Source organism: Equus asinus, chromosome 23 (genome assembly GCF_041296235.1).
Source record: "Equus asinus isolate D_3611 breed Donkey chromosome 23, EquAss-T2T_v2, whole genome shotgun sequence".
NCBI lineage: Eukaryota > Metazoa > Chordata > Mammalia > Perissodactyla > Equidae > Equus > Equus asinus.
In genome coordinates this window covers 54,034,798-54,106,886 of record NC_091812.1, presented here as the reverse complement: position 1 = coordinate 54,106,886, position 72,089 = coordinate 54,034,798, and the positions used below count along the sequence as shown (strand labels likewise).

Below are 72,089 nucleotides of genomic sequence, written 5' to 3'. Positions count from 1 at the left end.
TTATGTCTACATTTAAGGTGGTGGAATCTCAGCAGACATTTTATATACCAAAAACAGTTCCCATTGCAACCTTTAAAAGCACAGTGATGTGTCACTGGATGCATGGAGTGCTACAACACTATCTCATATCTACTCTTTATCAGCCAAATGCAGAATTGATTGTAATGCCCTTTTCCACGTGTCTGCCTTCGAACGTCCTCCTCATTATTTAAGATTAATCTTTAAGGCTTCCTCTGAGAAGGCTTCCTAGCCAAGGCAGAGATTCAACCATATTGACCATGGGACCTACTCACCCAACCTTAACTAGTACTCTTGCCCTCTTCTTTGGTGTTGCTTAACAGAGAGCAAATTTAGCCCTTCTCTTTGCTTAACATATAGATAAATCCTCAACATGCATATTGTATGCATGTGGATATGTGTGGACATGTGTTTGTATCAAGTTTCACACAACAACAGTACGTTCCCATTCACTTAATTTTCCATAAAAGTACTGAGTTTACAAAAAGATGTTGTGGGATTAAAGACAATGTCCTCTATCAAGTAGAAATTTCCTCCAAAACCCTCTCCATCACATATTTAGTTCAACTAGGCAAATAATAATTTTCTGTATCACAAAAGTGTTTTGAGAAGTGCACTCATCTAGTCTTCTAAAGATCAAAGAGTGTGTCAGAATTTTCATCCAAGTGTTTTATTGCTTATGCAAAGTGCCTGGGTTTATGGTCAATCAGAACAGTTGAGCTTTTCTCCTTAGTGTCTATGCCGAATTCCAAAACTGTGGTCCTCTTTACACCAATGATGCTCTAACCAGTTTTAATTATGAAAACAAAGATACTTTTGTCTATGACAATAATTTACTTAACTTAGCCAGTGGCCCCATAATGATCAATTAAAATAATCAAATTCCCGGAGACCATTTAGCAACAAACTCAATACCCTCTATACAAATGATATTTTCATTTATTCAGGTTCTTTCTAAAATTTTCCAAAGAACAAATTTCAAAAATATTTGCATATATTTCCTTTGACACTTAAGTTCAAGGTGAACAGATATGGCTTGAGGCCAATTAAGGCCGACTGGAAACATCAACTTTGGACGTGTATGACAGAGCTTCGTAGCATAATCCCCTACACACATCAAGTGCTCAAAAAAATCTTGGAGGAAGGTAGAAGAAAGGAAATTGTTTTTTATAAACAGATCAAAGTGCTATCTAACAAGCGATTTTAGGAATGAGTCCTTTTGTAAGACTGATTTAATTTTTGTTTTGTTTGTGCCGTTTCCTTCATAACATGTGCTAGTACCAGGATGGTAAATAGAATTGGTTTCACAGAAAATTCACTTGAGTTATCTATATAATACATGTTCCCTTTTCCAAACAGAAGAGATATAATATAGGTATTTTGCCTTCTGGGACTATCTTATTTTCGGTCCAGTTAAAAGAGAAATCATGTAAAGTTCTAATCATTGCTAAGGTTGAATCCCAATAGTTTGCAGATTAATCTTTTCTCTGTGTTGAGTTGAGTTCAAGAGCACATCTACACTCTCAAAGCTGGAGAGAGCCCGCTTAGGAAGCAAAACCTCAAGACAACAGTCTTTCTTAGTTCTTTACAAGGACTAGAAAATATAAATATATAAGTATGTGTATATTTGGTTTTATCAAAATTTCTTAAAATTTAGAAGAGGCCTGATTCTTGTTTTACTTCAAGTGTCTTTTCAACCCCTTCCCCTCCCATCTGCACCCCAAAAAATGGTAAAATCATAGCTGTTCTCTAGGAAGGCAAATATTTGTCACAAAATAAAGGTAATCAAATTTTAGAAAAGTAATAAACTCTTGGATACAAAGAAATGTTTAAAATTAAGGAGTAATGTAAAAAATGTAGTTTAATGCCTGATACGTAATTGGCTCAATCTTTTGTTTCTCTTCTCATCAGTCTTCTGAAGATATTCTACAGTAATATATGAAGCTAGAATTTTGTACTTGTGTGTAACAGATACTTTTTAAAGAAATCAACAAATGATAAAATCTCCCAAGGATGCTTTAGAAAATGTAAATCATACTTTTGCACATCTCAAGGCATTTGTTACTTTTTTAACCTCTTACCACCAAAAAAAAACAACATTATCATTAAATCACTGTACTGGGAACAAAGAGGAAGGATGAATAGGAGAAGATATCACTAATGGCACAACTGAGTACAAATGTGTAGACTGTGATTGTCATAATGAACATTTGACTAAGACAACCAGATAAATACCCATAATCTATAAAATGTGCTCTTCTGTCTCTAACTGTTGGATGCAGGCTTTCGAATTTCCTATCATCTTTGAAATTGGATATTTATCATGCAATCCTCTCTGCATAGCATTTGATAGGTATTCATCTAACATCCTCAGCCAGAGAGCATTGCCTAACAACACAGCATTCGGAGACACTAGTGTGTGTTTAGCCAATGCTTAACTCACCATGATAGAAACCAAAACTATGGAAACAACTGGCTCTATTATATATTCCCACAAGTTTGTAGATTTGACTTTATATCACATGGCAACAAAAATAACTCTGCTCTTCCCAAAGCAAATAAGGCTGTAGTTCTTAATCAGCATCTTTGAAAGCCTAAGCCTGGCTTATATATTTATAGATGCAGACATTCTAGAGTTACCATAGATTTAACTGGATAAGTCTTGTCAAGGGACTCTGTAGCTTTCGCTATATGGAGAACCAATCAGATCTGCTAAGGCTGTTATCAAATGCAGTCCTATCAGCACTAAACACTTGGCTTGGTATTTTGATAGCAACACTTTAAAGGAAGTGGACAAAATGGGATTCTCTTTTATATGGTAAATGGATAATAAATAAGAAGCTTCTCTAACTGGTTTTGCAACTAAGAAAACTAGATAAAGTTTGTAGCATAGGAAACATAAAAGATGGCATCCAAGATAAATTCTCATGCTGGGAAAGGAACACTCTAAATAGCTGTTTCTGAATTTGTGCTGTAATTCCAGCTGACGGGCTGTTCATTCATATGACTATTTCACAAGTGATATTTACAGGCCTTGCAGTGTTAATACCAAAAGACTCCCCAGCATTACACTCTACTTAAACTCTAGTTTGTTCCAATAAGGAAATTGTAAGGAAAGCCTAATTCACAACTTACGGAATAAAATAGCAAAAATCGCCTACCTTAGAGAGTGGGCACTATGTAGATATATGACAGACATGGGACTAAAGAAGGAAGAAAACTGTGGCTATCTCTTGACCACAGCAAACGCGTCTTCATTCACCAGCCCGCTCTCTCCGTTCTTCCTTAGCCTTTCACTGTGCCTCTCTAGCCGGTGGCTTTTCTTGCCTCTTGCTAAAATTAAGAAAACTGGAAAAAGTGTGGTCTGCTGATTTTTAAATCTTTTTCTCATGGACAGGTTAAAAAAGAAAAATTTTAAAAAGCTGGCCACTCATTTGAGAGTTGGCAGGACTTTTTCTGCTTTTGCAACTGCTGTCTCTCTCAGCAGTTTGGCGAGTGGGTGTTCCTATAAGCAGCGTAGCAGATAAGGAAACAAGTCCAGAGGAGCTAAGAGTCTTGTCCAAGGCACATGGTGAGCACAAGGCAAAGGTATGTTTCTGCTCACCTTTTCTGAAATCATATCTCACTTTCCTCCCACACCACCATCCTCTCCTCTCAGAAGAATGGTACTACACAAGTAAGAATAGTCCGTGTGGTTTTTCTAGGGACCAAAATCTCTAAAGAAACCAAAATCTGCAAAGTTGTCCCTGATGATCTTATCTAAAGTACCTCCTTCCCATCCCCACTGTTCTTAATCTCAGCTCTTTGTTTATTTCCTTCTTGCCACTTACCACAGTTTGATTATTTTCCCGATTTCATGTTTATCTGTCTTACCCGCTATAACGTAATGTCTCTAAGGGCAGGACAGAGAGTGTCTTGTCCACTGCACTCACTGTGTCCAGCTTCTAGCCCAATGCCTAGCACATAGTAGAGTTGCAATAAATATTTGTTAAAGGAGTGAATAGTTAAATTTTTTCATAATTTACACAGAAGAATCAAGTGGAGTTCTTTATGATATCACTTGGAATCAAATCCTTCAAGAGCAAGAATTATTCAGTAGGAATAAAAACTGTGGCATTTAGAACCATAAAAGGCTTTAGAAAACCACTTCACTATTTTGTATATTTGATGATGTACTGAATCCCAGAGAAGTTACTCATCTTACCCAAAGTCACACACTTAGCCACACAGCTAGGACTAGACCTGAGCGAGAGTTTGTTAACTTTATTTATTTACATATACACCGCACTACTCAAGAAAGGGGCTAGGGAAATTGACTAATAATGTTGAGAAAAAGCAGAAGTTAGTATCCTAAAACAAAGTCCAATAGCAATTTTTCTTATAGCTGAAAACATTTGACTCAGCTTCGAAACAATACTAATTTACACAAGAAAATATGGCACATTGAATATCACTGATGAAAACACACCTCCTGCTTCATAACTTGCCGCACTGTGTTTCAGGATAAAAGACATGTTTTAGCCTTTTCCCCACAAAAAAAATCCATCATTTCTGAAATAAAATCTTTGAGAAGGCAGAAGAGTATATCAATTTTCCAATATCTGGATCAACTCAGAGAAAATCTTTAGCCTCTGTGTGGCATAAATAAAATGAAAGCAAAGTGTTTTCTCACTTACCTACTAAATATACCATTTTGGATACTTACAAATAACATTTTACATCTTGGAATGCAAGCTGCTTATAAATATGTACCAAAGATTATTAGTACTATTTTAAATTTACTATTTTAAGTACTACCGTATAACAAAAGGAAGGAGAAAAATGTCCAGACTGAAATCATCTGTAATTCACACTACAGCAAGTAGTTATTACAGCCCATATGGAGTGAAGATCACCCACTGCTGAAAGTTCCACGAGGGGGTGACAAGGGGACATACAGGAGTTAAGGTTGTATGCCGGGTGGTAGCTCATTTCATAAGGGCGCGGGACTCACGAGATGGAAAGGATGTCCGGAAGCCGCAGTGCCGACAGGGGCGAAAACTAGGGAAGCAAACAAATGCTGCTGATTCAAAACTTGTTCTCCTACAAGAACAACCAGCACCAAATGAGTTGCTGTGGTGGAGAGCAAGCTGTGCTCCGAGACTAATTGCTGCACTTGTTAGAGTGTACAAGAAGGTGTTTATTTGTTTTACATGTGTTTGGTGCCAAGACATCCCGGGGATCTGGAGCTGAAGTGGAAACAGAATGACAGTGTTTAGAAAACTAAACACAAAAACAAAAGGGAAAGAGAATTTTTTTTTTCTGAAAGTGACTTGAACATTAAACATATGAAAAGCTTGAGGCTCTTATCCTGGGTGATTAATTCTTCACTCTCCTTCAGATCAACCCGTGGGAGCCCACGTTGGAACGGAGTGTATTACGTCTGGGATGCTTTGATGTTGTTACTTTTATTTAGTTGGTGAATTATTCAAAGCAGGGAGGATCGCTCTAAGAGCTACCAATAGAAGTAAAAAGGAATGAACTCAGGAAAAGGAAGGAAGTGAAGCACAAAATGTGGGTGTTCCAACAGTTTCACCTGATTGGCGATGTTTAAAATATGGACTATGGGGAATTTGCCACACTGTATCTTTCTAGCTTCAGAAATAATAGCTAGATTTTGACGGACATTTTTAAAGGTTTAATGATGGAAACACTTCTACCGAACAGCTTGACTTTTCTTCTCTCCTGCTTCATAGGCCTCCAGAGTCTTCCTCTGGACAGAAATTTGCTACTCTGAATCTAAGCCCATAATATTTCTGGAATATAATTAAAAACTAAGTTAATTCCTCCAACTGATGAACATGGTAAGTATTAAAAATAATATTGTTATTCATTATTTTTCTTTTGATGTGCAGAGATATTTGAGCACTAACAAACTCCTCAAAGGACAAATTTGATATGTTTAGATTTTCCAAGTGATTAGCATATTATGTGCATTATTTGTTATTTAAGACTGAAGAACAATATGAATAATATTCATTATATATCATATATCATTTTTGAAGCACTTGCTTTACATAAACTGTGTCATAAAAAATCAAGCTATTAGATTTTTTTTAAATTCCCTTTATTACCTCAAAAATTATACAAAAATTTTTTTGTTTGGTTTGATATTCTCCTCTCTCTCTCTTTCTCTCTGTGTATCTCTCTCTTTCTTTCTCTTTCCAGCTTCCTCCTTCTCAGGTATTTGAAAATTTCTCAGAAAGGAGGAAGTGGTAACCTTCATTTTCCACACGAGGACAATCATGCAAATCTACACCCACCATAGATAAAAACTTCAATTTAACGTCATTTACTTTCTATTTTTCACTGCTTCCTGACACATATAGTGTGAATGGTTCATTAATGTGTAGTGAAAAACATATGTCAAATTGGAATTCATGCAAATCACCAATCCTACACAAAAAGCAAATTTCACATCCATGAAATCTTACAACTTCTCTAAGATTAAATTTATATTTAACTTTAAAACTATACTCATTTGATCTTTGCAAAGTTATCAGGAAGAGGATATGGTTTGTACCCTCTCTAGAAAAAATTAATTTCACACTTTTTATCTGGTCTTTTGTACATATAAGGGAATATGTTCTCAAAAACAACCTTATGACAAAGAAAAGTCAGCTTGCTTACTGGGGGAATCAGCCTTTGTCTCCAGTTTAATGCAAAATGCATTGTCAGCATATATTATTAGCCCAACTATTATAACTACATAGGAGCTCATCTGCTTCATCAAATCTCCTAAAACGGAGGAGAATCAGAAACACCAATAAATGCACCAGTATGTGTAAGGATGTGTGTGTGTATGTGTGTATAATGTTTCCCCTGATATTTGTAATTCTAATATAACACCACAGAGTTGTCCTTGCTTTCCATACTCTCTACTTTCATCTTGATGCTCTCTGCACCCCCTCCACCAAGCACTCAGCTCCAAGAGCAAGGGAGTTGCTCAGAGAAATGTTTGCCACTGTCCCCACTGCTAGCTCCAGAGCCCTAACTTGGAGATTTTGCCTGGGAGAAGAACAGACTGTAAAACAGATGGCTCCAAATCCCTTCCCAAAAGAACCAGCTTCATTTGCAACTGAACATGAAGAAGTTTAAACTGGAGGGTGCCCTCAAGAACAGCAGAGGTTGTGATGAAAGGAGAGTCAATGATGAGGAGATTCATGGATCTAATAAAGATACAGCCTAGACTGTAGACTGGCTAGCTCAGAGGACATAACTGGAAAATAAGACAGCTGAGAAGAATCTTCCTGGAGTCACCAGAAGTATCAAACACTGACCTCAGAAGCTTTTCTGTTCATTGAAGGAATTACAATTTGATTTGACTAGTTTGTAAAGGAATGTGTGTCCCAAGGTATTGTTGAAAACAAAGAAATCAACTGGAAATTAGTGGAGTTAAGTAGCTAGGTGTGGTCAGGGAAAGAATGGAAGAGAGTTCTACCAGTACCATTGTTGCCCCAGGGTGACTGAGCATATCCAAAGCTATGTCTCCCTGAAAAGCAACATCAGAAGTTTAAAATTGGGAGGTAGGGGGGCATAGACTTTGATAAAATAATCTGGCTACTTGCTAAATAAATAAATAAGCAAATAATAATAACAAGACCTGGAAGTTGGGGAGAGGATAGAATACTCAGAATTGCTACAATTTATTATCTAAAATGTTTAGTTTTCAAAAAGAAATAGTGAGGTATGCAAAGATAAAAGAAAATTTGACCCATAAACTGGGGAGAGGGAGGGAATCAGGCAGCAGAAACACTTTCTGAGAGTAACTAGATGTCAGATTTAACAGAAAAAGATTTCAAAGTAGCTCTTATAAATATGTTCACAGAACTAAAAGAAAGCATAATTACAGAAATAAAAGGAGGTATGATGACAATGTTGCATCAAATAAAGAATATCAATACAAAGAGTGACATTATAAAAAATAAAAGAACCAAATGGAAATTATGGAACTAAAACATACAATAACTGAAATAAAAAAAAATTCACTGGGGTGAGGGGCTCAACAATAGATTTCAACTGGCAGAAAAAAGAATTAACAAACTTTAAAATAAGTTGATAGACATTACGTAAGCCTGAACAGAGAGGATAAAAGAATGAAGGTAACAATATCAAGAGAAGAGAGAAAGAAATGAGAAGAAAAAATATTCAAAGAATAATGGCTGAAAATTTCTCAAGTTTATTGAAAAACTATACCCTACCTATCCATAAAGCTCAACATAATCCAAGTAGAAACACAAAGAGATCCACAAACAGACACCCTACTAAAAATGCTGACAATCAAAGACATGGAAAAAATCTTGAAAGCAGCAAGAGAAAAACAATGCATCAGTTAAATGGAAGCCCAATAAGATTATCAGCTGAAATCTCAGCAGAAATCAGAAGGCAGTACGATAATATATTCAAAGTGTTCAAAGGAAAAAACAGTCAACTAAGAATTCTATATCTAACAAAACTATCATTTCCAAATGAAGGTGAAATAAAGACTTTCCAATATTGGAAAAAACAAAGAAACAACAAGAAAAACAATATTTTTTGATGGCAGACCTTCCTTACAATAAATACTAAAGAAAGTTCTTCAGGAGGAAAGCAAGTGACCTTAGATAGTAATTTGAATCCACATAAACAAACAAAGAGCACCAGTAGGGGTAATTACATAATTATAAATGACATTACTACTACATATTTTTTAACTTTCTTCTTTTAAATGATTTAAAAACAATTGTGTAAAATAATATATAGAAAATGTATTGTTGGATTTACAACATATGGAAATGTAATATATAAGTAAAATATTGGCTAATAACAGCACAGAGGAGGTAGGAGAGAGCAAAGAGGTAACTGATTAAAGGAATAACTACAGATGGTAAAGTAATAAGTAACACAATGTATTGTTAGGTTTGTAACATTAGTAGATGTAATATGTATAATATTAATACCACAAAAAGGGGAGAAAGGGAATAAAGTTATATAGGAGCAGTATTTTCTATATATTACTGGAATTAAGTTAGCCTAATCTGAAGCTGACTCTAAGTTAAAAAATATATATGGTAGACCCTAGAGCTATCACTAAAAAAATATATCTCAAAAAGCATAGCGATAAAATCAATAATGAAGCTAAAATGCTACATCAGAAACTATCCATTCAATGCAAAAGAAAACAGCAAAGGAAGAACAGAAGACAAATATCAGACACTTAGAAAATGAAATTTTTAATAGCAGATATAAATCCAACCATATCAATAATAACATTGAGTGTGAATGGATTAAACAAGCCAATCAAAAGTTAGAGATGGTCAGACTAGATTAAAAAACATGATCTGACTATATGATATCTACAGGAGAAACACTTTAGATTCAAAGAAACAAACAGATTGAAAGTAAAATGATGGAAAAGATACATCACGCAAACAGCAACCACAGGAAAACTGGAGTAGCTATACTACTATCAGACAAAATAGGTTTTAAAAAAAAGTTACCAGAGGGGCTGGCCCCATGGCCAAGTGGTTAAGTTCGCGCGCTCTGCTGCAGGCTACCCAGTGTTTCGTTGGTTCGAATCCTGGGCGCAGACATGGCACCACTCATCAAACCATGCTGAGACAGCGTCCCACATGCCACAACTAGAAGGACCCACAACGAAGAACATACAACTATGTACTGGGGGGGCTTTGGGGAGAAAAAGGAAAAAAATCTTAAAAATCTTTAAAAAAAAAGTTACTAGAGTGAAAGACAGACATTTTATAATGATAACAGGGGCAATCTATGAGGAACATATAACAATTATCAATGTATATGCATCTAATAACAGAGCGCTAAAATATGTAAGGCAAACACTGACAGAAATGAAGGGATAAACAGAAAATTCAACAATAATAGTTGAAGGCTTCAATATCCTGCTTTCAATAATAGATGAAAACAACTAGACAGAAAATCAACAAGGAAATAGAAGATTTGAACAACATTATAAACCAACTAGATTTAACAAACATCTATAGAATGCTCTGCCCAACAACAAAAGAATATATACTTTTCTCAAGTGCAAATGAGACCCTCTCCAGAAGAGACCATATGCTATGCCATAAAACAAATTTCAATAAATTTAAAAGGATAGAAATAATACTAAGTATGTTCTCTGAACTCAATGAAATAAAATTAGAAATCAATAACAAGGAATAATTAAGCAAACTCACATATATGTGGAAATCAAACAGTACATTCTGAAACAACCAATAGGTCAAAGAATAAATTAAAAAGTAAATCAGAAAATACTCTGTGATAAATGAAAATAAAGACATAACAAATCAAACCTTGTGGAAGGCCAATGCTTAGAGGGAAATTTATAGCTGTTAATGCTTATATTAAACAGGAAGAAATATCATATATTTCAAGCAATTCTAACTAAAGACACTTTAAAAAGAAGACAAAACTAAACCTAAAGCAAGCAGAATAAAAGTTATTAAGGTGGAAATTAATGAAAGACAGAATACAAAATCAGTTTCTTTGAAAAGATTAACTAACCTTCACATAGTGTGACCAAAAGAAAAAACTTAAATTACTAGAATAGAAAATGAAAGAGTGGATATTACTAGCACTCTTATACAGATAAAAAGGTTTGTGAAGGAATGCTGTGAACAGTTGCACAAATAGATGACTTAGAAGAAATGGAAAAACTCTTAGACACATACAAACTACTAAAATTGACTCAAGAAGAAACAGACAATCTGAAAAGACCTATACAAAATGAACAGGTTGAATCTGTAATTAAAAAACTGGTCACAAATAAGCCCAGGCTGATAAGGCTTCACTGCTGACTTCTATCAAACATTTGAAGAAGAATTAATACCAGTTCTTCACAAACTCTTCCAAAAAATAGAAGAGGAGAGAGCACTTCCAGACTCATTTTAAGAGGTCAGTATCACCCTTATACTAAAATCAGGCAAAGAAAACTAAAAAAAAAAGAAAAATACAGACCAATATCTCTCGTGAATATGGATGTAAAATCCTCAATAAAATAGTAGCAAACTGAATCCAACAACATATGAAAAGAACTATACACCATAGTCAAGTGGTTTTATGGTTTTATCCCATCCTACTAGGTTGGTGTAACATCTGAAAATTAATTAATGTATTACATCATATTAATAGAATTTTAAAAATCACACAATAATCTCAGTAGACACAGAAAAAGCATTTGACAAACTCCAACACCTTTGATAATAAAAACACTCCTCAAACTAGAGGTAGGAGGGAACTTCCTCAGCCTGATAAAGGGCATCTAGAAAAACTCTACAGTTAACATCATACTTAATGGTGAAAGCCTGAATGCTTACTCCCAAGATCGAGCACAAGACGAGGTGACCACTCTCACCATTTCTATTCAACCTCATACTGGAAGGTTTCACCAGGTCAGTTAGGCAAGAAAAAGAAAGAAAAGGCATCCAGATTGGAAAGGAAGAAGTAAAACAATGTCTCTTCATGGATAGCACGATCTCATACAGAGAAAATCCTGAAGAATTCACTAAAAATGATCAGAACTAATAAATGAATTCAGCAAACTTGCAGGATACGCCATCAATATGCAAAAAAATCAGTTGTATTTCTATACATTTGCAGCAAACTATCAGAAAATAAAAATAAGAAAATTCCATTTGCAATAATATTAAAAGGAATAAAATAGGAATAAATTTTAGAAAAGAAATGCAAAACTTATTCTCTGAAAACTATAAAGCATTTTTGAAAGAAATTAATGAAGATCTAAATAAATGTGAAAGCATTCCATGTTCATGGAGCAGAAGACTTAACAAGAAGGCAATATACTCCAAACTGATCTATAGATTCAGTGCAATCGCTAGGAAAATCTTCACTGATTTCTTTTTAATTAGCAAGCTGATTCTAAAGTTCATATGGAATTGCAATGGGCCAAGAATGACCAAAACAATCCTGAAAAAGAAGAATAAAGATGGAAGAGTCACACTTCCCCATTTCAAAACAATTTCAATGCAACAGTAATCAGAAAGTATGGTACTGGCACAAGGATGGACATAGAGCAATGGAATAGAATTGAAGGTCTAGAAATAAACTCAAACACCTGGAGTAAACTGAGTTTTGACAAAGAAGTCATTCAACGGAGAAAGAATAGTTTTTTCAACAGATGGTGCTGGGACAACTAGATAGCCACAAGTGAAAGAATAAATTTGGACACCTACCCCATAGCATGTACAAAAATTAACTCTTTTTCTGGCATGAAAAGGATATTAAGGTTAAGTTGACTCATAATTGCTAGCCATTTATTATAGTTGAGAAGAGTTCCTAAGTGTTTATATCTGCAATAATATGGGTACGATGTTTTTAAATGTAATAGTTTATAAGGAATAAAAGATATCATCAATTTACTAGGTTAGAGTCTCAATGAGTGGAAAGTATGAGATTCTCTTAAACTAATCAGGTTCATAATAACAGGAGATTAGCATTTGTACGTTATTAAGGTAACACTGGAATACTATTGCATGTTAAATACATAGGAAAAAAACAGAGCTAGCTTTATAAATTCATACCTACAAAAGTGAACACTAAGTCCCTTATTCCTACAGCATTTCTTCCTCATGTCTTCATAATTTTTGTCTTGGACTACAATGTAGTTTGAACGTAATGATGGAAACTTTTAATCATGGTGGCAAGATCCTCTCCAGCATAATGGGTTCTGGAGTTAGGCTTCCTAGATGCAAATCATATTTCCATTATTCTGCTAGCTGAAGAGTCAGGAAAGTTTTCCCATCAGAAAATGGGTAGGTTATAATAATAATTCCTACTTTATGAAGCTATTAATAGGATAAAATTACTGGCACATATTAAATGCTCAGTAAATAAGAGCAGTTGACATTTTTCTCTATTTCTTTAAGATTCAGTAGAGAAAAATATTTCTCTGTATCCTCACATAAGTCTGATCTAAAACCAGAATTTTATTATGACTAATTTCAATTAATGAACATAAGGAGCAAACTTCTGTTTTCTCTGAAATTTCAGTTCTTTTTACAGCTTATCTGTTATGTTGAAGGTGATAGGAGACCTAGAGTACATTTATCTTCAGTCAAAAAGATCCTTTTCACAGGGAGTCACTCAACAAATATAATTTGAGCACTCACTATGGATGAGATGCCATGAAAAGTGCTATTACAGGATACTGCAATTTTATGGCTGTAGATGTAGAGTTTTAATGGTTTTTGTGTCTAAAATGATATCAACAAGTAAACTCTAAGAAAATACTTACAATAATAAAGAGAAAGAAAAATGTGAATTGGAAAGATAAATTATATGTTGTAAGACAGTGAGCCCAAAAAGACAGATTGTTCCATAAACCAGAAGCAAAAGCATTCTGGTCAGTGATGCTCCAAGCTGTTATTCCAAAAAGATATCTCCTAGTGCCATAAAATAAATGTCATTGGCCTTGAAATGAAATTCTGCCATTTGCCATACTATAATTACACTTCTCAGGCAATATCTTTCCTACCATTATCTTCCCTGTTGTTATCATCATTGTTATCATTGTTATAATTATCATTATTCCCATTAGCCAAGTATTTTAGATATTCAAAATTTCTCTCTATCCAAAATATATCTTGTTCAGAGATGCAAAAATACAATCCCAGTCACTCACCAACAGAGCAAAATTGTCAAAAGTATTTGGACCATATTTCTCTAGCATAACCTAGTCCTCGAATGAAGACCTCATAAAAATCCTACATAGTGAGCTTGAAAATCACAAATCAAAATGTCAAACAGCTTCACGTGGTAACCATAAGTGATACATAAATATTCCTAGTCTCATGCTTCCAGGTCAAAGATAGAATCGTGTTACCCTTCCCCCTGCTTTCAAGTTAAACATGGTAATCATTTACTTGTGCCAATGAAATGTGAGTGAAAATGATGCCTACTACTTACAGGCTAGAGGGTTGACGAGGCAGCACGACTCACCATATTTTTTTCCTGCTTCTACCAAGGCCAATAACACTCCATTCTGCCTCAAAGTCAGACTGTAGCTAATTCATTTAGGTAGTCATTGTTAAATCAAGAAATCTGATTAAATTAGATACAGTGAAATCAAATATATCTCCCATTTTAACAGACATAAAAGACTATGACTAGCTGAAAAATAGAAAACAATTTTCAGACTGAACTTCAAACATGAACTGAATTCAGTATTGTATGCATAGATACTGCTGAAAACAAAGCAATTCAGAGAGCTTGACAATAAAAATAGTAAAAGGCATGGCCCACAACACAAAAAGAAAAAAAAGACAGGGATTCTGTTATTACTCTCAGATGAATCAGATGAGGTAGAATTCAGGCCAATGTATTCAAAGTCAAAAAAGGGCACTTCTATATGTCTAAAGGGTACAAATCACAATGAATATTTTAAAGACATTAATATCCACACATCTCATAATATGACAACCTTTTAAAGCACAAAATAATACAGGAGATACAAGCAATAATTGAAATATGTTAGTAGTGGGACATTATTAGGCCACACACAGAAAAACACAACAAGTATTAAAAAATAGATGGGGCCAGCCCAGTGGTCCAGTGGTTGAGTTTGCGCCCTCTGCTTCGGCAGCTGAGGGTTTGCTGGTTCTGATCCCGAGCACAGACCTACACACCACTCATCAAGCTATTCTGTGATGGTGTCCTACATATAAAATAGAGGAAGACTGGCACAGATGTTAGCTCAGGGACAATCTTTCTCAAGCAAAAAGAGGGAGATTGGCAACAGAAGTTGGCTCAGGGCCAAACTTCCTCACCCCCCCCCAAAAAAAAAGTAGAAAATACTGTCTAATCAAAACATAGAAAAATAGAAAACAATTTAAAATTAGAAACAAAATGTCCTTTTCACTTGGAAATTTAAAAAATAAAACTTGCAAATCTGGTGTTGAAGAGGTAAATATATATAATATTTGATGCTTTATTAATAATTGCATATTAATGACCACATATTAATTGTTAACTCATTTGTATTCTTATTAATATTTTATTTTGTATTTATTTACACTTATGTATATTTTATATTATTTATATTTATGTTTATTTTATTTTAATATCTTATTAATATTTTATATTTATTAATAATTATAATTAATCTGTAACAAACCACTAGAATAAAACTTCGGACAATTATTTTATTGCTTTGAAGTAGGCAAGGCCTATCTAACTTGCACTCAGAGTTCAGAAGCTGTAGAATAAAAGATTAATGTATTTTATTATATGGGAATAAAATGATCACCCTGAGTAAAATCAAAAGCCAGAAGAAAAACTTATATCCCAGAAATAAAATACTAATCTCCCTAATATAGAAAGAATTCCTAAGAAAGGTTATAAAAAAAAGAATAGCAACCCAACAGGAAAATGAGCACAGTACATGTGTAGACAGTTTACAGAAAAAGAAATAAGAAAATGCAAATGGCCTCTAAGCATCTGAAGAGATGTGTAACTTTATCCTAAGACAAGTACAGATTAGAACAACATCAATATGATTTTAGATAGATAAAAAAGCCCAAACATTTTTCATCTATTAAAAAACAAACATTTAGGACACACTGTAATAACAATGCTCATAAGTTGCTGGAGAGACCACAAATTAGCCTAACCTATTGAGACCAATTTGGCAAGATCTTTCAAAATTATAAATTACCTGGATTCAATTTTACAGAATTTATCCTATAGATATCATTGTACACAAGCAAAATGCCCTATATTCGGAGTTATCCACTGCAATATTGTTTGCAGTCACGTAAAATTAACAACCCCACGGATGGCATTCAATGAGAGACCATTTAAAATGTTACATCCATACCCTGGAATATTATACAGTTATTTTTAAAAGGAGGGAGTGGAGAAGACAAGGTATCTGATTGAGTTTGATATGGAAAAATCTCCAGTATACACTGTTAAATGAAAAAAGCAAAGTGCTATCTTTCGAATCATATAAAAGAAGGGTGGGGGCTGGCCCGGTGGTGCAGCCTTTAAGTGCGCACGTTCCGCTTTGGCAGCCCGGGGTTCGCCGGTTCAGATCCAGGGTGCAGACATGGCAACGCTTGGCATGCTATGCTGTGGTAGGCATCCCACATATAAAGTAGAGGAAGATGGGCATGGATGTTAGCTCAGGGCCAATCTTCCTCAAAAAAAAAAAAAAAAAAGAAGAGTGGAGGTAAGAATAAAATATAATACCTGTTTGCTTATGTTTGCATAAAGAAACTGTGGAAGTATACCAAAGAACCAAATTAAAGGGACTAAGAAAAGGAAGCAAGACAGTTCTGTGTTATTGTATGTCTTTTCATGTTGTTTGATTTTTTTAAAGTACGTTTTAATATGAGCAAAAACCTCAATTGGTTAGTTATATATTTCACTGAACTAAAATGGTTGTCATTGCCAGAGTCTCTACAATCAACACTTTTCTTCTGCATACTTATCTTTTTTTTTTTTTTTAAAGATAGTCACCTGAGCTAACAACTATTAGCTGGGATTTTTTTCCCCTTCTTCTTCTCCCCAAAGCCCCCCAGTACATAGTTGTCTATTCTAGCTGTGAGCACCTCTGGTTGTGCCATGTGGGACGCCGCCTCAGCATGGTCTGATGAGCGGTGCCACGTCCCTGCCCAGGAGCCGAACCAGCGAACCAGGCCACCGAAGCGGAGCACGAGAACTTAACCACTGGGCCACGAGCCGGCCCCTGAATACTTTTTTGTTTCACTCTGTGCTGGCAGTTTTCACAGAACTATACAACTCTCTCACTGGAAAGTAAGCGTTATAATTTTCCCTTTTGGTCTCCAGATTTTGGAATGCAACATCTCCATCTCAGAGCCCCAGCAGTGATCAATGTTACAACTCTGCAAGTCCTGTGAAATGCATCGAGGTCTCCGCCGGAGGTCAATCTTAAATGGCTCTATATTCATAGAGGGGACAGGCAAAGCATTTCAAAAAAGTCCAGGATGTGGTTTTACGTTTTTGACATCAGCCCACCAGGTTTGCCTGTCAGGCATAATGTGTGCAAAAACGTTTTATCCACTTCTGACATTCCTCAAAGTGATTTCATCAGTAGTGCCTCTGGTGGGCCAAATGAAAGCTTGTTCAACTACAACTTGAGGCAATGACAGTAGCAAGCCTCAGGCAATTCCTACTCTTGGAATGTTAAAGGTCAGTGTTAAAATTTATAACATTTTGTTATCTAACATTAACACCTCTGCTGATGTATTCTCAAAAAAATTCCATTTTGCTGTGCCTGCATCAAAGTTTCTTTCATGATCTGAGTTCTCAAACGTGCCCCTTCATAGCAAGCATGCACAGAGCAGTCAAGTCATTGGAAATATTGATGCAGACATGTCCACTGTTTGCGGATTAGCTGGTCTTTTGGTTCTGAGCACAGGTGACATGCCAGACTTTGAAGAAAAGATTACTTTTGCTGTGACTCTAATTATAACTGATTTGATGGTCTTCGCCCTACTTGTTCAAACGCAGCCTTTTATAAATGAATGTGTCCTAAAGGGATCGCGATCATACATAACGTTAGCATCCACTCTATTTTTCTAAAAATTAAAAACAGAGAAGTATCCAAGCAGACATGATCTCCCAAACTCTTGTTTGCCCCGCAGAGGTGGCTTTGCTTGCGCCAGGCGCACCTATATTGCATACAACATGGGAAAGCTCCAGGGAAGGAATCTGAGTCCAAAACCCTCTACATGGAAGGAAAGGCAACAAAACAGTATTTCAGGGAACCCGTAGGCTGCCAAAGACCAGTAGTGGCTTCCTGACGAGAGAAGTGGCCCTGTTAGAAATGATTGGTGTGGAGAACGGGCCTGAGCCTCTGGTATCTGCCTGTTCTTCTCTTGAACTAACCAGACCTGCTAAGCCTGCTTCTTTCTGAGCTACCAAAAGATGAGAAGACATATGCTTCCGCGGCTCTCCATGACCACTTTCTCTCCTCGAAATGCCTGGATCACATTAACTATACTGGCTGTAACAAAGCCCCGTGCAGGAAAAGTCTCGAGTGATATGGACATCTGGCCCAGCCTTTCTGCACTGCTCATATCCCTCCCTCCCACTGCCCTCCCCTTCAGACCCCGCATCCCTTCTATTCTTGCCCCATGAAGCCCTACTTTCCAAAAGGGCAGGAAAGATGCTTTACACTGCTCAGCGCGATGCCCCAGACACAACAGGCATTCAACCAATGCTCCCTATTCATTATGAACAAGTGCTCACCTACACGATAGCTCAAGTGATAACGCTGTCCATGTTCTTCTTAATCACCTTTCTGGTAATAAGATTGCTCAAGTCTGAAAATTTTGAAAAGAGAGCATTCCATCTAGAAAACATTAAAAAAGGGAGGGGTGACAAACATCAACTGGGTTACCTGGAGGAATTTTTATATATTTGCATACAAATGGAATAATAATGCAAACTCTCTCTTTTGCTTTTACTTATGTTGGAAAATAGTAACTTTATGTAAATTAATGGTTTAGTCTGCTCAAGAAATTGATTCTCTTTAAATACTGATAATATTATAGTCTTTATCTAATTCAATTTTACAAGAAATGGGGAAAAAAACTCACCTATTAAATAAGCCAGGGTGCTTTCGTTTTAGTTAAAGCAGCTCTTGGTAACAACAAAACTGTGTTTTGTTTCCAGACAGTAATTTGGTGTTTTATTACAGCTTGCCAATCTGATCAAACAGTTGGGCGTGCTGGCTCTGCTTTAGCTCATTTATTGCATTATTCAGCAAGAAAACAGAACTTCCTCGGCAAGCAGACAGTTGTATCCGTTTATTTTCTTCATCAAGACATTTAATTTAGATCTGTTTTAAAATAAAATCTAAAAGTAATTTTAAAAATATAATCTAAATATAGTATGTATAATATTTGCCCACTAAATTATAAAATTACATTTATATTATACACATCCACACACATTATACACATCGTATATATGCACATCCATGGGACATACATACACATTCATATTTGCAAACATATCTACACATTAGAAAGACACAACATGCGAGAATGTCAACTAGTTTGCAGTTAGACTGATCCAGGCTTAAGTGTGAGTTTTATACCACACACTAGTTCGGACAACTTGCGAGAATCACTTAACCTTTCTCAGGCTGTTTACGCATTTCTAAAATTGGGATAAGTATTCTCCTCAAGATATTTGAGAAGAGTAACGCAGTGTAATGAAATGTCTAATATAAAGTGCTCGGCATAAGTCAGGATGGCATCCACTTGGGGCACCAATCAATAAAGAGAGCCAACACGTCCCTGGAATACATTGGAAACGGTGCAAGTTAAATCGAGTTCCCGAAAAGGTCCGTTGCGTAACCGGACGTTCGTGGTATTCCAATTCCCACAGATGTAGACAGCGCCCTCACGTGGAACATTGAAAAATTACTTTTTCCAGAGTGGATCCACTCTGAGCAAGACGTGAATGGCAAGTAGGGAACATCCCCGGCTGGGGAACAGATAGCTGATGTGGCCTAAGGCCGTCAGATCTGAACATCTGCAGCACAAGGCTGTGTAGTGTAGTGTTATTTTCCAAGAACAAATGAGTTGCTCTATCATCTAAATTATAAATCTTTTAAAAAAATCATAGGTTTCATTTGCAGAGGCTTAATGCCACTCATTGTTGAAGTGATGTAGGTGTGTTATTTCCTATTTTTTAATCTACTTCCCTCCCTACTCAACAACCCTCTGAGCAGGTTTTATTATCGTCACCCCCATTGTCAGATGAGGAGACTGGGACCTTAAAATACCAGCTATGTTGCCCAAGATCAAACAGGAAGGAGCAAAATTGAGAGTCGAACCTTAAGACTTTACACTTAGCTTTCATGTCACCCAATAACTTTTGCAGTTCAGAAAGTCATAAAAGGAAACTGGAGAAATAACAAAACCCCAAAGGAATAGGAAATGTTTTGCTAAGAGAAAAGACGATAAAAGAAAGTTTAGATATAGTCAACTCAATTTGGAGCTCGCAAGCCCCTGTCCATGTGAGGTTCTCTTTCCTTAGAACACGAGTGACAAAAAGAATGGAGCAAAAGACAATTCCAACAAGTGAAAGGCTGTGGAACTGGCTTATGGAATAAATTCCTTATTTGGAACATAAGTATTCCATTTTTATTAACAGGAAACAACTTTCTAACTGCCGAGATTAAATAAATACTAAGTATACCTTTTTAAAACATCAGACTTAAGGGACTCCCTGTTCATAGCCTGACTCTGCCCTCAAGTTCCTGTTTAGGGTCTAGCACACAAGAGCTGTCTAGTAAATACGAATTTCCTGCCACCTGCTTTTTTCCTTTAAGGCTATGTCCATATTTATCCATATAGCCAAGAATACTGTTTTGTACATGTTGCTTGTTGAATTAAAAAATCAATTAACTTATGCATGAATTGAGAACATTTTTCTGCCTGCTCAGTTCCTAAACTCCTGGGAATATGTTTAATACTGAAGGCTCTCTTTTGCTATGGGAGGGAAGGACTGGGGAGAAATATTTCTTGCCTGTTGGGATCCATTACCAGAGAAAGAGTGGGGCTGGAATAAGCACAAGAGTAATTCCTTAACTTCAGCATGAACTTGGTCTACAGAATTAAAATTCGTGTAGTCTAATAATGACCCTAATTACTCTCATATATCTGAGAGAGTAGTTTTATATTGGATAAATGAAAAGTTTTCCTCTTCATTATTTTTAAAAAGTTTTAAAATCCAGATAATAAAAAAGGACAATGCAATGTACCTATACTTCTTGGATTACGTAAAAGTCACATTTTGTCATATTTAAGATGTTTTTAAGAAACAAAACATTAGAGGCTGTGTTCAAGCACAAACGTTACACTCTCCCCTCCCATTCTCTCCATTTCTGCTTAGAAGTAACTAACTTATTCCATATGTTTGTACTTTTATCACACGTCTATCCATAAACAATGCATGGCGTGTTCTGAATTTTTATTTTAATTTCCATGAATACAATTATGGTATACATCATCATTTCATGAGTTTTTTTAACTCAGTATTTTGTCTTGAGATTTATCCATGTTGATACATAAAGATCCAAGCAGTTCTCTTTAACTGCTATGTAATGATTCATGTTTCTATTCATTATTTGGCCAATTTTATTGGTTCATGGTATTTATATGGCCTGGATAGTTGTATTTTGTATGTTATATATGCAGTTTGGTTATTTTGTGTATTGTCATCCAAATAGTTTAATTTTACTATAGTTCCATTCGTCTGTCCTTTGAGATGTATGTTTTGGGGATGTTGGTAAAAAAATATTTCCATACCCTTAGATAGAAAGATAGTTTCTTACTATCCTCTAATGATATCAAAGTTTTGTTTTTCATATATTGGCCTTTATTCTATCTGGAATTTATTTTTGCGATGAGGTTGTACCAGGTATGTTCCTTTGTACCTCCAGATCAACTCTCTGATTTCTCCATTCTACTCTGTGTCCCAATGGGCGGGCTTGTATGAACGCATCAACCAGCTCCTTTTTCCTCTGCCTTCTGATTGGGTTTACTCAGTGGGGAGTCCTAGCAGGAGATCAGAGGGAGGAGAGTAAGGTCATGACTCTATGCAAGGAGTGGGACATCTGAAGAAAAAGAACTTGAAATGTATATCAACACATCATATGGTTTGAAAGTTAGAAATTTATTATTCTTCTTTGGTGATAACCTTTAGGTTTTCAATATGCATATAAGAAGATATTTTTTCTAATAAGCTCAAAATAATTCAACGTCTATGTTTTTCCCCCCAAAAAGATGTCAATCTTAACAGATTTTAACTATCCACAAAAACCCATCCCCCACTAACATTTTCCATGTTGTTGTTGCCTAGACCTACAGTCCCACAACTATTCTAATTTTTTTAAAAATAGACAGACAGTAGTTTATAACATTTACTGACATATTTTAACTGTTCCTTTATTGTTTTCTCTTTCCTCCCACTAGTGCACAATGGAAAATATTTTAGTTATTATTGCTTCTACACAATTTCCTCAATTCTCTACTCCTAGAACTCCCACAGACACATGTTGGAGCTTCGCAGTCTATTTCCCACCATCATTTTAAATACTCATTTATCTTTTTTTATCTCTTTATCTCTCTGTGCTAGGGTCCAGTTGAACTTCTCAGTGTAATTCTCCAATTAGCTAATTCTTTTCTCAATATTTTTTATTCCTAGGATTTTTAATTGGTTTTTACCATAGCCAACTGTTTTTCAGAAATGTATATCAGTCTGAATTTGTATAATAAGTTAATTTCCTTTTAACTAATATTTGTACTTTTATATCTTTGAGGCTCTTAAATATATTTATTTTAAAGTCATCTCCAAATCATTCTGTTATTTGAATTTCATGGACTTATGTTCATGTCCCAATTGTTGCTTGAGATGGCTACCTGTCTTGGAAGTACATTTCCTTCTACACATTAGAATTTTACTTTGCAGGCCTATCTTTAGAGGCAGTTCATTTTTCTTCCCTTCTTGTTGTCTGTGTTAATTCTTCCCTATCTAGCAGTTTTGTGCTTGCCTGAATTGCACCATCAAGATCTCCAGTCCATGACCATACATTATATTGGAACTTCAGGACTCCTCTTTCACGTTAGTATTAGAGTGATATCAAAGGCCATAATAAAACATGATCCAGACCCTAGTCATATGATCGTTTCCTCTTTCCTATCATCCCAATCAAGGTACAACTCTAGGCAATTTTGGCAGCCTTTTGCAGCCTGCTGTCCTCAGCAGGGAACAGAAGCCGCATTCCCCAAGCTTCCTCCAACTGTTTTCTCCAACTACCCACGAACAGAAGGCAGTGTTGGTTGACATTATTCCACAGCATTCAAATTCTCATTGCCTTTGACCACTTGGGTTTCTAAAGCCCAAGACCCATGTACCTTTAGCCTTCTGTTTACTACCGTCAGTTCCTGTTCTATTTCTTGCCTATGGAGATATTTACCCTGTTTTTGAGCAAGACTGCATCTTTTTCATTTTTAAATAAATGTATTTTTATCTATCACTGCTATATGTATTCAATAGAAAGGTAAATTTGTTTAAATTATGAATTCATAGCTGCTTCTTGACCAGATATTGACACGCTTTTTTTAAATCGAAGTTATCTTGATGCAATAAGAGCCCCAGTGTGTTTCATCCATGAAAATAACCACAGGTTTCTACATTTGACCATAAAATAAAGACTTAAAGGACTAAAAATTATAAGATCATTTATCCTGATATTTTTAGAAAGTGTTATGAGTATGTTTGAAAATATTAGTTTTCAAATCAAAGAATCAATAAATTATAAATTATGGAATATGACATAAGAACCAGAGCACCTGCTTTCGTTTTGAAAATTTGAAAGAAAATGACAAAAACTCAAAATTTCAACGGTCACTAAATCATCCTATTCCTGCTTATTTAATTTACTAATAGTAACATTTTCCACATGGAGGGCAAGTTGCATGTGTGCATGTGTTTGGCCAAAACAATGAGACAAAAACCACAATTATAATCAGCAACTTTATTTCCTCACTCTCAGCAATTCATAGAACTACCAGACAAAAAGTCAGCAAGGATATAGAAGTGCTGGACAACACAACCAACCAACAGTGTCTAATTGACATATACCGAACACAACACTAAACAACACAGAACTCACATTTTTTTCAAGCATCCATGGGTGAGTACGAATACTATTAAAAAACAACAACAAGCTGCTGAAGCAGTAGCCAGAATTATTTGACCCAGCAGAGATCTTTGGCATTGACTAATTAATCGTTGTGTTTTTAGGACTAAACGAGGTGGGTAGCCTGCTAAAGTCATACTTGATTTGTACAAGTGGAAAATATTTAAGTCTGATGAAACTAAATCTTTCTTGAATCGCCATAAGAGAGAGTCATGGCTCCTCAACAAATTTCTAGAATTGAACCTGTTTATAGACCCATGGCCTCTTACAGAAACTGAGGATGAGTCTCCTTAAGTAGGCACCCTGCTACACTTTTTATAATTTAAACTATAAATCTTCCTCGCTTTCTCCAAAAGGACCTAAACCAATTTATCAGGTGACTATACATTGCAAAACTAGAAATAATCATATTTTTCAGGGTTTACTGGACAATGGCTATTCCCTAGGAATCTAAACCACCACTGTGATCCACCAGACTGGATGAAGATTAGAGAGGACGAATGAGGTCTAATAACCAATGACATTTTGGTTAAGGTCAGTCTCACAGTGAGCTCAATGTGTGCCCAAAATTACCCCACGTTTATTTCCTCAACTCTGGAAAGCATAATTGGAATATGCAATTGACATACTCAGCAATTGACAGAATCCCCACATTGGATCCATGACTTATGGACTGAGGATTATTACAATAGGAAATGTCAAATGGAGTTCTCTAGAACTTCCACTCCTTACCAAAGTGGTGAAACAAAAGCAATAGCACACTCGTGGAGAGACTGCCAAGGTTCCTGTAGCCATCAAGGACAAAAAGGGTCCTACCACATCCCCATTCAACTCACTCATTTGGCCTATGGATAAGGCTGATGGATCCTAAGAAATGATGGTATACTATCATAAACTTAATTAGGTGGTAACTACAACTGCAGCTGTATTTCCAGATGTGCTCACTTTATTGGAGCAAATCAACACCACCCCTTTTTTCAAGTTTGAGACTGTTGATCTCAAAAATACTTTTTATCTCTACTTGTTAGTAAAGGTCACCAGAAATGGTAATATACTTTAGTATCCCTCCATAGGGCTCGATCAACTCTCCAGTTGTCTCTTATAGCCGAGTCCACTGGGAGCTTGTTTGCTTCTCTACTCTGCGGGACATCAAGCAAGTCCACTACACAGAATATATCATGCTGTTGGACCTGGTAAACAGAAAGTAGCAAATACACTAGAATATCTTGTTAAGATATATGCATGCCAGAGATTGGGAGAATAAACACCATAAAAATTCGGGGGTATGTCATATCTGTGAAATTTCTAGGGATCAGTGGTCTGGTGCATGTTGAAATATCATCCAAATGGTGAACATGTTTCTGCATCCGGCACCTGCTACGTCTAAAAGGTGGACCTCTGAGTTTTGGCTGCAACAGATAGCTGATTTGGGCATCTTACTTCAACCTATTTACCAAATAACCCAACAAGCTGTCAATTTTGGGGCCAGATTGAAAGAACGTTCTGCAACAGAACCAGACTGCCATTCAACCTGTCTTGTGACATGGGTCACATGACTCAGCATGTCTAGTAGTGCTTGAAGACAGGGTGTTATCTGCCCCACCAAGCCCTCTGCAGCAGTATTCAGCTGAGTGGAAGTGATAGGTAGGTTTTTCTCCACAAGTTTTGAAGTCACAAATAGGTTGCATGAAAAGTGGCTCAAATTTCCATGGCTCCTACTCCTGCCACATTGCCTCCTCTCTCTCTCTCTCTCTCTCTCTCATATAATGTTGTTTATCACAGAAGAATGAGGAAGAAAACTTTTGATCTCTGTTCACGGACAATTCCACACACTCTACTGGCACTGTCCGAAGTGGACAGCTGCGGCACTCCAGGAGCGGCCCTGAAGGATAGTGGTGAAGAAAATCTTTCCAATGGGAAGAACTTCAAGCCATGCAGCTGATGGTTCATTTTTCCCAGAAGGAGAGATGGATAGATGTACATATCTAAAATGAGTCATGAGCAGTGGCTAACAGCTTGGGTGGATGATCAGCAACTTGGAAGAAACATGGTTGGAAGAAACATGATCCAGAGAAGAGGTATGTGGAAAGACCTCTCAAAATGGGCACAAATATGAGAATATTTTCTTCCCATATAAATGCTCACCAAACACCAACCCTAGAAGAGGAAGATTTTAATAATCATATGCACAAGGTGATCCATTCTTTTATTGCTATAATTGCTCAATTGGCTCACAAAGACAAGGATCATGGAAGCAGAGATGGATCTTGTGTGTGGCTCAGCAACATGGATTTCCTCTCACCAATGCCAATTTGGCTACAGCCATTGCCGAGTACTCAACCTGCCAAGAGAAAAGATCATCACTGAACCCCTGAAATGGCACCGTTCCCTGGAGGAACCAGCCAGCCACCTGGTAGTAGGTTGATTACATTGGATCACTTCCATCATTGAAGGAGCAGCTCTTTGTTTTCACTGAAAAAGACGTTTATGCTGGATATAGTTTTGCCTTTCCTACCCTTAATGTTTCTGCTAAAACCACCGTCTGTAGGCCTACAGAATGCCTTACTCACCTTCATGGTATTCCATACAACATTGCTTCCGACAAAGAAACTCATTTTATAGCAAATGAAGTACAACATTGGGCTCATACTTATGGACTTTTCTGGTATCATGTTCCCCTCATCCTGAAACAGCTGGCCTAATAAAATTATGGAATGGCCTTTGGAAGACTCAGTTATGGCACCAGCTGGTGACAGCACTTTATGGGACTGGAATAATGTCTTCCTGGATGTAAGATATACTTTGAATCAACTATAAATATGTAGTGATGTTTCTCCTGTATCCAGAATTCAAGAATCTAGGAATCACAGTGTAGATGTGGAAATAGTTCCTCTCATATTAATGCTAATGATTCATTACCAATATTTTAATTTCCTTTCTCTACAACTTTTGCAGGTTTTTTTGGTTTAGAAATCTACTTCCCAAAGCAAAAATTATTACTCCAGGGGCCAGCCTGGTGGTGTAGCAGTGAAGTTCACACATTCCACTTCAGCAGCCTGGGGTTTGCCAATTTGGATCCCGAGTGCAGACCTATGCACTGCTTAGCAAGCCATGCTGTGGCAGGCACGCCACATATAAAACTTAAGGAAGATGGCATGAATGTTAGCTCAGGGCCAATCTTCCTCAGCAAAAAAGCAACAACAAAAAAAGATTACATCAGAGAATACAACATTGTACTGGCTACTTTGGGCACCTCATGTCACTGAAACAACAGGAAAGAGGTCGAGGGAGTATTTCCAGTGTGCAGGAGATTCTCAAGAGTGTCACTTAGTCTTCCCATATTTTTCAGTAAAAGTTAACAGAAAGCTACAGAAACCCAATAAAGTCAAAACTGTAATGGCACAGATGCTTCAGGAATGAAGATTTGGCTCACCCCACCAAGTAAGGAACCACAATCAACTTAGACTCTCGCTTGGGCCAAAGAAAATAAGAAATTAGTAGTGGAAAAAGGAAGTTATAAATACCATCTATGATCCCATGACCAGTTGATCAGTTACAAGTATGAAGGCGCTAGTAGACGGGAGCATTTATTTCTTCCTTACTTCTAAGTATGTGTGTGGGGGGGGGGGAGTATGTGTGCGTGCACCAACTTTCCCTCTCTCTCATTTCCCTGCTCTAACAGAAGATTTATGAATAGTGGTTAACTATGTCTCCGGATTAAAATTCTAGGATATTCAAAGGGAGAGTTGGCTCTGCTAGAAGAGGAATGAGCAACCCTCGAAGACACATAAGTCACTTTGTGAATCCTCTTTTGGGGAGTCAGTTAGCATGCTTTTATTGTACAAAGCATATTCATATCAATTTTAGGTGAAATGATGAATTTGTTTGTGCCTTTATTTAGAGGTCAATATAGTTAATATGGGTGAGTATGAATGCCAAGGTGACAAGTGACTAGGGATGCACTGAGCTGCTGAGCTTGCAGACCAACAGTGGTGGCCGGTCCACCACCATGCGCCCGCTTACAGACTCACAGAGTTAGAAGCCATGCAGAGGCACTAGCTTCCTGTAGACCCCTTGACAATATCTCTTTTGGAACCATTTGAGCGACTGGCCATACTGGGCTTCTCGGATTTCCTGTAAATTCCCACTTGTTCCCACCTGTCGACCTATGCCAATGCTTTAGGCAGATTAATTAGTGACTCTTTGATCAGCCAATTTCCTTCTTCCTGACTTTCACTTCCCAGCTCCTCCTGTGTTTGTCTTAAGTCGAATTTCTATAACAACTCCCTTATTTCCATGTATACTTAAAGGGACTCTGTTTTCCTAACTGAATCCTGACTGATAAATGTAGCATGAGCACAAAACTATGGTTTTGCTGCTCATTTACTCCACATAGCCCTTAAAAGAATCCAAATAACATGTACAAAATATGTTATGAAAGTGTGGCTCACCTATGAAATTAACCGCCAAACAAGAAGTCTGGAACTAAAATTGCATGTTTCTCTGTGAATGCCTGCCCTTGGGGTTCCAAGTCCACCAAAAGTGGATTAAATGCAATTACAGTCCCCTTGTTGAGAGACTGTCACCATATCCTAATACAAAGTAACAAGAGTGAGAGTAGTTTATTTAGCACCCAGGATATAAGCATTACTGTATTACGCAGTTTATTTAAGCTATCTTTTATCTCCATGAACTTTGCAAGTTAGATATTATTATGCTTGTTTTACTGAAAGGAAACAAATGCCCAAGAGTTTAAGTACCCTGCCCAAGTCATACGGCTCAATCCATCCTAAGTCTGCCAGCTCCAAAGCAAGTCCTCCTTCTAGGAAGACATATTGGTGTGTACTTTATGGAAAATATATTAAAGTGTATCTTCAGTGCTCTTCCACACCCTTTCTGAGCCCTCATCTTCTTCCTCATGCCTTGTGTACCAACTGACCTCATGCTAACCTCTGCTACTCTGAACCCCTTGTAAAGCGTGCCCTGTGTTCTCTCTCTTCCTTTCTTAGCTACTTCTAAGAGACTATCATATAGGAAAAGTTCTGATGAGCAAAACCGCAGTGTTTCATTGATAAATAATGGTTGGATGTTTTCACTTTCATGTTCCTAGAATCGAAAGTAACTTATTAATTTATTCAACAAATATTTGTCATGTTTCTGGTTGGCTTTATAAATGATTCAGTCTCAACACTGAAGCAGGAATGAAAATCCCATCAGTCAGGTCTCTGGTTGGTAATTTCTAGATGGTATTTTCAACGAGTAGAGGATACATCATTATACAAGGGAGCCACTCCACTCCTGGACAGTTGCCAACAGCCAAAAAATCCTTCCTTATGTTCCTCTGAATTCTCTCCCCATGTAACTTTTACCATTTTTTTTTTTTTGAGGAAGATTAGCCCTGAGCTAACTACTGCCAGTCCTCCTCTTTCTTGCTGAGGAAGCCTGGCCCTGAGCTAACATCCGTCCCGATCTTCCTCTATTCTATATGTGGGACGCCTACCATAGCATGGCATGCCAAGCAGTGCCATGTCCGCACCCGGGATCCGAACCGGCAAACCGTGGGTTGCTGAGAAGCGGAACGTGCAAACTTAACCGCTGCGCCACAGGGCCGGCCCTGCCTTTTTCTTTCTTTCTTTTTTTTTTTTTTTGAGGAAGATTAGCCCTGAGCTAACATCTGCTGCCAATCCTCCTCTTTTTGCTGAGGAAGACTGGCCCTGAGCTAACATCTGCGCCCATCTTCCTCTACTTTAAATGTGGGACGCCTGCTACAGCATCGTTTGCCAAGCAGTGCCACGTCCGGCCCGGGATCCAAACCGGTGAATCCCGGGCCGCTGAAGCGGAACATGCGTACTTAACAGCTGCGCCACCAGGCTGGCCCCCTCTTTTACCTTTTTCTATGCCTTCTACACTATACAGAAGAAACCCAATTCATTTTTGACATATGCTAGCTCTTTAAATGTTTTCATTTCTTCTATATCCAAAACTCTTTCTCATAGAACATTACCACCACCATGACAATCACCTCTTAGCATCTTATTCCTCTCTGCTTATATCCTAGGTTTCAGAATCACTCAGTGTATGGCACTCAGAATTGATCACACTACTTTAGCTAATATCTGACCAACTGATATTACAGAATACCTGGTACTATCACCTCCCTCATTCCACGTGCTTTCTTCCTATTGATGTAATCTAAATGTCAATTGACTTTTAGAATAGCCACGTTACATGATAATCCCATGGTGAATTTACCAATCAAATAACACTACTTTTTTCTCATAAAAAAAATGTTGTAAATCCTGATCTCTCATCCTTGTTGTCTACGTGTGCAGTTGATTTTTTTTTTTAACCCTAAGATCTTGAATGTGATATTGGTTCACCAGAATGAGAGTTAGAGAATGAGAATCAATCATTTGAAACTGGATTGTGCCGTCCAAAAGATTACCTGCCATTCTCAGATGTGTGTTGCCCATGAATAAGCTAACAATGAATTTTATACTTTTATTCCTTCATCTACTTGGTTGACAGACGTTACATAAAAGGTCAAGGTCAGGAATCTAAAACACGGCCCGTTTGACATGGATTTTCTAATCAACATTCTTCAGCATGCTTGCTCAACTTTCTGTATATTTCCTCTAATTGTATTAAGTAATCTAGTCCATTTTTCTGGATTGAACTTGTCTCTAGGATGGATTTTAATAAATATTTGATATTTCAAAGCAGTTTTTTGACACAGATATTGTGATAAGGTCACACTTGTGCATCTATTTTAAAACTATGAACATCTTCATAAAATTACATAATGTGGCCATTTTGACTTGAAAATACTGTGACACAGTCTAAAACAATTTTTAAACATCAGGTTTTTTAAATTAGCAAACGTGAGAAACAGACAGCATACTAGTTCTCATCTTTGTTGTCTTGCCTTCCCCTGAATCCCCCATCAGTGGCATGAAGTTTAGAAAGGGGAAATGTTTATGAATTTATCTCATTTGCATAGTATTCGGTAAGCAAAAACGAAAAACAGAAAAAAGGTGTTTTAATGTTTGGCACAGCTGCTCTGAAGTGTTACATCAAAACAGCTTCAATTTGAGAGGGGACGATGCCAAACAACTAAGGGCCAAGCACTGCAGTGCAGGCATCATAACAGGAGTGTTTGGAGACGTGCGGGAGTGGAGGAATGGATCAGAGCAAGAACTTTTCCCACTACCCTTGACCTAAAGGAGGAGCATCTATGCTTAAGAATCAGGCCGCCCTGAGGAAAGCTTTGCCTTCATGAAGCTGGCGGTGCACCTCATCTCATCTCGTGCTTGGCAGAAGGATTCTATTTACAGTGATATATAATAAGGTGCATTATCCCAAGTTTCTCTTGTATTCTGAAGGCTTTTTAATTTCAAAGGTAAGTAACTAAGGAAAATGCATTTAAAAAAGTGAAGAGTTGAATGGATAGGTCACTTCATAAATAGCTTTCTTAGTTCCAAATTCACAATTAGGAATCTCTAGAAGGGCAGGTCTTAAAATCCCCAGAATCTTTTTGTTTCAGCAGAAGTTAAGGAGAAAACCAGTGTATCATTGGACTCACATGCTTTTCAATTGTCCCCTCAACTCTAAGCCATTTTCACAGAAGAGTTAGACGAGAGCTTAGACCAGGATGCCTACGCACTGAATCAGACGAATTCCAAAAGACTCTCCCTGGAATTGGGAACGGGCAGTAAGTCTGATCCAGATGCCACAAGGCTGCTAGGGTGACTTCCACACAAGACTCCATGCAAGTGAACAAAAGCCTCCCCTTCGCCCACTTCTTTCACCATAGATGTGAAAGTTGTTTACCTCTCAGACAAACAAATGGACTTCCCTAAACAGGCTACAAGGAAAGATTTCTCCCTCTTCCTTCCAGTCCCTAATTAGTGGCGTAGGAGTTCAGGCCTCAAGCAGCATCCATGGGCATAAACCTCAAGATTACACAGGACTCGCTAATGTACCAACATTGCCCAGTGTACCAACGTTGGTTGGTTGGTTGTTTTTGTGCACATAGTAACACAGACTATGAGCAACTGGAGGTGAGATCGTGTATGTTACTCACCTCCTTATCCCCTGAGTCTAGCACAGAGCCTGGCACAAAGTAGGTACTTAGTAAATGGTTGTTGAATAAATGAATTTCTAAGCTAATGCTTTCCTTTTACCTTTTATTTAATGCAGTCAGTGGAATGCTATTACTCGAGGACCTATTATGTACCAGATATTATACAAAGTGGTGAATGGACAAACAGACATGAATCCTTCTTCAGAGCTTATAGTCTAATTGAAACTGGTGAAGTGACTCCCACTCCTGATGATGGACACTGTTACTGTAACCTTGGGGATGGACAACAGCACTACTAAGGCTCAGTTTCCTCACATTCAATTTAATGGTTGGACAAAATTATTCTGTCTTATTCTATAAGACTATTTAAGTTCTAAACTTATTGTAAAGGGTATGAAATGTATAAAGCATTATGTAAGGTAAGTTTTAAGATTTTAAAATTATTTCCTAAAATTTGAATACTGCCCCAAATGGATGTTCTCCCCAGTTCAGAAGCAATTCAGTCTTGCACATGGATACGTGCACACATCATTAGATAAACCACATAAAGAATCTGGCAACTCTAGCATTGCTGGATTTTTAAACCAGATCTCTATTGTATAATGTAACTTCCTTGAGAGTAAAACATTTTACAATTGGTATCTTCTATAGGACCCAGCACTTTTCAAGACAAATAGCGCTCAATAAATGAATTAATCCAATGGAAACAAATTAAGAATCACCAAGGATTCTAACCTGAATGGCGAATGGCACTTGGGAGATTCAAGAACTCTGTGAAATTGTACACAAAGCTGTGTGTCTGTATGCCATGTGGTAGAGTTCTTTTGTTTTATCAGAGTCTCAAAGAGCTGTATTATCCAAAATAGTTTCTTCACTCAGTATGTATTAATCGAATGTCCACTACTTGCCAGGCATCGTAGCAGGGTTTGGGCTTAGAATCTAAAATGTTTCTATAAATAATGAATATTGATTGCATCAAATCTGTACAAGATCTGCTTTCTCAGATTCATGCCATTAAAAATAATGCATCTCTATTAAACATATTTACATCCTACATCAGTGTTAGATACTATGCAGCCATTTAATATGACATTTGCTGGTAAAATACGCTTTAGAAACACATTCTTATTTGGCTTCATAGAAAAACCTTCATGATGACAGAACTGATAGGGCTTGAGTGCATAATACACATATATATATGCATATATACACACACATATATATAATTTAAGAAATCTTTAGTGGATCACGCTGCTCAAATTGTTTAAACCATCTCTAATTCATCAACTCTCTTACACCACAGCTGGCTTTCCATTTATTCCTAACAATAACAACAAAGTTACTGTCCTTAAAAAAATGATGACATACAAAGAAAACTTCATAAAATTGTTTTGTAAGCAGTTTTCTCAGGGACTTTCCACTGACTGAAATAAATAGCTTTCAAATGCTCCAGATGGAGAACAAAAAGTATTTTTAAAAAACTCAAGAAAACCTCTACAATTTAATGACAATTTTTCCCCTTTGGAAATCTCCTCTCCCTCCTCAATGCATTGAGTATCATCTATTTGAGTGGATCAATATTTATCCGAGCAGCTATTTAAATTTCCTAAATAAAATTCTTTCTACCTTTGAGAATGGCTGCCATATTCCTGTCACAAACATATGCAAAGGGGTATTTCCGCAGATACAGGCATAAGCATACTTAAAGATTAAAATCGTCGTCCACAGTAGATGTTCACTCTATAACATGAAAATTTCTACATAGCATGATCCAAAATGACCATTTCAAAAAATGGTTAGCTTATACTATTAGGAAATCATTCGTTTTTAATTCCTATACGCTACCAGAACTTAGTTGTGATTAGTGATAGTGGCCAGGAGAGGGCGCAGTCTCATTTCCTAAGATACTCCATAGGCCTTTGTGAAATTCACAATGTTCACTTTTTAAAAGAGAAATATTTTATTATAACAGCACTTATCACAAATGGCAGATATGAATGAAAAACAAGACATTCAGAACAAAATAAGGAATTTAAATTTCTCAAGTTTTACTTATTACTAATCACTTATATGCAAATAAAATATTTTAAAATACTTCGAATAACTTTCCTGTGTACAAGGAACAGAAGGAAAGAAAATGTTTAAAGTAATAGTGATTTAGAATTATCTCAATTTTTAAATTCCTCCTTTTGGTTCATTTTATACAATGCTGGACTGCTTTACACTTACAAATGTATTTTACAACTATAAACCCTACTTTTCAATAAAATAAAAACAAGTATAGTTTTAAAATAGGGATTTGACAACTGATATTTTAGGGAGAAAATTCATTAGTTTAAGGTAAAAATATTTCCTGAAATGGCTTTATTCAAGGCACATATAATGTTTAAATGCTTCTTTCACTTAATAAATGCTCAAGAAGAGTCTTTAGATCTCAAGTCTATTATATTGCTGTAAAAAAAAAAAAAAAGGATAGCATTTTTAAGGCCTGGGGATCCACTCACAGACACAGTGAACACATTAATAGAGGTGGGTGTGAGGGCTGTCCTGCATGCTTCTAGAATTACTCCAGAAAGGGAGATGAGGCCGAGGTATTACAGGTTGTCGTGATTCAGCCTTGAATACAGTCTGCCACCAGTTACGGAGTCTTTGCTGGGAAGGTAGGAAGAATCTCTAAGCATCCCTGAAAAGGCATAATCCAAAGCTGGCCGAAAAGGCAATGCTGGGACCAACCCAGGAGTTAGGTAGGGAGACATGAAACCAGGCAGCCCTCTTCCTGGAGAGGAATATGCCAGCCGTAATGGACTGATACCTAGTCTAGGATTTAAGTTGTAGAGGCTTGAGTCACCTCCAAAAGAAGTAGAAGTAGTTTGAAGAGGAGAGAAAGCTGATTTATTTCCTAGAGTTCCAAAACCAATTCCTGCTAAATTAAAACTCGAAGCTTTCTGAAAAGCTGCATTTTCCAATTCTCCTGAGCTTGCCAGATCCCTGGTGTCTGCTTTGTCTTCTTTCCCATTGAGGACCTGTTCAATGGCTTGGACCACATCCCCCTTGCAGAACTGTAGAATGACTTCCAGCCGGCTGCGTCTGTAACTTGGGAAAATCTTGGTAAGAATATCAAGAGGGTCTCTTGGTCTTGAGGACACTGTGGGAAGCCAGGCTCTGGTAGCAGTGAAGTCTTTGGCCCACTCACTTTCATTTCCTGATTCCAGATCAGAGGACGACAAGGACCCCGGGCTCTCTTCACCTCCTGATTGCTCCCCGCGGTGAGGAGACTGGATGTTATCATCCTTGCTTGAGTTTTCTGGAATAGCTGACTTGACGTTTTGTTTTCCAATGACACCATTCGACTTAGGAGATGATCCCAGGGTAAGTTGGTGGGATCTGGAGACCGGTTCTTCTTGTCCACTCTGGCATGAGTCACATTTACTCTCTTTTTGTTCTGGGGAAGAGAAAGAAGAGGAATCAAATAAAAAGAAAACTTCCCAGAACGTAGTACTGCCCACTCCAAAATCGTGCTGGATAAAATCATTCATTCATTCATAGTATATTATAATACTCATTCCTCTCTAAGAGGTTTTAATGAGTAAGAATTTTTGAAGATCACTCAGAAATGCAACTGTTGGAATAGTGGAGAAATGGTATTTATTATGTCACTTCAAGATCACAAAATTATACAACGTACAGATGTTGCAGTGACTTAGGAATCAGAAGACGAAAGTTTGTTGTTACCTCAAACTGTTAACGTAACACCAGTCCCTCACACCACTTGCCCCACTGGGTGAATTGAGATTTTCCTAAATGTTACTCAAGTCTTGCTGTTATCCAATGAGAATTTTTTTTTTCACAATGACACTATGCAAAAAGAACTGAATAAAATGATTGTTTAGATAAAAAGCCAAAAGAAAACAATTTTAGTATGAAGACCAACATTCTATTTAATCGCTACTGCTAAATTTCAACAAATTGTTTTTTTAATGACCACATTTTGGGTTCCGATTAAGTTACCTGAATAATGTGAAAAATAAAAAAATTTTTCATTTCATTTCAAATCTAAACCAATAATGACCACTGCTATACCAATCTCAAATGACACCAGAATTCGCATGCATATTTCATTTTATGTGAGAGACGATACGGAGTTGGTATTTTTTCACAATCCTCTGTGAAATGTGTACTTTCTTTTTCAATCCCTAGGAGATATCAAGAAAAGAGTTTACAGTCAAAGTGTTTCTAAAAGAAAAGTATAAACTGCACTATTGCAATCCATATGTGTCTTCAGAGTGTCTTGTAAAAACAACACATTAGTCATTTGCTTTAAATCACAACTCCCTTCCAATATTAAGAAAATTTTCCAAAAATACTTTTACTCAAAAATCTGATTTTCTAGCTCAACATGTTGAGCATGTGAATATTAATAAAACAAAAATATCTTTAATACTCTTTTGTAAGGCTAATGCCGGGAAAATGATAATTTATACATTGACTAAATCATTTTTATTTTGGTTTACATTTCCTTTTATCTCTATTTCCATTAGAAAGACTAAACTGTCAACTGGAGTACTCAGACTATTTCTTTCAAACTTTCTTTTTCTACAAAGCTTATGAATGCAACAAAACAAATATCGCGTCCAGCAGGGATGCGCAAACATGATCTGTAATACTCCGTTTTCTCAAGGAGCGGTTCTCAATTCTAAAGAAATATCTATAGTCTATCTTAAAACTTAAGTAAGTGTGTGCAACTTAAAACTTTGAGGGTTAAAATGCTGTCATTTTATAAACATATGACAAAAGAAAAGATGTTGCTCCTGCAAAACTAGCAAGACTTGCTAGTATTTTCAACTTGAAATGGAACTTTTCTAATGAAGTCTGCCAAGTGGAAATAGATTGGCCTTGGTCCACCATTCCATTTCATTTATAAATACGATTCATTAAATATGTCCCTTGAACATGTAAGGTGTCAAAAGTCCATGTTACAGCAATTTGTGCATAAATAATCTTTTGGTATTACATTGTATTCATGGAGGACAATATAATATAATAAAATAGTCATTGCATAAAACTACCTAGAAAACAAGGTGTCCTTAAAATACTGTAATATCATTTACAAAATGCTTTGATATTATCTCTGTTCTCTCAACTCCCATAGCTGGGTTCACTTTACTTTTATCGCTGCATATTATGTCTTGCATTGTAGTTTTTGGATACACACAATTTTCTTTCTTTTGACTATAAGGCTCTTTTGTATCAGAAAATCTTACTCACCTCTGAATCACTGTTAGTCTTTGTCTAATGACTGAGTAAATTAAATAGACTACTCTACTACAGTTGATGGATATTGTGTAAGAGGAGGCAGTCAGCTGAGAAAAGCCAGGGAAGTAGCTTTTCAAAAAAGGAAGTCAACTGAAGCAAAGAATAAAGTAAAATAATTGTCCCTATAAACAGAACACTTCGGTAAGCCCCTATCCCCAAAAAATCACATAATCATTGTTTAGCAGAGAGATTTCAGCGAGATCTCCCTGTCAATTCAGTTTATGGAATTTTAACTTTTTCTTTTTTATAGTAGTTTTGCTTAATAACTTTGTTCTTCAGCCCTCTTTGATTTTTCATGAGAAATATTTAAAGTCTGTTTTGCCCACTGAAATAAACTAAAACATAGGCAAAAAGTTGATGTAGGCGAACACCAAATCATATATGCCTTATTTAAATACAGGGATAGTCTTTTTGCAAAGTACATCCTGGGATCTGTTAAGTTCTGCAGTTTTCATGATTCAGGAGAGTTTTAGTAACTTACTGTATCATTATCATATATTTTCATGTGATACAACCTGTCTTGGATGTATCCAAAAACACTGAGATGACATTTTCGCGGCTACTGTGACCTGTGGAGGACTATGAAATTCACTAAAATAAGTGAGATTTACATTAGCAGGGAAAGCTAATTTGGGATAACCCCAGTCAAAAAAATATATATCTTTTTTTTACCTAACACATGGCATGAAGATGATTTGCACTCAATAAATACTAAAAAACAAACCTTAAAACTCCTCGGACAAGAAATCTCTAATACCAGACTTTGAAACTCTTACCAATGGCTTTACAAAGCTGGAAAACCTAAGTTTCTTTCTTATTGGAAGAGTTGAAACTTCAAATATTAGAGCTTTTGACATTTTGGAGGCTGACAGCTCCGGGAGGGGGTGGAAGGCTGGAAAATTTTAAGGGAAAGAGTAAAAAGCGCTTTGGTAGATTTCTGTCTCTTCCCCACTTCCAGCTGGCGCCAAAGGTTTGCCCTGAAGGTAAAGAGCTGTCCTGCCAACCACCAGTGAGTTTCCCACGCCAGATCAGAAGATCGACTCTGGTTTTATAGCTGAAAAGAGTACAGAGTAAGCTCCAAACGCAGCTTCTCTCACGAAGCTTTTCACTCAAGGCCCCCTTGAAGCTCTTCTCAAAGTCACAGCATCTTGGACGCAAACTCCATTCCTAGCACGACTTGCTCATCTGATCACTCACGCTTCACTTTTTCATGATCTTATCCTATCACTAAAGGAAGAGAAAGCCCTTCCGAACTGAACGCGAGGGGTCTCTAACACCCCCATTTACGTCTATATTGCAGAAAAGTTTCCCAGAACTTCACTATTAAACAACTTTTCTTGCCCGCCTCCAGGGTACAGCTGAGTGTTTCACAGTTTTGCTTCAGAGCAACCATTTTTCTTGTGCAAAAAGCAAATGAAAGATCGACTCACCTTGTTTTTCCTCTGTGTAATCTGGCTGGAAAACCTCGAACGCAGGGGTCGCCAGCCCACTAGCCTGTCTCAAGGCCCCCAGTCCCATCGCAGTCACCGCCGGGGGGCCTCTCGCGCCCTGAGGATTCTCGGTTCTGCCGCCGCCTCCGGCTGTCCGAGCCCCCGTCCCCGAGGGTCCAGGGTACAGGAGCCTTTGCAGCCCCCGGGCCTCGCTCTCCTCCTGGGCCTGCTGCCTGCGCAGCGCCACCTGGGCGGCCATGACGCGCTGGCGCTCGGCGATCAGGGTGCACTTGGCACACGCGCAGTCCCGCCAGCGGCAGAAGCGCTTGTGGCCCTTGAGCGCAGACACGACGCCGTGGTTGCGACAACGGGCGCACTTGGGTGTCCGCGGGTAGCCGCAGCCCACCGCGCCCACCCCCCTCTCCAGCCCGGGAGCCGGCGGGCAGCCTCCGTTTCCCGAGGCTGCGGCGGCGGCTGCCCGCAGGAACAGGCTGGGCGGCCGCAGGAAAGTTGGGGGCACCGGTAGCCCCGGGGGCACCGTCATCGCCGGGGACAGGGGCGCGGGGGCCGCCGCCGCCAGCCCGGGGGCCAGGTGGGGTCGGCCGCTGCCGCTGCGGTCTCTGCTGCCACACTGTGCCTGCTCCATTCCCGAGGAGAGTCTGGCGACCGGGACGCGACAGGAAGGTGCGCTGTCCACTGCTACCCCGGCCGCGATGCGGGAGGCTGGGGGACGCGCCGCCGTCCCGCTGCTTGCCACCCACACGCGGACAAAGTTTGAAGCAATTCCCGCCGCGGGCTGGGGACGACCGATTCCGGGAGGTGGAGATGCGAAGAGGCGCGGATGCCCAGTGAGCCTCTTATTAGAGTCCCGGGGCGCTGAGTTAATGCCCCTGTGCTCCGCGCGCCCTCTGAGTCGGAGAAGGCGAGGCTGGAGAGGCTACCCCGCCCACCGGGTCTCCTGGCCAAGCCCTGAAGCCGGGGAGGGAGGGCCGGGGACCGAGAGCGGCGCCCGTCTGGGAGGAGGGACGGTGGGAGACGCAAAAAGCTGTCCTGATGGGCTGCAAGTGTTCCCTCCCCAAGAAGCCCTTTTCCCCCTCTTGCTTCCCCATGAATTCTTAAACGGACATTTTAGTAAACAATCTTCACGTCCTCTCCCACACCTCTTACTGCCCTTCTTAAAGTAAGCAAGATTTGAAAGTCTCTGTTCCCCAGTTCCACGCTTCTCCTAAGCAAGTTTGAAGATTTGGATTTGGAGTTCTCCTTCTCTATCCTTTTCCCAGATGAAGTCTTCGGGAAGGTAGCATGGCCAGTTTAATGAGAATGCAGAGCTTGACAGGCCGCAAATGCTACCCACCTGAAAGAGGCCTTATTTTAAATGTCTTACAGCTTGGTCAAAACAATGGATAAATAATTAAGGGAATTGATTAACGTTCAGATTTTTCTCGTGCATGCTGTTTACTTACACGTGCAAATTTGGATTCTATGCATTATTATATTTTGAAATGCAACCCCCCACAGAAGTATTTACGAATTTCTTATCTGAAACTATTTATAGGCAGCAATTGGGTTAAAGCTGTTTCCAAAATACCACTTTACATTTCTATTGTACAGTATTGGGGAAGGTCATTTAGACCATTCTTTAAACATGATATAAAATGCAGTCTTGAAATACACATTTAATGCCTTTCATTGTAAGAAGAGATCATATTGCTTTTAAACCAAAAGAGCATTTGAAGCAGAAAATTATGAGCATTGGTTCTTAAATGGAAAAGAGAGTCAGGGCTCTGTCAGTTCTTCAAGATAATATTCAACTGCCTTGACAGGCAATTCATATTCTAGCCCTAAGATGGCGAATAATAATGATATTTTTACCACTCCACCTACTGACCTCTTGGCAGACATTGCTAATCAGTCGGGGTTTTCTCCAGCCCCACTCACTTCACACCATCACCACCATCACCTTCCTATATCAACATCCTGACATCCTATCATAGAGGTTTTCCACCTTCCTAAGCATTATAACTACCTAGGGAAATTTTAAAAGATATAGATACTCCAGTTTAAGTATTTTGATTCTTTTGGTCTGAGTCTTTTAAACTCTCGAGGTAATGACTATACACACTCAAGGTTTAGAACTACCACACTAGAAATTCCTAACCTCTGTGGATTCTATAATACCCATACTTTCCCACTCTGCTGTCTTTGCTCAAGCCACTCCTGCCTAAAATCTAGTTATTCCCTAACGGTGGAACTCATAACCCAAGTATGAGAAATGAGTTTTTAGTGCTACAAGGGTCGTTAAAGTACAATGAATTACCTAGTGAGAAAACAATTCCCTTTTTCTGTTTATTTTTAAGACCTGGATACATAAAGGAAAATACTCAGCTTGGTGTAAGCATGTCTTTAGAATTTTCTAAGACTTGTTAATTAATGCTTTTTAACATTAAAAAAAAGAGAGAATCATCAAGTAACAGGGTTTACCTGGAATTTAACACTATTTTTGTGTTTTTATTTGATTATCAAAGTTACCTTCCAATTATGGCAAGTGATATTGGTTTTCATCTGAGGAAGTGAAAATAATTTTTAAGTAAGTGTCTTTAAATAAAATGTGTGTCTATTTAAATGAAAAATGATAAAATGTGTGAAAGATTGAAGACTAATAAACTTTGCTGACAAAAATTAAAGAAGATTTAAATAAACGGAGAGATATATCATGTCCGTGGGTCAGAAGACTCAACATTGTTAAGACAATTCTACCTAAATTGATCTATACATCAATTCCATCTCAATCAAAATTCCAGCAGATATTTTTGGTAGAAACTGTCAAACCTATTCTAAAATACATATGGAAATGCAAAGGAAGGCCCTAAAATAGCCAAAACATCTTTGAAAGAAGGATAAAGTTGCAAGGCTAACAATATATTACTTAAGAATTATTATAAAGTTACAGTAATCAAAATAATGTGAAAAGATAGAAAAATAATCCACCAGTGTGACAAAAGAGAGACTTTAGAAACAGACTCACCCGTAAATAAACTAATTTTAGACAAGGCGCAAAGCAATTCAGTGGAGAAAGAATAGTTTTTCCCCAACAAATTTTGTCAGGACAACTGGACATCTGTGTGCAAAAAAAAAAAAATTTAACTTTGATCCCTACCTCACACCACTTACAAAAATGGACTCAAAATAGACCACAGGCCTAAATGTAAGTCATAAAACCATATTACATAGGAGAACACCTTTGTGACCTTGAGTGATGCAAAGATTTCTTAAACAACCAAAGCATGATCCATAAAAGAGCAAACTAATAAATTGTATTTCATCACAATTAAATACTTCTTCAAAAGACAATGTTAAGAGACTGAAAAGTCATATCATTGACGGACAGAAAACCGTTGTAATACATATATCTGATAAAGGACTTGTATACATAATATATAAAGAGATTTCAAAACTCAGTAAGAAAAAAATTCAATTTTTTTTTAACAATTTGGTGTTTTTTTATTTCAAAGATTGGCCCTATGCTAACATCTGTTGCCAGTCTTTGTTTTCTTCTTCTCCCCAAAGTGCCCCATAGTTGGATACTCTAGTTGGAGGTCCTTCTGGTTGTGCTATGTGGGATGCCATCCCAGCATGGCTTGATGAGCGGTGCTAGTTCTGCACCCAGGACCCAAACCTGAGAAACCCTGGGCCGCTGAAGCAGAGCATGCCAACTTAACAACTTGGCCACAGGGCCAGCTCCCAAATTTTGGTTTTTTTAATGAGCAAAAGATTTGAACAAACTTGTCACCAGGGAAGATAAATGGATGGCAAATAAGCACAAGAAAAGATGCTGAACATCATTAGTCACTAGGGAAATGCAAATTAAACCTGCCAAGAAATACCACTACATAGCTATTAAAATGGCTAAAATTTAAAAGACTGACTATATCAAGTATGGCGAGAATGTGGAGCAGCCGGGACTCTACCACACTGCTGGTGGAAATGTAAACTAGTACAACCACTTTGGAAACCAGTTGATAGTTTCTTAGAATGTCGAACATATACATACCATATGATCCAACATTCTGCTCCTAGGTATCAACCCAGGAGAAATAAAGAAAACGTCCATACAAAGACACAAAATTTCACAGTAGCTTTATTCATATAGGGGCTAACTGGAAAAACCCAAATGTCCACGAACATTTGGTATAACCATATAATGGACTACTACTTAGCAACAAACAAAAGCTCTCTGACACATGCTACAACATGAATGAATATAAAAATCATTATTTTGTGAGAAATAAAGAAGACAAGGATGTGTGATGTAATTTATATAAAATCCTAGGAATCTATGGTGACAGAAAGCACATGAGCGGTTCCTAGGAACAGGTTGTTGGAGGGGCAGAAAAGATGGGCAGGAGGGATACAAAGGATCAAAAGAAAACTTTCGGAGATGATGAATATGTTAATTATTTTAATTGTAGCAATGATTTCACTTGTGTATACATATGTCAAAACTTATCAAATTGTGTACATTAAATATGTGCAGTTTATTGCATGTCCACTGTGCTCTGTTAAAGCTGTTGTGAAAAATAAAACTCCTTGTTACCTCTGGAAGAAGGAAGGCGTGGAATAACATGAAAGCATTTTGAGCAATGATAATCCTAATCTTAGCATCCAAAACTGGAACAACGATTTTAAACACTTGTATTTCTTCTCAAATACACTGGAAAGCCTGAATCTCTTCCCTTCTCCTAATAGTACTACATGTTCTCTTTTTCTCACATTATGTATACTTTTCTTCCTTTTTTGCTCCATCTAACAGCAATTGAGTACTGTGACTCTTCTTATAAGTCACTGAGAAGGCGTTAACAGCTGCAATTTAGTAGTGGCAACAGTTGCATCAAATGAAAAGGTGATGGAAAAGAAGAAACATGTTTTTAATTAAACTGTGTGCAAGTATCACAAATATATCATTTACAAATTCATTTAAAAAAAAAAAGACTGGTCTGATAAATGAAAAATGTAGAGGCATATCAAAAGGAAGGAAAGGAAGCTAATAAATAGAATTTCTCCCAAGCTCAAAAACGTTTATGCACCTTCTTTTTAAATTAGTATTCATTTCCGCTCCAATTCCATGTTTACCCTAAACACTTAGAGTTAAGTGCCGCTTTTTGTTGGCTCGCTGTCCCGACTGTTCAGCATAGAGGAGTGGAGTGTGAATCAGCGGTTGTAAATGTAGGCCTGGCTCTGATCATAGCCAAGCTATGAGATCTTGGGCAAGACATTTATCCTCTCAGCTTCACTTTTCCCACTGGCAATTGTAAAGTCATCTCCAAGAATCCTTCCAAGTCTGTGGTCCATTTCGTTTGCCGAATCTAGTCTGAAGTTATTTTTCATTAGCGTTCTTGGTCTCTAACAAACCTCATTACTGCCGCCCTAAGGCCTAAGTCAACGCATCTCTCCTGCTGGTAGAATATCCTGCGCTAACCTGCTGGAAAAGCAAAGTTAAAGTGTGTATGCTTAGCTTGGCTGGAAGATTCTGGAAAGAGGACTGGGGGTTTGGAAGGAAAGGCTGTCAACTGCGTATTCTTTCGTGCATAAACACATACAATTCACTCCACAGCTTTGGAATATGTGTGAGCTCACCTTTTCTAGTCTATCTACTGCAAGGCTTCCCAGAGCCATACTGCGTATGCTAATGTCATGTTTTGTCAGCTTTGAGGGGACGTTTCAACTGCACTTCTCTTTCCCTGGGGTTCTTCAAAAGGCAATAGGGCGTTATCATGATTGAGAAGTCACAGTCTGCAGAGCGACAGAAATTTCACCCCTTGGACTGTGGCTCATCAAACAGCCAGGCATCCCAGGTCTGGGAAGAAACAGGCCTCCTTTGGAACATACCTTTCCTGGGGTGTTGTTGGGGGAAGGATGGACATGTTTGTTACTATGTATAGTTGGCCAAGAAACGTCACTCCCCAAAAACCAATATCTACCAGTAAATGCTCCCTCCTGAGAATACCCTGCAGCTGGGGAGAGATAATTCATTACACCAGAGCTGTAACTAAACACAGCACTGTGCATTCTTAGGAAATAGGACTTCCTTGGAGGACATCATCTCTGATCTCTTGCTCTGGGATGGTAAGAAGCCAGTTGGAGACCATACATCAAGGGGACACATTGCAAAAGAGAGTAGAACATATATATTTTTTTTGTTGCTCCCTCTCTCTCTCTTTTTTTTTTTTTTTTGGTGAGGAGGATTGGCCCTGAGCTAACATCTGCTGCCAGTCTTCCTCTTTTTTGCTTGAGGAAGATTGTCGCTGAGCTAACATCCATGCCAATCTTCCTCTATTCTGTATGTGGGAGACCGTCACAGCATGGCTTGATGAGCAGTGTATAGGTCTGTGCCCAGGATCCAAACCCGCGAACCCAAGGCTGCCGAAGCAGAGCATGTGAACTTAACCACTACGACACAGGGCTGGCCCTATGAACTCTTTTGATACCAGTTGAGGATGCTTACCTGGAATCCTAGGAAACTAACAAAGATAGGGAACAGAGAAGTATCTCTTTTTTCTATATCCATTTCCAAATGCCCAGCCCATAATAAACACTCAATACATCTTTGAAAATAAATAATGTATACCAAGGACTTATATGCAAGTCAGCTGAATAGGCACTAATATCACATAACTTGTCTTTTATATTCTGAAATTTTTGAGAAGTAATTTCCAGTGCACTAAAAATTAATCTTTTCCAGTTTTACCTCCATGGTATTTATATAAGCTGGAGTATGATTTCTTTTTAAGTATATTTTATTGCTTACTTTGTTTTCTGTACTTTTGCTTAATATTATTATTTTTTATTGAAGTGTGGTCTACATACCATATTATGTTAGCTTCAGGTATACAACATAGTCATTCAACATTTACATACAGTATGAAATGATCACCGTGATCTGTCAACACAGAAAGTTATTACAATATTATTGACTATATTCCCTATGCTGCACAGTATGCTGCACATCCCCATGACTTGTTTATTTTACAACTGGAAGTTTATAACTCTTAATCCCCTCACCTATTTCACCCATCCCCAACCATCCTCCCCTCTGGCAACCACCAGTTTGCTCTTTATATCTATGAGTTTTTGTTTCTGTCTTGTTTGTTCATTTCTTTTGTTTTTTCGATTCCGCATATAAATGAAATCATACAGTATTTGTCTTTCTCTGTATGACTTATTTCACATAGCATAATACCCTCTAGGTCCATCCGCATTGTCACAAATGGCAAGATTTCACCCTTTGTGTTTAATATTAAAGTATTTTATGACAATTTTTTTCTTAAAGAAAAAGTTGTATGAAACTCTATAGTTTCACTTTTCATGCCACTTTAACTGTATTCTGGTATTTTCCAAAATGTTTAGACTTAAGCACACATGGTTGCTTATAAATGTGATGGATTAATGTGTTAGTGTATTTCCTTCTAATCTTTTTTCTGCATATAAAAAGGTTATGACAATGTATATATAATACTTTTAACTTAATATTGTGATGCAATTTCCATTTTTAACAGGTTTTTGCAAACATGAGCTCTAATAGCTATGTAATTTTCCATTATTTAGTCATACAATAATTACTTAATTCTTCTAGTTTAGGACATTTACAGTATTTCATTTTCTCCCTGTTTTAAATAAGAAAGTAATGAATATGTAAGCTTAAAATGTTTTCTGTACTTCATATTATTTCTTTAGAATAAATTCCTATAAATAAAAGTACTGAATTAAAGGTTGTGAATATTTTTAAAGCTTTTGACTTATGTTACTAACTTTTTTCCTGGAGAGGGCATACAAATTTGAATTCTAATATGCAGTTCATTTCACCATCATCCCATGTATTCTTTCTTTTCTTTTAAACGACAGTGGTTTTCTTACTAGGAAATTTATGCTGCTTTCTCCTGAAATAACAGTGAGTTTCATTAGAAAGATAATTCTATGAGGTTTCAGTTCATAGAAAGATAATCACCATTTTGCAAATCTCCGATTGAGTACGATTGGGAGGAACTGAAGCAAAACATGGCAAAAGTTCCAATCATTGTAACATACCCTGATGGTTCTTTGAGTAAATTACACGGCCTTTTGTGAACTTGCTGATTTGAACGATTCTTTATAAAGGAGTGCTGTTGACTTAAAGACTATAACAAGGAACCCTGGTGCCACTGTGGTTAATTGCGTAAGCACATGTTCAAAAGCTCTGCTCTTTCTGTAGCTACTCTAATGGATCTAAGTCTGCTGTGTAAACAGGACTCAGAACTTATGAAACTCGTTTTATTTTTTAATTCATAGGATATTTGAAGTAAATTCATGCTCAGGGATTGAGATAAGCTTTGCAATTTGTCTTACACTGAATAGAACCCACCTTCACAAATTAAAGTGAAAACATTTCTTTGGAATTCAGTCGTTAAACAAACAGATAGCAACACAGTGTCACTCAGGAAGTATGTGAAAGCCCTTTATGTGGCTGTTAAAGATCACAGCAGAATGAACAGCACATACTGAACACTGAAGCGTTTCAGTAAGACGTGTAATTAAAAATTACATCCTAGGTAGGGGCCGGCCTGGTGGCACAGTGGTTAAGTACGCACGTTCTGCTTCGGCGGCCGGGGTTTGCCGGTTCCTATCCTGGGTGCGGACATGGCACCACTTGGCAAGCCATGCTGTGGTAGGCATCCCACGTATAAAATGGAGAAAGATGGGCACAGAGGTTCGCTCAGGGCCAGTCTTCCTCAGCAAAAAGAGCAGGATTGGCAGCAGATGTTAGCTCAGGGCAAATCTTCCTCAAAAAAAATTACATCCTAGGTAATTAAAAGGAAAAAACAATAATCAATTAATTAAAAGGAAAAATCAATAAATAAAGGAAACGTATATAAAGGGAAAAAATCAATAAATTTCCCTCATAAAATGTTACCATCCTAAAGAATCTTCACCATATGAGAAACATCTCGCCAAGCTCATTAATTATAGCTACCTTCTAAGAGCTATTATATCATGCATGTGCTTGGGCTTTATATATATTATGTCATTTAATCCTCATAATCACCTTATTGAGGACAATTATATTATCCTGATTTTATAAATGAAAAAACACAGAGTTTCAAAGAGAACAAGTCCTCAAGGTAGACTAATATTCAGATCCCTTACGCTCATGCTTCTCCCCAGGAGTCGGACCAGCTCCCACTGTAGGACAGACTCACACAGCACCCTGCTGAGTAGAGTTGTTCATGACATAGTTACTCAGAATGGCTGCTTGTTGGCTGACTCATTAGCAACCTTGAAAATGCACCTGTTCTTTCAGTTAGCAACAGCCCCATTAAAAAAAGAAGGTATGAAGAAAAAGAGAGAGAAATTCAAAATTCTGTATTTTGCATAACTTCTTTTAGTAAAATTTAATGGTGGAATTTGTTGTTTTTCCCTCTCTTCTCCACATCCCCCCATGTAAATAACAGTAAGACAGAAAGCAGACCAGAAATTTTTGCTGCTATTTATTTATACCACTAGAAATTGAAAACACGTTCTCCTTTTGCTCTCAAGCATCACCAAAGTCAAATGAAAGACTGAATTTCACTCCTTTCAAAACCTGACATTGAATTCAAAGGTAATCTTTTCCTCTCGAGGTAACTTGTGAGACCCTGCCATTTGGCATTAGAAAAATAGTAAAAGGCTTTCATAAAATAAAAACTTACAAGAGAAGTTCATATGTGTCCATGTTGGAAAACCAAATAGTTAACTTTAAAAAAAAGATACATTTTAATGTGTTAGTTCCCACTGTATTGCATTGATTGAACACAAATAAGATATGTAAATCAAGTTCTCAAATATCCTCAAATCCGTATTTCTTCATGAAGAATTGCCATAGGATCTAGAAAATAATGCTTTCTCAATTATTTTTATAAAATATGATGAAATTAACTTTGAAAAGTATTATACATTTCTGCCTTTTTCTCTTCTATCCTTCGTTGTGCCAGAGTCTGTCTTCTGGAGCTTTCATTAGAAGTGTCCCAATTAAAAAGCTGTGTGAGTGAAAAAATGGCTTCCATTCACACAAGGATTCTAAAGAAGAGGGAAATTCAGTAAATCAGTTCCTCCCTGGCTCCTAGCCATTCACATCATTTGGTTTTGAAATTCATTTCTTTGTGAGCATAAGGTGGTTGTTATGAGGTGTTGTCAGGCCTCTGACAGGGTTATTGTGCATGGTAGAAGGTGGCGGTTTTTGATCAATGTCTTCAAAGTCAAAGCTTGGAAGATAATAGCTGCACATCAAAACCCGGCGCCATAATGCGGTTCACATTGGGCTCTTTCAGGTGGCCCCAGGGAATGACTTAATTCTTATGCCGAGCTTTACCATAATTAGTCATTCGTAACGGTGTACGAAGATTTACATGAAGACTTATAACTTGACATTCATTATCAAATGTGGCTCAGGAAAATCATTACCAGAAGAAAAATAAAGAAGCCTATCTATCTATTAATGTTCTCCTCCCATTTTTTCCTGAATTCCTGATTGATCGTATTTTTATTCTTAAGACATCTTTTATTAAACCAATATCTTTATAAGAATGCCCATGTTTAATTTTTTAGGCCATTTATGCAATTATTTCATGGTATCCTGACAAGTAGATAAAGTTACTGACTTTAAACCTTTTTTGTTGTACCTTTTTCTATATTCTTATTACTTTTCTAAAAAGTCTTCAACATTCACAATAGCTTCAAAATGAGGATGAGTTTTTATGTTGTTTTTAGTTTTTTCCTTCTAGAACAGTTATTGGTGACATTTACGAAGGAAAAGCCATTTCATTCATATATCCATACAAATAGCACAAAACCTGGCATATATCATATATATATTTCTTAAAGAAACTACAGTCACTGGTGGAAAATACACAATAAAAAGTCAAATAAATCCATAGTTAAGAGTTAAATGTGCCATATGTTTCTCTAACACTGAGGCACAATGGGGTGCATTAAGAAACTCATTAAGTCAATGGAAACAGCAGCTGGCTTCTATCGAGGTGTCTATTCACTTCACTTCTGAAATAGGAAAACAGAAAAAAAGTGGACACATTCTGTTCTTCTCAGGTTTGAACTGATCATGTTAGCATGGGGTTAGTGTGATGAAAAATTCTAATGTATCTTTCCTCTCAGCATGTAATTTGATAAACTTCATTTTAATAGTCTTGTCTTTATTTTTCCCAGTAAAGGCAAAGATATCTATTTCTCCTTACTTTTTGAATTTTTCTCATAAAAGAATTAAAGCCTTGCCAAAGCACCTAAATAGTACAGCTGAACCATGCAGCAGACAAACTGAGCCTGATAAATGACTTGAGCGGTAAAGAAAGCCTTAATGTGTCTAGTTTGATTTCATGGGTTTTAGAATGAAATGAATGTCATAATAATATAAATTGTTCCCACTAAAACTTTTTGCAATTTGGGAAAAGGCCTTGGTTCTCAAGGCATTGGTCTTCTCCTCTATAAAATGTAGTTTTAGATGCTTTTTTTTTTTATTCAGTTACTTTAAGAATCTGATGAAATCTAGAGAATCTGAACAAGTGTACATATGAACAAAATTTTACATAGCATTTCAAGTCCCTTTTTAGACTGAGAGCCATAAAGGATTCCTAAAGTCCCTTCCTAGTTTAAAATTCTATGGTTCTATGCTAATGTCAGTACAAAACTTCCTGATTCATAATGCACATCCACAAAACTGAAACCAAATCTCTAAAGTCTACTATGTATGGAATTTCACGCAGAATTATGGAAACTTAAGAGTTCAAAATGACCTTAGCGTTGATCACTTTTCTCTACTGGTAGTTTACAATTCATCATATCTATAATCATGTTTTATCAAAAAACAAAGCTCCGAAACAAACTGAGAAAATAAGCCTGAAAAAAGGTAACACCTCCAGCCATTTTGATTCAATAATAATTCAAATTCTTGAATTCATTTTCTTCTTATATCACCTTCAAAATTCTCACTGAGTTGAGAAATGTTTAGACAACTAAAAGGACTAAACAAGCATGTTTTCTCCACTTTGTAGTGACCACATTGCAAATGTTAGACTCCTCAGAGATCTTTCAAGTTTCCATGCATCAATAATGAATTCTGAAGGGCAAGGCTTAAATTCTAAAGGCAAAACCCACATTATTATCAGTAACGGCTTTAATCATTTGAAACCCTAAAACAAGTGAAGTGAAGTGAGGTCCTACAGTCTTTCAAAATTCCAAGCTTCTCAGGGGTTCCCTCGTAATGTTTTCTGTATCGTAGAATTTTTTAAAAATCAGTTCAGTGCTATGAGCATTTAGACACTACTTAACCCAAATTATATAAGCTTGTGTATTTTAAAATATACGTCCCATTCATTTTAGCTGATGCCCTGTTCAGATGCCTACTCTCCTCTTGAGCGAAATGAAAAGTCTATTGGGCTTAACAGACTGATCAAATAAAGAGACATATTTTTGTGTCAACAGTTTCTGAGACTGTCAGATTCCTAACCAAGCTATGGACATTTGAAATTTGATTTGGGGTGGAAAACAAGAGGAGAGATTCCAATGGAAAAATGCAGATATCCCTTCTCTTTGCTATCTCTTTAGTCTTTGACTCTTAACTGATCTCTTGTCATAAGCCACCAATATGCTTTGGTATCTGCTATCTTCAAAGTCCTCCTTCAGCCTTCTCAATACTCCTGTCCTTCTTGCCTCTCTGGCTCACAGCCAGATCTCAGACAGGGTAGTCTGCGTACTGTCTCCACTTCCTCAACCAGCATTACGTCCCCAGTCACATCAAACAAGTCTCTATTCCCTCTGTCCACCAACGTGTTTAGGAGGGTCGCCAATGACTCCCATGCTGCCAGATCAAAGGTCACTTTCCATTCTTCACCTGCTTGACCTCTCAGCAGTATTCAACATTGTTAAATGTACATAAAATTCTCTTCACTTCCATGATGCCATAATTTCCTGTTTTTTCCCACTTCTCTATTTCTTCTTAATCTTATTCATTTATCTCTCCACTTTTCCTTTTCGTATATAAGCCTGTCATAGTTCTTTTGTCTTATTACAATTATTTAATGCCTATCTCCTTCCATAAGGATGAGGAAAAGGACTTTTTTGTTTCCCACTGCGTTCTCAGCACCTTGATCACCTAACAGATAATCAATAAACATGTATTAGTCAAATCGATGGAGAAGGCCTGGAAGGGATCAAGTTCTCATGTGCATCTGAAACCATTTTAGGGGACTATGAAAAAACAGTTCATTTCATTACAGAGTGCTTCAAGTGTGTGATCAGAAAAAACAATTCTTAATCCATTAATTATAGAGACTCTATTGGTATCAAAAGGTACTTCCAGATACATGGAAAAATGTGATAACATAACATTAATTACTATGTAGTAATTAATTCCATAGAAACATATTTCTTGAGCATTCTCTGTGTGTCACTTCAGGCCCTCTGGGAAACAACATCAAGAAATAATTCGAAGTGCAAGACACTTCTTGAGAGAACACCTATGAAGGATAAAGGGGAATGGGAGCTGTAACAGTAGGGAGAAGAGCCGCCGATCATGACACAGGTCGTACACATGCGAACAGAGTGATGGAAGGCAGAGGGTTGGGTAGGAAGAGACTCAGACTGCAGTGGAGCCCGGAGAACATCTCTGTCAGGCCAGGAGGGATCCCACAGCAAAGACTGCCTGTTAGAAGAATACTGCTTGGGGCAGAAATGGTCTGATTTTAGTCATTGACTGGGAGAACCCTGAGGAGAGTCTGACATCAGTACGAACACTGCAGTGGACCCTTCCTTATAGCAAGTTACCTCTTAGAGGGAGAGCTGACTGGTTTTTGTAGGTCACCTCTAAGTGCGTTAAGTGAGTTAGCTTGTAACGTTACTCTATGGGCAGGAGGTCTATTCTTACAACTGGCCCTATTATTATTTGTCAAAATAATTTATTAAATTTTCCCACAGTGAACAAACATATAATAGCTATTTTTTCGCAATGTAGTTGTTTTTCCTTTCTGACTCCTAAGAGTTTATTCAAAAATTTGTGGAACATCAATGTGCCAAAAATTGGGCTAAGAGCTGGGGATAGAGGTGTAATCTCTGCCTTCTCTGAAACTAGTTCTTTCTCAAAGAGTTCCTCTTACAGTCTAGATTGAAGTAAGCATTCTATCCTTGAACTTGGCAATAAGTATTTCAGATACTTTTTTTAAATTCAAAATGTCTGTTATTGTCTTTCTCAAACTATTGTGCATTTTTTTACATTCCTCTTTAACTCTTTGCTCTGCTTAGGTATTCTCTCTACTGAGATAAAGATGACTGCCTTAAATTTTACATAGATTCTTCATTAATTTATTTAATCAGTAAGCGTTTATCAAATATATACCATATGCCAAAAACCATGCTGGGTAATTTAACTATAGCATCTCATTTAATGCCCACGACGTTCCTGTGAGATCGTTATCATGCCTGCTATTTTGAAATGACAAAAGAGATGCAGAAAGTTGATATGTAAATCCAGATTTGCCTCATGCCAAAGCCCATGCTCTTTCCACTGTACCTGCCTACTTATTTAAAGTTATTATGGAAGGAAGGCAACTAACAGGGGCCCACTTATCAGCAAATATGGAGTGACATCATACTGACGTTAGAAAGGCACACTTTCTAGAACAGAGCTTAGGAGAAATCCAGAACTAGAAAGATGTTCCTGCTTCAAGTCTCTTGGCTCTTTACCATCTGATCTAAAATATCAAAAGAATCTTCCTTAAACAAAATTTCCTGAGAAAAATTCCTGAAAACTCATGGAGATTTCAACAAAGTATGATGAATGTTATGATAGCAGAATTATGCTGTCTACCTGAATCTTTTGCTTTACAACAAACTCAATTCTCATAAAATTCTATAGAAATAATAGTAGTACCAAAATAAAACTAATAGTAGCATTCTCTTTCAACTATTATTATTTGGTACATTTACTTAGATAGAGTGATTTCAGTTTAACCTCTAATTTTACAATGCATTAGTTTCAAAATTATTTATATTTAGTCTGGATAAATTCAAATGAAATCTGGCAGCCTAAATATCAACTTACATTTATACATATCCCTCCTAATAACAGATATTTCTATCAAAATTTTCCTAAAATCTATTAATTTATATTATTTTATTTTAATTGAAAACTAGTATACAACTTCTGAAAGTCTGGAGATCATATTCTCTTGCCCACTTTTCTTCTGAGCTCTTATTAACGTCTTCAAAGTAAAACTATCTTTAGTCTACAGTCTCTGTGAATCCACAGTAGATATACACAATAGAAAGTAATAACAATTAAAACGAAAATACAGTAATTTATCTTTTAGTAATTAACGATAATAAATAGAGGCAGGGTAGCTAGATTAATTAGGGGTCAATAAGTGTAGAATAATATTGATAGCTGTTTCTCAAGGTGCTCAGGCTACTAATATAATTTTAGAGAAATAACATTTACCACTTGTTTTTAGCAGCCATTGTAATTCCCCATTCTAATAACTATGACAAGATGTAGAAATTTTGTGATAAAGAATCTTCTTTTTTTTTTTCAGTATACTTAAGCTTCTCAGGATAATCCCTTTACTTCAGGCAGGGCAAAGAAAATCGTGACTATTTTAGCAGTGGAGAAGAAAGAATACTCAGATGAGAAGCATAGTTATCAATTGGGAATAGCATAAGTCAGAAAGACCAGTAGAAACCTGATTCTTTCATCTACCAATTTGTTGTTAGTGTCATCAAGTCGATTCCAACTCCTAGCAAACCTGTGTACAGCAGAGTGGAACCCTGCACGGTCTTTTTTGTACCATCCTCTCGTCTTCCGGTGCTACATCAGACAATGCCCTGCTGCTGTTCATGGGGTTTTCATGGCCAATTTTTTCAGAAGTGGGTGGCCAGGTTTTTCTTCCTAGTCTATCTTAGTCCGGAAGCTCTGCTGAAACCTGTCCATGATGAGTGACACTGCTGGTATTTGAAATACTAGTGGCATAGCCAACAGCATCACAGCGACATAAGCCCCCACAGTATGACAACCAACAGAGGGGCAGTGTGGTCCCTTGACTGGGAAACAAACCTGGGCGGTGGTGGTGAGAGCGTCGAATCTTAACCACTAGACCACCAAGGTTGGCTCACCCATCAATAGCATAACTTAACAGCAAACAATAGGATAACTTCCCTCAATCTTTGTCTTTCCCATGTAAACATGGGGTGTGTATACAGAAATTAAATAAGATACTATATGCCAAAATGCCTAGAGAAGTGCCTGACATATATAGGCATTCAGAAAATATGAATTGGCTTAATCATTGCTAGTTATTCTATTCCTTCTGCAAAACTTTTCAAAACACAGGAAATTCTTTACCATATTCTCCAAGATGCTAAAAGTCTGGTAAAACCAGAAATATCAACATCGCAGAAGAGTGTTAAATATACTTCCAGAGACTTTTAGTTTCCATTCCAACATTTAAGGAGCTTGGAAATCATCACTCCATCCTAACAAGTAAAAAGCTGAAAAAACTGAAAAATCAACAGCTCTTCTTAGATCAGTTACAGAAGTGAGATCACAGGGCAAATTGCTGCACCCAAAATTGGAGAGACAGACAGGTGAATACAGAGAATCACAACTTACTCGAGCAGAAACCCAAGAGCAGAAACTTCCATGGAAACCAGTGCAAGGTACAAAAACTGTAACTGACAAATTGCTGGAGGCCCAACATGGACAGGTATAAGAGTTAAAAACTCCAGAAGGGCCCAACATTTTTGTAAGATTTTACCTCCAGGAGTTCACCCAGGTATTCACAGTATCAGAGAAAAAAAAAGAGGAGAGGGGGGAAAAAGTAACCGTTTAGAAATACACCAGAGTATTCTGTTGGTCTTAACAAGGCCCATGCTCAAGAGAAACTATTTTAGCAGAACCTACAGTATTGGCAGAATATCAGAGCCTAACCAACCTGCGAGAAAGAAATGTGCAACTTCAGCACCCTCTAGCTATCCTGTCCCACCTAAGGAGGAGGGGAAGAGAAGCATCTATGAAGTTCACAACCCAGGGGCACAGGCTTACTAAAAGCCTGAAATCTAATCATAGGATTATAGAACTTTTCTCCTTCTACACCTTACCACTAAATTACTAAAGGCCTGTTTACCAGTTCCGTTTACCTGATACATTATGTCTGGCTTTCAACAAAAAATCACAAGGCATACCAAAAGGCAAAAAACACAGTTTGAAGAAACAGAGCAAGCATCATAACCAGATGCAGATAAGGCAGGGATGTTGGAATTATCAGACCAGGAATCAAACAACTACGATTAATACACTAAGGACTCTAGTGGAAAAAGTAGACAACATGAAAGAACAGATGGGAAATGTAAGCAAGAGATGGAAATTCTAAGAAAGGATTAAAAAACTGCTGGAGGTCAAAACCAGTGTAACAAAAATGAAGAATGCCTTTTCTGGGCTCATTAGTAGAATGGACATGACTGAGCAAAGGATCTCTTAGCTAGAGGATAAGTCAATAGAAACTGAAAAGTAAAGAGGAAAAAGACTGGGAAAAAAAGAAACAGAATATTCAAGAACCGTGGGATAACTACAAAAGGTATAACGTATGTGTAATGGGAATAACAGAAGGAGATAAAAGAGAGAAAGGAACAGAAGAAATATTTGAAGCAATCATGACTAAGAATTTCCCCAAATTAATGTCAGACACCAAACCATAGTTTCTGCAGGCTGGCTTAGAAAAGACAAAGCTGGATAAATGCTAAAACAAACAAACAAACAAAAATACACAACACCTACGCACATCATATTCAAACTCCAGAAAATCAAAGATAAAGAAAAAATCTTGAAAGAAGCCAGAGGAAAAAGACACCTTACATACACAGTAACAAAAATAAGAATTACCTCTGACTTCTTAGAAATCATTACAAGCAAGAAGAGAGTGGATGGAGTGAAATATTTAGTGTTGAGATTAAAAACAAAACAAAACAAGCACCTAGAATTCCATATCCTGAAAAATTATCCTTAAAAAAGGAAGCTAAATAAAGACTTTCTCAGATAAGCAAATATTCAGAAAAATTCATTGCCAATAAACCTGCTTTGAAAGAAATGTTAAAAGAAGTTTATCAGAGAAAAGAAAATGATATAGATTGGAAACTTGAGTCTACATAAAGAAAGAAGTGCATTAGAGAAGAAATAAGAAATTAAAATTAAAAAAACTTTTTTATTCTTAATTCATCTAACAGGTAATAGTTTGTTCAAAATAGTTATAGCAGCAATGTATTTGATGATTATAGCTTATCTGTAAGTGAAATGATAGCAGCAATGATATAAGGGATGAGAAGGAGGAATTAGGAATATTTTGTTATTATAAGGTACTTGCACTATCCATGAAGTAGTACAGTGTTATTTGAAAGTGCCTTGGACTAACTGTAAATATGTATTGCAAACTCTATGGCAACCACCTAAAAAAGTTTTAAAAAAGCAATAAAACTAATATGCTAAGAAAGGAGAGAAAAAGGAATCATAAAATGCTCAGTTAAAACCATCAAAGGCAGAAATTAGTGGAAGACAAAAAACAGGAACCAAGAAAAAGGTCAATAAATAGAAAACAGTAATAAATATGGTAGACATTATGCCAACTAATCAATAACCACTTTAAATGTCAATGGTCTAAATACACCAATAAAAAGACAGAGATTGCCAAAGTGGATCAAAAAACAAGACCCAATTATAAGTTCTGTACAAGAAGCTCACTTTAAATATTAAGACACATGTAGATTAAAAATAAAGAGATGGAGAAATACATACCATCCTAACACTAATTAAAAGAAAGCTGAAGTAGCTATAACAGTAAGTACTTTCATGTTGAATGTTGCTTCAATGCCAATATAATTGTTTTTAATACTTTAAAAGACCAAACTTCTGCTTTCCTGATAGAGTAACAGTAAGCAGATTTACCCTCCCTTTTGACATAAAAATATCAATGGTTTTCAGACATTGGACAATAGGAAGAGCATCCAAAAGGTAATAAAATAATTACGAGAGTGAGTGTTCTTTAGAGCCAATGAAAAACTATGAAAAAGGAGGACATAGTCAAAAGTGTCAAAATTCAAAGTCAAGCAAATTGACTAAAACGTGTTCATTGATTTTAGCAAAAAAGATGGCATTCTTGAAAAATCAGGGATAAGCCAGGCAAAATCCCATACCCTCTTTTCACTCCTAGTTTCAACCCTGGCCATAAATGTTACTATATCATCAAGTCAAAGACAAGGAAGAGGAAAAGAAGACAGAAGTAACTATTTGTTGGAATGTTGTGGAAGCATCACATAAGATGTGGCTAGATCAGGACCTCAGCAATGCGGTGACATCACATCCTTTGAAATGCACTCAGTTTCCATCAGAAATCCAGAGGTAGCTTAAAAACTCTGATTCTGCAGTCACATAATTTCATAATTTTGCATAGAAAAATAAGTTCTTAGTTTCAGACTATTTTCCTGTGATTAGGAGAAACTATGAGCTCTTTCAAGAATCTTCTCTATTTCAATTTTAAGTTATCTATGGCGTCAAACACAGGTCCTGATCCATAGTATGTGCTCACTGAACATTCATTGAGTTAATGAATGAATATGTGAGTAAAAGAATAAATTAAGTAGATGCCTTTAATATTAAAAACATCCACTACAATGTTCAACTATGCTTTCTTGCTTGAAGTCTGCAGATACATTATTTCCTCACATTAAATTATGCTTGAAAACATTCTTCTGAATCAGCAGTCTGATTTCATAAAAAATACACTAGTATTTCAGAAAAAAATTACTTGTGTTTGTTTATGAAAAATGCCCCTGTCCCTTGTAAAACACCAATCACAAAAGATAATAGTTTCTCCTTTTTTCTTTAATGGAGCAATGTGACACTTCATTACCTTTATATTTCATTAAGTATATGACTCTGGCTTTGTGATGCCAGTTTCTCCCGCAGACTTCAGAGTACACATCTCCCAGAGCAAAATAAAAGGTTAGAATGACCTGCCAAATTTATCGAAACTACTCAGTACAATTGCTAAAATGTACCTTACAGAAAGTGTTAGAGCTGCTTAAAGTTAAGCAATACTATATTGAAATCGATACAAAGAATTAAAAATAATAAATATAGTACCCCCTGTGGGAGGTGAGAACGGCTATAAACAGGCCAAAAGGCACAGACTCATGAGTGACTTCTTGCCTTGAATGTGTATTAACTAGTGCAATATTTAGTGAAATGATATTATCACTACTAATCATCAATGTAACTATGCTATGCCCTTTAGCTACTTACGTAGTTTGAGGTTTTACAGTCCCTTCTTTGTCAATACCGCAATGAGTCAACTGAGTCTGATTCCTAGCTCCACCATCTACGGTGGGATTTTTGTTAAGTTGTCTAATCTATCTAATTATCAATTTCCTCACCACTAAAATAGGGATGAAATAGTATTTTCTTCACCGGGTGTTTGTGAACATTAAATAAAATAATGTATGCAAAACACTTTGAATATAATATATGTCCACTATTGTTATCTCAATTCAAAAAAAAATTGCCAGCTTCTACACATGGTGACTGAATTCTTAAAGACCTATTTCCTCCAAAATCACAATGTAGAAATTACCTCTCCTGATCCTTCACTAATAATGAGCTGGCGTACAATTCTGTCTTGCAGGAACTTCTGTGAGCTGCCTTTATTTCATCAGCCCTCGAACTATTTCATGCCTAATATGGCAGATTTCTTCATAAACCCCACAAAACTCTCTAGAGGCCTCTTCAGCCAGCTAGCTGGCTTTTTATTCTATTAGCTCTCATATGACTCATCTCCATCAGCTTCTCTCAGTACCTGAAAACTGATCATAATTCAATTTAGAAAATTTAGAAACTAAAGAGGAACCAAACAGGAAGAGAATCTGAAAAACATAATGCTAGACTGGAACGACAGGGGATGTTTTAAGTTGATATTTTACAACCTGTTCACTGTTACTCATTTGCTGGTGATAGTCATTCAAAGAATATAAATAAATCCAATTGAAAGAGACCACCTGTCCACTGAACGTCTGATATCTAAAAGCTTTTGAGGCCAGTCAGTTTTATCTTATCTAATTCTATACCCTAAAGAAGCAACGCTTAACTTTTTATAGTCAGAAAACTTTTTGAAAATAGAAACTACAAAAATTCAGCCCAGGAAAATGCACATACGAAAATTTCACATATGGTGTCAATGGGTTCCAAGGACTCTCTCAAGACATCCATGAATTCTCTAGGGCTGCAAGGAAGCAGATTTTAAAACCTTGATTTTGAATGTGACAATAGACCTGAAAGTTGCCCTCTTACTTGTTGTGGATTTACATTTTCCCATAGGCAAGTAAGTAGTTTGCGTGGAACAGATGCCTGCTCATGGGGAGATGCAGTCCCCCTACCAAGCACATTCATCAACTTATAAAATATTCTGTCTGTTAACTCCTCCCTGAGCCTCCCCCTGGTAAAATGGACTGCAAGGTGGCCCACCACCTTGCTTAGATATCCCCAAAGGCTAATACCCACTCACAGACACTCCAGTGGGGCTGTAGTCACAGTCTCTTTATCTCAATGACATTGGGTTGAATCCATGCCTGAGTTTTAGGTATTCCTATTAAATTTCCATGAAGAGTTCTCCCCTCTGCGTCCCAGGCTTCCACAGTGACAGCCAAATAGGTCATCAGTAACAATCTCTAAAGGAACAATTTCCAAGAGAACATGCCCTCAAAACTAATGGTGGGGGCCAGCTCCGTGGCCGAGTGGTTAAGTTTTGGCACTCTGCTTCGGCGGCACAGGGTTTGGCCGGTTCGGATCCTGGGTGCGGACATGGCACCGCTCATTAGGCCACGCTGAGGCGGCGTCCCACATGCCACAGCTGGAAGGACCCACAACTAAAATATACAACTATGAACTGGGGAGATTTGAGGAGAAAAAGCAGAAAGAAAAAAAGAAAAAGAAGATTGGCAACAGTTGTTAGCTCAGGTGCCAATCTTTAAAAAAAAAAACATAATGATGGTCATATTTGTCAAGAATATTACATACCTAATTTCTAGTTCTCATAAGAACTCTTCAAAGTATGTATTATTGTCACCATTTCACAGATGAAGAAATCAGACCTCAGAAATACAGATAAATGATTTGCCCAGCACCAAACACCAAACACATATTTTCCATTACATTACAGCCAAACAAACAAACAAACAAATACCCCCTCAGGAAAATTATTTTCTGGATAAGTGCCACAAAAACTTATATACCCTGGCCAGACACCCTTAGTGCTCATCAAAATAACGCATATGAAAGATAGGGTGTATAAAATATGTTCTCTCTCAGCTGTGGCTCGCTAGCACTGACCCAGTCTTTCTCTCTGGACATCTTTCAAAATCAGTAAGTTGCAGCTACTGTTTCAGACTTGCCACAGTGTCTTGGGCAAGACGTTGTTATTTTAAGCCATTGCTTCTCTGTCTGCACGTCAATCGCCCATACGCCCAGGTCTAGCAGGATCTTTTGCTTCCTCTGTCTCATCTGATCCTCCTTCCCTCCTCGTTCTCCACTGCACCCCCACCTCTTCACTAAATGACAGACTGACAGACATGGCTAAGTGTACCTTGTTTAAACATCTGCTTTCTTACCGTTGAGTGACTGCCCTATGGGTAGGCAGGCGTTTTTTCTTATCTTTCACTCAGGAATTCAGATGATCTGATTAGAAAGCTGAACTGCTTGGAGGATCCTGACGGATGTCTCTTACTTTCTTTTAAGACCACCGTGAGAGCTTAGGCATTCCACTCAGACAATTCTCAATAGTGGAACAACTGTCTGTTTAGGTTCTTGGCTACGTCAAACATGCATTTAGCTGAGGAATCCCCCTTCCACACCCAAGGATTAGTTTTCTCCTGGGAAATAATGGGATAAAGAACCACTTGTTCTGTAAATGTTATGAGTATGTTAAGGGTCAGTTGCTGCAATTGTACAACGGCATGACGGCTGAGAAGAAAGGCTGTTGGCAGAGCTAAAATAAAGCCTAGAGAAAGCTACAGACAGAAAAAAAGGAAGAAAGCAAGCCCCAAATATTAAGTATATAAAACAGAAAATACAAGCAAGAGCATGGGTTTCATAAAATAACCCATGGATTTTTTTTTAAATGTATAGCTACTTTAAAGCTTCCTTGTGGAAATAATTTAAAACAGAGAACGTTTAGGCTTCAAATATCAGAGACAATTTCAGATTCAGTGATACAGATTAATGTAAGTACAGACCTCAAAAAGTATATGTTATTACACTCCAGAATCTTTCAGGAAAGAAAAATCTTATTCATTCTGACTTCATGTGAAGGGTTACATTCTGAAAAAAACATTAATTATATCAGAGAGTTCTCGAATATTATGTGAAGAAATGGAGGCTCAGAAGAAAGAGTGGTGGAAAGTTCCATTAACAGGAAATGAGTAAAGATGGAGTACAAGAAGGGGATACTGCCAGGTACTTTAGGGCTGTTCTTTCTCTCTTTCCCTCAGCTAGCCACCCTCTAGTCACCCTTGGCTTCTCCCTAACCTTCCACTGAATGTAGCTCGTGGGCTTGGAGAGAGCCTATTTTCTCCATAGTGACACTATCCTCTTATGTGTTCAGATCTCCCCTTATATTTTCCTCCACATTTACTTGTTTCCTCACATTAAGCCACCTTATTCAAGATGCAGCTTAAACGTCACCTCTCAGAGGGGGCTTCCTTAGCCTTGCGTTTCAAAGAGCGCCCCAGCCACTCTCTATCACAAGACCCTCTTTTATTTTCACTATTTGACACTTTCTTGACTTGTTTTCATTTTTAAATCTGTCTCAGAAAACCTATCTCACTCATCACTGTATTTTCAACACCTTGCACACAGTAGATGTTCAGTAAAAGTTTATTCAATGAATCAAATAAAGATAAAAGTAATAAGAAGTCAAATAAAGATAAAAGTATTTATTTTATTAATGGTGGGTCAATTGCTCCCAAAACACAAAGCCCATTCACAGAGCTAAGTTGGCAAATGTACCTCTTTTGGTGAATCCACCCTCACTTCTCAAATTGAAGAGAACAGGCTATAGGACAAGTATGATTTGACATACTTTGTCAGCTTCTGAAAGAGAGTCTTCAGAATGGTCCACTTCCAACTCAGAGAACCCAGATCAACAAGACTTACAATGTAGTTGGTTGAAGCAGAAGTGCCTGCCTCATTTGAGTGCAACTACATCTAATAGAGCCAGAGATAAGGGAAGACCTCCATTGTACTGCATTCCCATGGACTAATTCTGCCCCCTAGAATATATACACCCAATAGATATCAGGGCCTCACCAATTTAACCAGAATAGGTACTCATATTTTTAGGGAGAAGAAAAGATTAAATGAGTGGGTAGATAATTTGAAAGTATTCATTCCCGCACTTCCACCTGTGGGGATTGGATCAAAAATTGCCTTTCCTTAATGGAAATGCCAGGACACGGAATAAGGCTCTTCTTTAATGAATAGTGGCACATAGTATATGCTCAATAAATAGTTAACAAATATTTTATTGAAAAATAGAAACAAAATCTAGGAAAGTTAAGGAAATGAATCAAAGATGGAATGTAAAAACATGTCTGTGGTCTCTGTTCCCTTATCTTTAAAAACAATTGAGGACAAAGGAATAAAGGCAAAACAAGAAATTGTCACAAATATAATCATATCCATAGAGAGTACATCAAAGTGCATTACAATTTTCTGTCATGCATATTAATAATCGTGAGCTTCCTGAGGATAGTGACCAAGGCTTTCATCTTTTGAACCCCAGCCCTTTTCTCCCCTCTGTATGGAACATCATAAAGCCTCAATAAATAATTGTTGAATTGAACTGATTATATTTGAGAGTAAGATGATAAAGACTTGCTTGGAGCCTATTGAGTTTCTTCAGAGAGCTATAAAATATATTCTGTACCACTTTGGGGGACATCTGCAAAATGGAAAATTCAACAAAGTATATGGAAACATTCTCTAACAATTCAGACTAATCACAAACACAACTGGTTGCTGATTTACTGCATTTTACCGGGGTATAAACTTGCAAGCACGAACAGGAAGTGCATATGCATGAGGGCAGAGCTAGCTCTCCAAACTAGAGATGCCTTACAGCAAGAGTGCAATATATCCCTCCTGGAAACCAAGAAGGAAAACCCCTGAGACAGGGAGCCTCTCTTGCTCCAGGAAATGAGGTTTGTCAGAGAAAGAGCCAAGACACTGCTAGATGTTCAGCACAGCCTCCAACTAGAATAGAAACTGTGTCCTGTCCTTGACTTTGTAGCACTATGCCCTGGGTGGGGCTTTCAAATAAGACATATTCAGCTGTGGCATCTTCTGCGCTTCTTGCATTTTGGAACCTCCTCTAGCTCTTGGCCTTACATCAGCAACCTCCCTCCCAAATCCACATAAATCCAGTAGGTGACTATATGAGAGCACACGACTGTATGAGTCATGTAGTCCTCTGACTGTTCATCAGGAAATTACTTAGGAAATGGAAGTGTATATTTGTGTTTATATTGGAACAAATGAGCAGAAAAAGTGGTGACATCTTCTTGATATTTATTTTGTTTGTCAAGCTTATTGAATTTTAAAAAGTACATAAAAGTGTCTGAACTCTCTGATGCATATTAATAAGCTATGAGCTTCTTAAGGATAAAGATAGGTAAAATGCACCCTTTGTTAGTGTACAATGTAATAAGTTTTGACAATTATATATAGCTGTGTACTTGCCACCAGCAGAATCTAGATATAGAATATTTTAATTGCCTCAAAAATTTCCCTCATCACCCTTTGCAGTCTACCCCCAACCCCATCCCTAACATCTGGCAACCAATTATCTGGTTAAAGTCCCTACAGTTTTGCCTTTTTCAGAATGTCATGTAAACAGACACATGGAGTATGTAGCCCTTTGTATCTAGTTTCTTTTACCTAGCGCAATGCTTTTAAGATTCACCCAGGAGGATGGTGTCAAGATAGCAGAGTAGGCATACTCTGAACTCAACCCATCCCACGGACACAACAAATTTACAACTACTGTTGGAGCAACTACCCATGAGAGAGAACTGAAAACTGGATAAAAAGAATCCCCACAACAAGGGATGGTGCTAAGTGAGGCAGAAGATCCCTTTTTGGAAAGAAAAAAGCCACCTTTGAGTGGCAGTGCCTCATGGCTAACCAGGAGCAATCTTAAGGTACAAAGCCTTCCCTGGAGGAGTGGGGGAATCTGAAGGGAGGAGCGTTACCACAATAAGCAACTTTTGGACTCAGCACAACCCAGACAAGTGTCGTAATATCTGGTTTTGCTGGCTATTAACCACAAGGCGAAATACCCCCAGAAAAACTATGGGACATAAGAGAAAAAAACTCCTGCTCTTAAAGGGCCCATGCACAAATTCACCTGTTTTGGAAAGCAACTTAAAATCACCAGAAAGAAAGGTGCACAGTCCTTTGGTGAAAAGAGACTCACTTGATAGGCTCTGGGTGCATCTTGGTGAGAGGTGAGACCTCCCCAGTCTGGGACCATCTCTCTAGGGACTTAGCCATTGGCGGCAGCCATTATTGTGACCTAGATCAGATGTGCTGACCCACACACTGGCATACATGATGCCACTGGAGTTCTTCCCCTGGGCTCTTAGCACAGGGGTCTGCCCTACACACTAGAGCACCGATTTAATCCAGCTCAGCCAGAGTAGGCAGCCTGCCTTAGGGACTGGCCCCACCCAACAGCAAGCCCTTGGGCAACTTGTGGACCCACATATTACAGGGTGCCTGGAACCTCTGCAGCCAGGCAAGTGGGTCTGCCTCTGCAGGGCAGGGCATGTGAAAGGGGTAGGCCTATGTTGGTGGAGTGTGTGGGCCCTCTGCAGGGGGCAACTGGGTCTGCTTCAGTGGGTCAGGGCACACACATGAGGCAGGACTATGTTGATGGGGTGTGTAGCCCTGCAGGTGGTGGGGCTTGTCAGCTTCAGCAGACATGTGCTTCTCAAAAAGCCACATAGGGGACTGGCCCCACCTTTCAAAGCCTGAAACAATTGAGTGCTCCCATGACTGGGGCCAGCTACACTCAGCTGCAATCCTGAGAGTGCTGAACAACAGTCTTGCAGGCCAGAGGCCTACAGCGATTGTAAGCCCCTGAGCCTAGAAACCAGCCACACTGGGGGCCTACTCACTTAAGAGAAAAACTGCAACAGGAATGTGCTATTAGACCTTGCAGCCACTGTTCTGGGGCTTCCAACACCTGGTAAAGTGTCTGAAGGGTCCACAGCAGCCACACACAGTGGAGCTTTACTACCAGCCAGCCAGGGGGACAGCCTAGCCTCCCTATTCACCTGCAGCAAGAAGACAAGCAAGTTGCCACAACAAAAGGACACACACAACCCACACAGGGGACACTCCTGGAACATTTGGAACTAGTGATGAGAGGAAAGCACACTTCTGGGCCTTATAAAGCATCTTTTACATAAGGCCACCTCTCCAAGATTGGGACATGTAGCTGATCTACCTAATACATAGATATAAGCACAGAGAAAGAGCCAAAATGATGGAACAAAGGAATATGTTCCAATTAAGATAATAGGACAAAACCCCAGAAAAAGTACTAAATGAAGTAAAGATAAACAATCTACCGAACAGAGCACAAACTAAGAGTCACAAAGCTGCTCACTGTCTTGGGAGAAGAATGGATGAACTCAGTGAGAATTGCAACAAAGAATTGGAAAATATAAACAAGAAAAAAATTAGAAATGAAGAATACAATACCGGAAATGAAAAATTCACTAGAGGAACTCAATAGCAGAGTAGGTGATAGAGAAGAACGGATCAGCGAGCTGGACAAAAGACTAGAGGAAATCACCCAAGCTGAACAGATAAAAGAAAAAAGAATTAAAAAGAATGAAGATAACCTAAGGAACCTCTGGGACAACACCAAGTGCACTAATATCTGTATTATAGGTGTCCCAGAGGAGAAGAGAGAGACAAAGGGGTAGACAATCTATTTGAAGAAGAAATAGCTGAAAACTTTCCTAACCTAAGGAAGGAAACAGACTTCTAGGTACAGGAAGCACAGAAAGCACCAATTAAGATGAACCCAAAGAGGCCCACCCCAAGACACATTATAATTAAAATGTCCAAAATTAAAGATAAAGAGAGAATCCTAAAAGCCACGAGAGAAAGACAACAAGTTACATACAAAAGAAACTTCATAAAGCTATCAGCTGACTTCTCAGCAGAAACCTTACAGGCTAGAAGGGAGTGGTATGATATATATAAAGTGCTAACAGGAATAAAAACCTACAGCCAAGAATACTCTACCCAGCAAGGTTATCATTCAGAATGGAAGGAGAAAGAGAAAGAGTTTCCCAGATGAGCATAAACTAAAGGAATTTATCACCAAGAAACCAGCCTTACTAGAAATGCTAAAGGACTTATTTAGGTGGAAAAAAGAAGACCACAAATAGGAATAAGAAAATTATCCAAAGAAATGCAATAAAATAACTGGTAAAGGCAAATGTACAGTAAAGGTAGCAGATCAACCACCTATGAAGCTAATATGAAGGTCAAAAGACAAAAGTACTAAAACTATCTATTTCCATGATAAGAAAGTAACAGCTACACATGCATGAAAAAAGAGTTTAGATATGATATCAAAAACATAAAATGTGAGAGGGGACTAAAAGAGTAGAGCTTTTAGCAAGAAGTCAAACTAAAGCGACCATCAACTTAATATACATTACTATATATGTAGTTTATTATATATGAACCTCATGGTAATCACAAACCAGAAACCTATAATCAATACACAAAAAATTAAGAGAAAGGAACCCAAACACAATACTAAAGAAAGCCATCATACCACAAGGGAAGAGAGCAAGAGAAGATGAAAAGAACAGAGAGGAACTACTAAAACACCCAGAAAAAAAGTAACAAAATGGCAATAAGTACGTACTTATCAATAACTACTTTAAATTTCACTGGACTAAATGCTCCAATCAAAAGGAATAAGGTGGCCGACTGGATGAAAAAGCAAGACCTATATATACTGCCTATAAGAGAAACACTTCAGATGGAAAAAAATACTTGTGCATGGTGACGGATTGCAATTAGTCTTTGAGCGGTGAACATGGTGTAATGTACACAGAAGTCAAAATATAATGATGTACACCCAATATTTATATAATGTTATAAACCAATTTTCCTGAAATAAAAAAATAAAAATTAAAAAAAAAGATTCACCCACATTGCTGCATGTGCCAGTAGTTCATTTCTTTTTTGTTTGTTTGTTCTTAAAGATTGGTCCTGAGCTAACTAACATCTGTTGCCAATCTTCTTTTCTTCTTTTTTTCTTTTTCTTCTTCTCCCCAAAGCCTCCCAGTATATTGCTGTTTATTCTAGTTGTGCTATGTGGGATGCTGCCTCAGCATGGCCTGATGAGCGGTGCCATGCCTGCACCCAGGATCTGAACCGGTGAAACCCTGGGCAGCCAAAGTGAAGCACACAAACTTAACGTCTCAGCCACAGGGCTGGCCCCAGGTCATTCCTTTTTATTGGTGAATAATACTGCATTGCATAGAAGTACCACAATTTATTTTCTGCTTACCAGTTAATACACATTTGAGTTATTTCTAGTTTGGGACTAATTAAGAAAAAAGCCTCTATAAAAATTCTGTACAGGTCTCTGTGTGGACATCTGTTTTTATCTCTCTAGGGTAATAACTTAGGAGTGGGATTTCTGGTTCAGTGTGGTGAGTGCATGTTTACCTTTAAAAGAAACTGCCCAGTGGTTTTCTAATGGGCCTGCACAATTTGCATTACCTCCAGGAGTGTATCAGAGTTCCATTTGCTGTGCATCCTCATCAGCAATTGGTATTGTCAGTCTTTCAAATTTTAGCAATTCTTATAGGTCTTCAGCAAAATCTCATGGTGAATTTTAATTTACATTTCCCTAATGACTAATAACGTTGAACATCTTTTCATGTGTTTGTCATTCATATATCTTTGGGGAAGTATCTGTTCAAACTCTTACCCATTTTTAAATGGGTTGCCTTATTGACTTGTACGAGTTCTTTTCTAGATACAATTCTTTATCAAACTGGAATTTTGTAAGGTTTCCTACCATTCTGTGGCTTGCCTTTACATTTTATTAATAATTTCTTTTGAAGAATAGAGGATTTTAATTTTAATGTAGCTCAATGCATCAATTTTTCTTTTCTGGTTGAGCTGTTTATGAGCCATCTATGACCTCTTCCGAATCCAAGCTCACAAATGTTTTCCTCCTATGTTTTCTTCCAAAATGTTCAGAATTTTAGCTTATAAATGTAGGTCTGTGATCCATATCAAGTTTACTTTCTTATGTTGCAATATTTATTTCTCATATGAATGCCCAAGTTCCTGCAGCATATTTTGAAAATATACTCCTTTCCCCATTGAATTACCTTTACTCCTTTGTTAAAAATCAATTGAGCCTAGATGTATGGGTTTATTTACAGACTTTCTACCCTGTTCCACTGATTTATGTTTATCTATACAGCATACCATACTTCTTTGATAATGTAGCTTTATCGTAAGTCGCAAAACAAGTAGCGAGAATTTTCCACATTCGGTCTTCTTTTACAAAGTTGTTTTGGCTACTTATGTCTTTTGTTATTCGTATAGATTTTAGAATCAGCTCGTCAATTTCTATTTTTTTAAAAAACCTGCTAGAACTTTGATGGGACTTGCACTGAATCTATAGGTCAATTAAGGGGAGAATGAACATCTTAAAAATATTGAGTTTTGGGGGGCCAGCTCTATGACTGAGTGGTTAAGTTCATGCAATTGGCTTCCGTAGCCAAGGGTTTCACCAGTTCAGATCCTGGGCGCAGACATAGCTCTGCTCATCAAACTATGTTGAAGTTTTGTCGCCTATAGCAGAACTAGAAGGACCTACAACTAGAATATACAACTATGTACTGGGGGCTTTGGGGAGAAGAAGGAAAAAAAAAGAAGAAGTTTGGCAACAGATGTTAGCTCAGGACCAATCTTAGAAAAAAAATTGAGTTCGTGGATTCATAACCATGGTTTCTCTCTCCATATAGATCCTAACTTTGCAGTTTTCAGCATACATATCTTGCAAATATTTAATTAGATTTATTCCTAAAAAGTTTAAGATTTTTCAAGTCCTTTTACAAGATATTTTAAAATTTCAATTTGTTACCATTACATAAAATACAACTGATCTTTTATATTGAATTTCTATTCTGCTACCTTGATAATTTTACTCATTAGTTTTCAAAGAACTTGTAAATTCTTTGAGACTTTCTATGTAGACAATTACTCCACCTTCAAATACTGACAGTTTCATTTCTTCCTTTTCAAATCTATGTGCCTCTGGTTTGTCTGTTGGTATGTATTTATGCCTTATTGCTTTGCCTAATTCTCCAGTGTTGAATAGAAGTGATAAGAAAAGACATCCTTACTTTCTTCCCAATCTTGAGAGGAAAGAATTTCCTCAGTCATCATCAAGTTTAATGTTACTTGTAGGTTTTTTGTAGGCACACTTGATCAAGTTCTGGAAGTTTCCCTTGTTGAGAGTTTTTTCATGAATATATCTTGACTTTTGTCAAGTGCGTTTTCTTTATCTATTGAGACGACACCACAGTTTTCATTGTTTAGTCTGTTCATGTGGTGAATTGAACTAATTGATTTTAAAATATTGAACCAACTTTATATTCCTGAGGCAACTCCCACTTCATCATGACTTATTATTTATTTCACAGATGTCTAGATTTGATTTGAAAACATTTTATTAAGAATTTTCATGATTATATTAAAGGAAAGTATTGGGCTTTTGTTTCTTGTATTATCTTTGTCTGGTTTTGGTACGAATTGGAAAGTGTTCTCTATTTTTCTATTTTCTGGAAGAGTTTACATAGATTAAGTATTAGTGCTTCCTTAAATGTTTCAGAATTCAATAGGGAAGCCATCTTGGATCAGAAGGGTTTTCCGGAGGGGAGAGGGAGTTATCCACAATGTATTTTACAGAAATAGTTCAAGTTATCAGTTTCTTCTTGAATGAGATTTGATAGTCTGTGTCATTCAAGGAACTTGTTCATTTCATCTACATTGTGAATTTATGAGCAGTAAGTTCCTTATAATATTCCTTTATCATCTTTTTTGTGTCTAACAGATCAGTAGTGATTTTCCCTCTTTCATTTCTGATGTTGGTAATTTATGTCTTCTTTGTGTTTTCTTGATCTATCTATTCAGTTTCATCAAACTCCTAGAGATCTAATTTATTCTATTTTTAAATTTATGCTTCAAATTAACAGATTTACCATACCAAATTAACAGAATTACCAAATTAACAGAATTACCATAATCTGTCTTATATTTTAGTTGGTTTTATATAAATTTATCTTCTCCACTGGACTGTGAGCTCCTTGGGTGCAATGATTATGTTTAGAATCATGTCTGTTATATAGTTAATGTTTTCTAAGAGACAACAGGATTCTGGTTTGGATACTTTATGTTCCTGAAATATTTTGTGACTGTTCCCCAAATGATATTTTCAACTTCTAGGAGGTTCTTTTGACTAAGAATATCCTCATCAATGGGCACATTTAGTTTTAAAATGTGTTTCCTCTTCAAATCTTTTTCCTCCTTAGAGCTTAGATACTCTATTTTTATCAATGTTCAACTCCACTGTTGGCAGTAACTCTCCTTAGGCAGTGAAACCTTTAATTAGCCTGCTACTCTATTGGCATCCTAGTCTAGCCATATGGAGACCATAACCTGCCCTAACATTATAAATGGGGCATCCACGTTCTACAACTTAGTTTAGATAAAGTAATCTAAGGTATGTCATAATCCCTGGAACCTGTGAGCATTACCTTACATGGGAAAATGGACTTTGCAGATGTCACTAAGGTTAAGGACCTTGAGATACAGAGATTATCCTGGATTATCTGCGTGGATCCAGTATAATCACATGAGTCCTTAAAAGTAGACAGAAAAGGAGGATAGAAGAGCAATTGAGAGTGCTGCAACATGAGAAGGACTTCAACTCACCATTGCTGGCTCTGAAAGCAGAAGAAAGGAACCATGCATCAGACAGAGAATGTGGTGAAGAAGCTGGGAATTGCTCTCAGTTTACAGCCAGCAAGGAAAAAGGACCTCAATCCTACAAGCACAAGGAACTGAGTTCTGCCAACAGAAAGGAATGCAGCTTTGCTGAGGCTTTGATTTTAGCCCTAAGAGACCTGTGTCAGATTTCTGACCTACAGTATTGAAAGATGGTAAGTTTGCGTCAAGCTGCTGAATTTGAGGTAATTTGTTATAGCAGCAATAGAAAACAAATATACTCAACAAAAAAGGGTTCGGGATCTAACATAAAGTAATAGC

At 37.4% G+C, this 72,089-nt stretch overlaps 1 protein-coding gene across 1 annotated transcript; it reads right to left on the bottom strand.

The window, feature by feature from the left end:
* Window positions 1-30,288: 30,288 nt before the first annotated feature.
* Window positions 30,289-39,570, bottom strand: DMRTA1 (DMRT like family A1). Its single transcript, XM_014831127.3, has 2 exons — window positions 38,600-39,570; window positions 30,289-35,298 (listed from the first exon to the last, which is right to left on the bottom strand). Exons 1-2 carry the CDS (start codon window positions 39,243-39,245, stop codon window positions 34,451-34,453), a joined length of 1,494 nt encoding a protein of 497 aa, XP_014686613.3. The 5' UTR covers window positions 39,246-39,570; the 3' UTR covers window positions 30,289-34,450.
* Between the last annotated feature and the right edge of the window lie 32,519 nt (window positions 39,571-72,089).

Excerpts from the sequence above, each read along its gene's own strand:
- DMRTA1 (XM_014831127.3), bottom strand. The coding sequence starts at position 39,245 with ATGGAGCAGGCACAGTGTGGCAGCAGAGACCGCAGCGGCAGCGGCCGA. Across the intron at positions 35,299-38,599 it reads TTACACAGAGGAAAAACAAG|AACAAAAAGAGAGTAAATGT; the intron begins GTGAGTCGATCT and ends TCTCTTCCCCAG.